Source organism: Zootoca vivipara, chromosome 4 (assembly GCF_963506605.1).
Source record: "Zootoca vivipara chromosome 4, rZooViv1.1, whole genome shotgun sequence".
NCBI classification, from domain to species: Eukaryota; Metazoa; Chordata; class Lepidosauria; order Squamata; family Lacertidae; genus Zootoca; species Zootoca vivipara.
In genome coordinates this window covers 43903593-43975681 of record NC_083279.1, presented here as the reverse complement: position 1 = coordinate 43975681, position 72089 = coordinate 43903593, and the positions used below count along the sequence as shown (strand labels likewise).

General features: G+C 40.6%; 1 protein-coding gene across 1 annotated transcript; it reads left to right on the top strand.

Annotated features, from left to right (window-relative positions):
• The first annotated feature begins 18720 nt into the window (after positions 1-18720).
• On the top strand, positions 18721-49158 carry TMEM47 (transmembrane protein 47). The gene is made up of 3 exons (XM_035116568.2): positions 18721-19167; positions 36675-36815; positions 43354-49158. The coding sequence occupies exons 1-3, from the start codon at positions 18942-18944 to the stop codon at positions 43530-43532; spliced, it is 546 nt and encodes a 181-aa protein (XP_034972459.1). The 5' UTR covers positions 18721-18941; the 3' UTR covers positions 43533-49158.
• The last annotated feature ends 22931 nt before the right edge of the window (positions 49159-72089 follow it).

The following is a 72089-nucleotide window of genomic DNA, read 5'->3' as shown; positions in this document are numbered from 1 at the left end:
GATACTTTTTGGCCCAAGTGCCATGGAATACATTACTTGCTGTTAATTGTTTTCTGAGATAGTGGGGTGACATCAACAGCAGTGCTTATGAGAAGTGTCGGGATTGCATACTAATAAAATGAGAAGTGATAGGAGTCCTCCCCCCCCCCCCGCTACGGTTTTGTTAGCAATTACAGTACCTTGCAGTCAAAAATTAATTAGCACAGCTTATTTTGTTGACATCTTTTGTGCTACTTAAAAAAAAAAACACCACCTGACTGCTGAACTAGAAAATATCTTTAAATACAACAGTACAGTCACCAAAATGGAGCACTGACTCTGAGCTAACTAAGAATTTATCTAACTTGGTTTCCAACAAAACAGCTCGAATAACGGTGATAGGATCTTTCTGTTTTTCCTTTCCTAACGGCTTTTACAGATTATTTTATTCTGGAATTTTTTTAAACATTCTTACCTTGACTTTCAAATTATTCCTCATTATATGTCAAAATTATGCTACTCAATTAACTTAACCTCTTATTTATAACTAAATTTTTGCAGATATCTCAGGTGAGGGACAGACTTTGTATTTCTATGCAGAGCTATGTTACTGGAACAAGTACAATTTGCACTAACGTTCAACAGCTCTAAGAATATAAAGATGATATTGTCATAATGGATCAAAAGAACTATTTAATTTGTCAACTATTTAACAATAAAAGCTGGGGTGATCACCTCAAATGATGAGGCGAATATTATTTATTGAAATGCTCTTCTAACTGACCTATCTGGAGGGTTTACAGAGCTCAGCCTCATCCCCCAACAGGGGGCATAAGAAGCTAGATCACTTTGCCAAATAAGGATACCATGGATTTTGTGCTCCTGTGCTTCCATCAAAACTAAAATCATTTTGCATTAAGAAAAATGATGGGGAAATACACCGGGAATTGTGGGATAACAATTGCTTGATGTGACATCATAAAACCTCCCTGCACACAGATGAGAATTAATGTTCAATAAACAACCAATGCCATTTAACTTCCCTTCAAACTTTCTGCAAACAAATCAGTATCAGTGTTCAATAAACAGGTTATCTGTAAGTGATCAGAGTTTGAAATGTTTGACTTGTACCCAAGACTGCCAATGAAACTTGAATACGTGAAAAAGAAATGTTCCATCAGAGTTTGCATTAACTTTCTAAATTCTATGGAGAGCATGTGAATTGATTTTCTGCAGAACACACAAAATAAATATGTACAATTAAATGTCTTTGGGAATGTCTAAAACTAATAGAGAACTGGTAACAAAAGGAGAAAGAGATTCATTGAATAAGCTTGTCTGTCAGTGCAGTGGCAAAATCAGATTTGCAGCAGCACAGCTGAAAAATGTGCCATGGTTCCTCCTTTTATATTGTGTCTGTCTTCAGCTTTAAGAAATGAGGTCTTGGTCTGCTTTAACTGAGACTCCTGCCCAGCTAATATAAAATCCGTAGTACACAGTGAAGCAGAAAATAGAATCTAGATTGCCTCCTTTGGTCTGGAGATGTGCAAAATTTCATTGAAAAAAAGACATACTTGAAACGGGTCTCCAAACTGCAAACAACAAGGTTAGCTTCCAAAGTGGAACTGAGAATTGAAATGCTGTTTCTAGCACACCGGCAAAAGGAACATGTTTTCTTAAACAGTAAGATCAAAACCCTCTTCAGTAATGAGTATCGGAATACTATTGAAAAGCTGGCAGTGGGCCAGTATAGAATATAATCTCATTTGTATGGGTAGCCTAGGAAACTTTCAATATCTACAGAAGAACAGGGAGATTTATTTATTTTATAGTCATGTAAATTGGTATGAAAGGCTCATAATATTTGGCATACAGGGTTGAGTGGTGCAGTTGGGTAATATTAGCCTCTGGACATAATGGGTGTTTCTTTAAGAAGGAATGTGTATCACTTCACTTACTGGAAAAGGTGGTTCACCAGCTCTACTGCTCATTTTTATTGAGTGGGGCCCTGGACTTCTGCCTCAATGTCCTGCCCTGAGGGTACCATTGACAGTGCTGGAAGAAGGAGACAACTCATCTGGTCATCCTAGTCAGTGGTGTGGCATGGGGAGAGACAGGGGTGGTTGCCCCAGATGCAAAATTGTTAGGGGCACAACAATTCAACACCCAGTGCTTCCTCAATACAGCTGTGTGCTTCTGTTGAAAGCAGCTTTCCCATGCAAACTAGGAAATGACCTCCCCGGACAACAGAATGACTCTTCTTTTCTTATTCCTATGGCTGCAATCACCTTGGTGTTGCGGGTGCCATTAGGCAGTCAAATGTGCATGTGTACTCTGCTCGTTCGCTTTCGTGCAGCCCTGGGTGCTGGCAACCCACGCTACGTCACTGATCCTAGTACATGACTAATGAAGAGCTCATCCAATCATGGATATGCTCCAGCATATTCCTTCTTCCCTTCCACAGCTATATGTGACCAAACTGCCTGACATAAGAAGGGCCACAGCTCTATGGCAGCACATCTGCTTTGCATGAAGAAGAAGAAGAAGAAGAAGAAGAAGAAGAAGAAGAAGAAGAAGAAGAAGAAGAAGAAGAGGAAGAGTTTGGATTTGATATCCCGCTTTATCACTACCCGAAGGAGTCTCAAAGCGGCTAACATTCTCCTTTCCCTTCCTCCCCCACAACAAACACTCTGTGAGGTGAGTGGGGCTGAGAGACTTCAAAGAAGTGGGACTAGCCCAAGGTCACCCAGCAGCTGCATGTGGAGGAGCGGAGATGTGAACCCGGTTCACCAGATTACAAGTCCGCCGCTCTTAACCACAACACCACACTGGCTCTCTGGTTTTTGGTTCTCAGATGGTTCAGGTTCTAGCATCTCCAGGTAGGGCTGGAGATGTTCATTGTCTGAAACTCTGAAGAGCTGCTGCCTGTCATTGTAGACACTCCTGAGGTACATGGACCAACAATCTGAGTCAATACAAGGCAGTTTTCTACCACTGTGCTCTTGGGGTGGGGAGCAGCATTGACCCATGTGTGTGGTGTGCTTACTTCTGCTCCTGGCACGTTTATCACATCGGTTTATGATGTTCTGATGTTCCAGTGGGATGTCCTGATGTTCCACAAAACTAATATTAAAAATCCCAGTGTTTCTTCTAATATGCCTTGCTAAGTTGCTGCCGAGAAATGAGTGTAGGACTCATTTGCTGCCACAAGGATAGATTCTCTGGTGTGCTTCCCTACAGTTGGAGAGTAATTGTGACGTAAAATATATTCCAGTAAATACAATCTCTCATGTTTTTGAATTTCAGGCCAAATAAGCAATTTTTAGCTGTCTTGGTTTTGGGCATTAAAGATTAATACATCTAATATAATTTGCGTATAAGCAAGCCATTTTTCAACATGCACACCAAATTGGATCATCTGATTTATTCTGGATATAGCAAGGTTATTGCAGTCATGTTAAACCCCATTGCCTTGGGAATGGAATTGAGCGGGTGGGACAGGCCATAGCTTAACAGAATAGAAATACCTTCTGCTGGTCTATCTGGTGGTTGCAAGTGACAATTTTACCATATCAAAACAGTCCTCTAAAGGCAAAGCTATTAATCTTTACTGGATTATAAAGGGAGCATGTATTTGATTCTGAGACAGAAAAGTGACAGCTGAGAAAAGAAGAGCAATTTTTTGCTTTAATATGATTGTTTCTGTTTCTCTGCAGGTGGCCCTACTTCGCATTTGTTCTCATCTACACAGCATTTCATAATATGGCTTAGCATTTATTCCTTGTTTATGTGTATGCTATGTTATGACTGTTAGTAACAACTTTAAAACTTTTGAATAAAAGTTCCGATTTTAAAAATTACACCCAGTACTATTTTTCTAGAAAAAGAGGTGCCAGAACTCACCATGAACTCCTCCTTTGTTCTCTTAAAACAGGAATGGTGCCCACCTGAGAGGGGCTGGAATTGAGTTCTGATGAGTTCGGCCTTAAAAACCCCCAGCCCTGCTTACATCTATATTTTTCAGTATTCAAATCACTTCATATACAATATTTTTTTTAAAAAAAACACAATCCTGTAAGGTAAGCTGCTGTCATTATCTCAACATTATAGATATAAATCTGAGGCTGGGCAAATGATGATTTGCCTTAGGCTTATGAGCGAGTTTGAGGAGTATCACAAGATATTTTTTAGATTATTTATATATTATATTATATTATATTATATTATATTATATTATATTATATTATATTATATTATATTATTGTATTGTATTATAAATACGCCTTTAGGCGCCAGGCAAAAACTTTCCTTTTTAACCAGGCCTTTGGTTGACCTGATCAACATCGCATACCCTTTTAAAATGTGGCTCTTGGGGGGGGGTATTATTAGGTTATTGCTTTTATTTTAATTTTATATATTTTGATCTTTTTATGAGAACTGCCCTGAGACCTCTGGGTATAGGGCAGTACATAAATTCAATAAATAATAATAATAATAATAATAATAATAATAATAATAATAATATTTTTAAATTACCCACTCTTCACCCAAAGGTCCCAGGGTGGGTTACCGCATAAAAACACAATATGCACAGTATGCAACATTATGGGGAATATTTGGGTGTTTTTCAGAACCGGAGGCCCCATTTGTTTACTCATGTTCTGGGTCAATAAATCATTTCGGTAGCTCCACTCCCACTCTCTTTGTGTCTTCCACGTTTCTAATTATTATAAAAGGTAAAGGGACCCCTGACCATTAGGCCCAGTCATGACCGACTCTGGGGTTGCACGCTCATCTCGCATTATTGGCCGAGGGAGCCTGCGTATAGCTTCCAGGTCATGTGGCCAGCATGACAAAGCCGCTTATGGAAAACCAGAGCAGCACATGGAAACGCTGTTTACCTTCCCGCTGTAGCAGTTCCTATTTATCTACTTGCATTTTGATGTGCTTTCGAACTGCTAGGTTGGCAGGAGCTGGGACCGAGCAACGGGAGCTCACCCTGTCACAGGGATTCGAACCGCCGACCTTCTGATCAGCAAGCCCTAGGCTCAGTGGTTTAGCCCACAGCGCCACCTTATAGTGCTTGTCAATCCCACTTGCTGCCAGACCCTGTTGGCTCCTTCTGCCTACAGATAGAAAATGCCAGAAGGAATCTTGTAGACAGCAAGTCACATTGGTTGGCACATACCTTGTTTCTTCTGCAAGCTTGTGAGGCATGCTCCCACTGTGTGTGTGCGCGCGCGCGCTCTGGAGAGTCTGGACACTCTTCAGATACATCTTAAGTCTGACTATAGCAAATCTGTCAAGGTCAAACATCATCTACAATTTTCTCCTTCTGGTAATAGGCTTGCAGCAACCCAGGCTGGGCTGTCCTGGACGCTTCCTCACATCAGTGCTTGGAGCCTGACTCTGACAGGTAGGTAGGAATGCCAGCTGTAAATCTGGAAATCATGTCTACTCTTTTAAAAGCATGGATGCAATTGGGCATGGTGGATGGAGGGTGAAACCACTGTGCTATTCCTACTCCTCCCTGGCTCCTTTGGCCAGCTTCCAGTTGTGGGTTAAAATGAAGTTTCACTTCATAGCCTAGATGGGAATGGTGGTCCATCCGGGTCACAAGTTGCACATGTTCTCACTACTTCAAACAGTTTGATCCTGCATCCAACAAGCCCTATGTTGCAGGGTGGGGAAAATAAATGTTTACCACATGTTGGAATCAAGTAGACATAAACTGATAGCTCCTTTTTCAAAAATGCTGATTTGACAGCTTTCAAGTGCAGATCCTCTAAGCAAACTTTCTTCTCACTAGTCTCTTGCCATCATATTGCACCTCCTTAGCTCCAGGTGACCTTCATGCTGTTTCAAAATGCCATCTACTCTGCCCTTGCTGTTTATTTGCCTTCATGCCTTGCCAGATTTAAAGATTTTCTGTTCTTCTCTTCTCTCTCAGCTCATGATCCCAATGTTAAAAAAAGAAATCCTAATATGAGGATAGTTTCACTGCTTTGTTCTTAGATGCTTCCTCGACCCCCAATTTTTATCTGTGCAATTTGATACGATGCCTCCTTTTCTGCTGCCAAAAAATCATATTGCTTTGTCTTTATGGTTTTTACACTCTGGAGTTACAGCTTTCATTAGTGCATGATCGGGGCTTATGGAAGATGAATTGACAAGCCAGTTCCCTTGTGTTTTCAACTGTCCCATTATCTCTTATTAATTCTTGTATAAGGTCTCATACATGCAATGTTCAGCAAGACTGTTATAAAATGTTCAGCTGCTTCCCCTCATTAACAACACACCCTATTAAAGGTTACCCTTAAATGTGACCTGTATAATATTATGTCTCCCTATAAAGTTGCCATCAAAAGCATTTTTTCTCCATCTAGGGCATAATCTCTCTGTTTCAGTTTAGTGAGAAGTGACGTGTCAGGTATGATCAGCATTATCACTGGAGGCTGACGTTAGCACGTTTATGTAATGTTCCTGTGATTTATTGCATGGGGTGGGGAAATCTTTCAAGTCTTTGTATAGTTTTAGTTCTGTTATGTGCTTAAAAATACTCTGTTAGAGCTGAGTTGCAAATCCACATATCCTGGGACAATTCTATTGATTGCTATAGAACTACAGTGGTACCTCTGGTTAAGAACTTAATTCGTTCTGGAGGTCCGTTCTTAACCTGAAACTGTTCTTAACCTGAAGCACCACTTTAGCTAATGGGGGGCCTCCCGCTGCTACTGCACTGCTGCCGCCGCACGATTTCTGTTCTCATCCTGAAGCAAAGTTCTTAACCCGAGGTACTATTTCTGGGTTAGCAGAGTCTCTAACTTGAAGCGTCTGTAACCCGAGGTACCACTGTAATCTGAAATAAGTGGTGATTGCCTCTGGTGGTAAAGCAGAACCATTTCTGCACTTTGTTCTCGGACCTGTTGGTGGACCTCATTATAGCCCCCCATGACAGTCACTCCCCATGGACTATGATCTCACTTTAAAGCATGCCTAAAACTCACCTGCTGCAGCTGCATTTTGCACAGGGAATATCAGTAGTGATTGGGTTTGCTGTCTTTCTGGGTAACCTGTCCGCCATATTGATCTGCTCATTGATGAATTCCTGGCAAGCTTCTGAGGAATCCTAGGGCTCACCAGGGTACAGTTTGAAAACCATTGGCTTACTATACCATTCATCTCCCATAAGGAACCAAATAGGCTTTCATTGATGCATTTATTATTATATTGCTTTTTAATTATTTATAATGCGCGTAGGGCTGACTTTTAGGGTCAAACCCAAGGCAGCTTTCAACACATAAATTCACAATTTGAAATCAATACTGTACGAGTTTGAAAGCATAAAACATAAAAAACCTATTAAAAATAAAACCAAAATACAAGGATTCAGTCTAGTAAGTAAATCAGATATTAGCACTGTTCATATACACAACAGACTAATAAGATCTGCATTCAAGAAAAGGCTGTTTACAAGTTGGTCTTTAGAATCTGATGGGATGCATTTCAACTAGAACAGAGTTCCAAAGGTGTGAGGTCATAGTTAAAAAGGGCTATGCCTCTTTCCCACCTGTGGGCATGCAAGCTGAGGCTCGTCTCAAAGTATGGGCAAACTGGTATAGATGAAGGTGGAAAGTAGCTTTGCTTGATGCTTTTTAAACATGATGTTTGGCTGCCAAGTCTCACCAAGCCCACTGACCATTACCCCTACCTTCTGATCTGTGTGGGTACAAGTGATACTGCCAGACACAGCCTTCAATACATTGCAAGGGACTATGAGACTCTGGGTAGAAAGCTGAAGGACCTTGGTTATTGCCCAGGAAGAGAAAGGAAAACACCGGACGTAAACAGATCATATCAATAGGAAAGATTTGGCTTCCTGGACCACTGTCTCCACTTCCACAAAGAAAAACTTTTGGCAAGAGATGGGTTGAAGCTCACAGCGGCCGGCAAGAATGTGTTTACTAAGAAGAGAAGACTGAGGGGTGATATGATAGCTACTTTCAAATAGTTGAAGGACTGTCACATGGAACATGGAACTAAGAACACCAAAGGTTGAAATAATTTTCACTAAACATTAAAAAAAAAATTAATTATAATTTGTATTTCAGTTTTACTTGAGACATTATAGTTAAAAAAGATTACGATATTTTGATTAGATAGAAATGACATTTTCCTGGGTGTAAATGATAAATTATTAAAACTTCACACTTCCTTTTCAGTGGTGTTACTGAATTTACACATCCCAAGTGTTCAGGGGGTGTGGGTTGGGGCAGGATACGAAACTGGTGGGAAACTCAGGAATAATTGCATATGTCTATGCACATGCACATGTGCAATTCGGCTACCTTCAACACCTCAGGCACTTTAAAATGCTGTCTGACACTCCTTTTTAAAAAGTGTTGCCTTTTTTCAAAAAACAGAAAAAGAGAAGAAACGAGAATGAAAAAAGGAAACCTTACTGAATCAGATCAGTGGTCCATATACATAATATCCTCCTCATTTTATCTGCCAGCTCTAGATCCTTTAAGGAAATGTATAAAAGTTCAAGGTACTAATTTAACCTTATTTTAAAAAGATTTTATAGAACAACATCCATAGAAACAAAATAAGGGTGCATTAATAAAAATGCACAAGAACATCCCTTCAGCATATTTTCTTTTCTCCTTAAGTTGCAAAGTAAAGTCTTCAAAATAAAAATATATATAAGACAGGTTAATGAGGTGGAACTGGAGAGAGGGAAGGAAAAAAAAACTACTGGGGGAAGAAATATATGTTATCTGAGGAAATGCCAGAGTGCAGAGTGCCAGATTCAATTAAAGTATTCTAATTTTCCTCATTTCTAAAATACAGTCCATACTCTGGTTGCCAATAAAGACAAATGTGAGGATGTGTAATAATTTGCAATGCAGGGAAGATGCAAAAGGATTAATCTGTTTCTGCTCTCCCAATCCCAGTGGGTAGCTGGTCCCCACTGGGTTTTGTAGGGCAGAAGGCAGAGTAACCAACAATAGGTGGAGCCGGAGCCACAAACAGGCAAGCCAGCTAATTCTAGTTTCATCCCCATCCTCCTCCTTGCTGATTTCTACAAGGGCAACACAGGCAGTGCCACCCCCGGAATGGATTTAAGCAGGAAGGGAGGCAGGCAGAGAGTTCTGAGGTTTTTGCAGATGGCACATGCCCTGGGTGAAAATAGTAGGGCAGGGCGGGGAAACCTTTTGCACTGGCACTAATCCTTGTGCTAGCACAACTGCTTAGTTGAAAACTATTCCAGGAAACTATGATTGGTGGAAGGGACGAGTATTGTCAAGTCTCCCTATCCTATCTATAGATGTGCACATGCACAAAAAGAAACATGTAATATTTGCCTATTCTCAAGAATGTTTCTCTGACTATATGCATTTCAGGATTACACAAATGGGGGAAAAACAAGTGAGAAGATTGTTGAAGAAACAAATTCCTAGCAGTCGTCTGCTATGCAGCATCAGTATATGGGGGTGGGGTGGTCTTAAACAGGATTGATATAAAAAGAAGCAGTTAGAGAAGAGACCTTCTAATGGTTTAATAAAAGCTAAGTCTACCTGAACTTAGCTGGCCATCAATACTTTTTATTAGTCTGTCCCATTCCATGTGATGAAATGAATGTCACATGATATAAATTCATTTTAAGAAAACTATAGCCTCCTTTCTGGGCTTGTAGCTTGTAATTTTAAGTAAGCCCACCATGGCCTATCCTGTGGGCCCATAAAAAGTTCCTAAGTATCTGATCAATCCTAATGAAGTATTTATGTAGAATTATCACTAGCAAGATCAAATACCATGGATTATATATGGAAGAATGGCCACTTTAATAATGTTTATCCATCCCCAGAGTGAAATTTGCAAGGCCTGCAACTTCTGTTCATGTCAGACTGACTCTTAATTTCATTTGTCCCCTCTGGTTCTCATCTGAAGCAAATCAATAACAAATACACCATATTCTCTTTTTTTACAAGCTAGTAATAGGTTTATCTACTCCTGTTTACTCCCCATCAGTGTGGCATCTCTCTCTCTCTCCCTCTCCCTCTCTCTTTTTTTCTCTCTCTCTCTCACTGGAATCCTGATCCTTTTAGATTTGTACAGATGGAATTCCATATTAATGAATGTTTGCTATTTACTGAGGGTTGATTCATGTCTTGTCTCTTGAAAACATTCAAATGACATTGCTGATCCCAGTAGAACACACACTCAATTTGTGTGACTTGGTACCTCCATGTGAAGGCTGCATGTGGAACTACCATGATTTGGACAACTGAGATAACTCAGAAGAATCGAAGAGTCTGAAACCCAATTGGATCACAGTGCAGAGCTAGCTAACAACCCTGGCAACTGGCCATGCTGGCTACGGCTTTAGAGTCAAACAAAATCTGGAGGACACCACATCGTCTACTCTTGCTAGAGTGGAACAGAAGACATTAATACTTTCTTCTTCACAGTTCTTTCTAGAACTTGGTGTAAATGGCTTTTAGAAATTCTCCACCCTATTTGTGGACAGGGAAAAGGCGGGGAGAGTAGACCAATTCATCTATATTTTTCTATGGGGAGGATAAATTCTTCAACAATTTGCTGGGGACCGAGCTCACTCTTTGTTTTCTTTTTCCTTAGGGGGAAAAAAGGGTTGACACCATCAGCCAGCATTTTGCACCTTTCACAGTGTTCCAAACTTAGCATTGCTCCAGGGCATTGTGGGTGTAGAATGGCAGCTGTCAAAAACAAACAAATTAAGCAGAGAATATTTGAATGAAATTCTGCAAAATTCTGTATTTTTCCAGGTTTCACTTTTTAAAAAATATAAAAAAAATTCACTGAAAACTCTTTTCAGAAATGGTGGCTCAGATCTAGCTAATACTTGTTGTTACATTCAGTAAGCCTTTGAAATAAGATAGACTAACAAATACTGTATAGGACTTTCTCGATGACCAAACACTGCTAGAAACAGATGCATATTTCTGGTGTACCTTTCCTTGTGCAGCTGAGCTAAGGATCAGATATTGTCAGCCAGGCGTGATTTTTCTGCAGCCTGTAGAAATACAAAATTTCATGGATTCTCTCTCATTCTGTTCTTTACCAGTAATGATGGAAATGAGGTCATTGTCAATCATTCACTGCAGACCGAAAACTAAAGGAAATCTTACATGCCCTATGGTTTTTTAACTCATTAGGACAGAGTACAGTTGGGGGGAGCTTTGATGTTTCACTATATCCCTCTGTTTCCTTCATATGCAGGTCCACTCGGTCAAAAAAGCAATGAAAAGAATGAAGGAATTTTGTCTTTAATCCATCATATAGCCTATAACATTTTCTTTCATTTAGTGATTGCTGTAACCTCTGAAAACCACACTTCTGAAAACTGCTTAGTCACACTGTTAGCCTACTGCTCTCTTCATTGGATAACAGGATTTTTCTTGTATATACTAGATGTTACTGGCACTATAGTTAATGAACGTAAGGTTCTTTGACAGCTATGTGCAGCTGCACTGTAATAATAAGATTCCTGCTCATTTGAAAGAACGATGAATGGGGTGCTTGGCAGAGGGGCCCTGAACTTAATAAAAAAGAATATTATACATTTGTTACTGAACTTCTCATAGCTATAATTGTAAGACTGTGGGGTTGATCTTCAGCTGCGGCATAAGCTTTCGTGAACCAGAGCTATTAACACAGTAGTCCAAGTCCAAGGTAGTCCAAGTATGGACAAGTTGCCATTCTGCGCTTCTTTGGAGAAATGTATGGGGTTTAATACAATATTAATAATATCCTGTAGCCTTCCAGATGCCATCATCTTTGATTATTGGCCATGCTGGCTAGGGCGGAGGGAGTTAGAGCCCAGAACATCTGGAGGGCTACAGGTTGCCTATTTGTGTAGAGCCTAAGGTAAAACTTTTCACCTGATAACAAGAGCCTGGTAGTGTCATCTTGCACACAGACCATAGTCCAGCGACTACTCCTATTGGCTCAAACATAGAATCACAGAATTGTAGAGTTGGAAGAGATCCCAAGGGTAATCCAACCCCCTGCAATGCAGGAATCACAGCTAAAGGATCCCTGACAGATGGCCATTCAACCTGTGCTTTAAAAATTCTAGCGAAGGAGAGTCTACCACCATTGAGAAGAGGTGGAGTGCAGTGTACTCCAAAGAATTGTTACATACTACCTCCAGGTGGCGCTGTGGGTTAAACCACTGAGCCTAGGGCCTGCTGATCAGAAGGTCGGCAGTTCGAATCCCTGTGACGGGGTGAGCTCCCGTTGCTCGGTCCCAGCTCCTGCCAACCAACCTAGCAGTTCGAAAGCACGTCAAAATGCAAGTAGATAAATAGGAACCGCTACAGCGGGAAGGTAAACGGCGTTTCCATGTGCTGCTCTGGTTCGCCAGAGGTGGCTTTGTCATGCTGGCCACATGACCTGGAAGCTATACGCCGGCTCCCTTGGCCAATAATGCGAGATGAGCGTCGCAACCCCAGAGTCGGTCACGACTGGACCTAATGGTCAGGGGTCCCCTTTCCTTTACCTTTACCTCTGCTGTGAACATTAGATGGGGAAAGACTATGTGTGGAAGTGTATCTTTTATCATTTCCTTTATAAAAGAAGTGGCTGGAATACGAGGGTAGAACCATGGAATGAGTCTGGGGATGCAGGAATGTGGTTGCAGATCTTGGGTTTCTATTTTTGTCTTGTAAAACCACTCCTTCCAGTAATGACATTTTAACAAAGTGCTGACTTCGAATGGCATTGACTGGAACCACCATCCAACTAGAAGGATTAGGAGGCACTATCTTTATGGGCCTAAAAGGAACTTCAGGTAAGCTGGTTGCTTTTCAGAGACTGCGTCATCTGTAGCAATTGGCACAACAAATGAATCCAAGGTCCCATAAACAAGCAAAAAAATATGAAAATAACAAAACAGCAGCAACAACATCAATTCCGCCAGTAACAAATGGATTCTTGTTCCAGCTTGCTTCCAGGCACGCGTGAAGTCTCAAACTATGAGTGAATTAACACACTCCGTCAGCCATACAAACAGAAACAATCTGAGGAAAAGATTCCAAGATTCAATGTGAACAGAATTCTAACAGGCAACAAAGAGCAAAATTAAGCCAGTTCCTCAAGTGCATTGGCTTGGAGGGTTCGTGGTGACTCACTTGGCTGCGCGGGGTAATATAATGTCAGTAGATAATAAAGAGTCCTCATAATCACGAGCGCCTTCTCTTTGCTGCAGGATAAATGCATCAGCACTTGCTGCCCATCATCTCTGTTTCTCAGATAACCGTCATTTTCACAATGTATAGCATCTTAATCAACTGCTGCCTTCCACTGCGCTGTGCATTATACACTTGTCTCATTCTGGCAGGGACTAGATAAAAACACTTCAAGTTTAGGATCGATCCAGAGCAGCATCTGCCTATGTCCCCCACTGGTCTATAATGGTGGCTGAGGATTGTAAATATCAGGCATCAGCTACGCAGATCAGGAAAGGTTAAAGCTAAACTCACAGCGACAAGGAATTAACTGAACAAAGGAATTAACTGGACCAGTTTTCAGCTGCAGGCTAGGCTGTTGCTTCATTTGCACTGGTTTCTTCTCTGAAGGAAGATCTCCTAGCCTGTAGAGACACCTCCTTCAGGAAATACAACTCCTGTTCTATATGGCTGTTTACAAAAATTATAGACTGGAATTTTCAGAGAGGGAAATGATGGAGAAGCGCAATCTTCATTAACACTGGGCAAGTTTGGAGAAGAGGAGCTACTGCCCAGAGCTGAAGGTGGTGGTGGGGCAGATTTTTGATGTGCCAGCCATGGATCTTAAAGCCTCTAGCACTCTATCCCCATAAAGGCTATTTCAGAGCTTTGTACTGGCTACCACAAGTGGGAGACCTGTCACCAGTAGCTTTCTGCCTACTCGGGGGGAGCACAGGCCTCCACCATAGTGAACCCCAACCCCTGGTGGTCCTCTCCACCAGCAGAGGCCACTGTGCAGAATCCTGTCCCCCAACCCACACCATGCCATCCATCGGCATTGGGAGTTGGGGTTGCAGCCTGGATTCCCCCCCCCTCTTATGCTACCTCAGTTGTTAAAGGGATGCACAGATGAGATTATTATCTACTCAACTAAGAAAGGTTTATTGCTACTGCTATTAGTTATTCCCCTTTCCAAAATAGCCAGGGGAAGCATTAAACCTTTACTGTGGACATCTTTGTAGCCTGGGATTATTGTTTATATTATAGCTGGGCCCAAGAATATATTTTATCATTTTATAATTCCTTCCTCATTTTCTAATTATATTTTCATGTTGTAATTAATAATTATCATCAGGTGGAATGAATGCTAAGATTAGCCCAGCAGTCTGGTAGGCTTATGGATCAATGTCTTGTAACATACTAATTGAAATTTTACGAGACAGTAAATAAACCCATGCCCTTATTTTCTTTCTTTCAACCTTCAATTTTTAAGTAGCATTTTTTAATACCAGCTCACAGTATAAATGGCTGTTTTACCCCAAGACATTTCTAAAGTATTAGAAGACTGGAAGTCTAAACCAAATTTTAAATCCAGTGCATGATCCTCAAGCCCAATAGTTCAGAGTATTCAGAAATTGGTGAATTTGTCTTGGACCAAGGTGTTCTGTACTGAGAAACAATGTGGTTAAGTGTTTGCAGTGTAGAGATGAGCAGATATTTTCTTTTCCATTGCATTAATTTTCTGTAGGTTAACACTTATCCATATTCAAGCTCAATTTGCAGAACAGACAACACCATTTTTGAAGTGGTGCACACACGATTTGACAGAAACTCTGAATTATGTATCTCCAGCCCATTTATAGACAACCAATAGGCAAAGGAAAGAAGAAGAAGAAGAAGAAGAAGAAGAAGAAGAAGAAGAAGAAGAAGAAGAAGAAGAAAAGGAATATTTATACAATTGTAATTGCATGATTCAGATAACTTTAACTAGAATCTTTATGAACTGGAACATATATGCATTCACAGTCTTAAAAAAAAGAGAGAAACAGGTGGGGACAAAGTCAACTTTAAAGATGGCTAACATGAAAGCCTCTGGAGCTACCCATCTCAAATTTGGCAGGGTTGATCCCCTCTGTAGGGGCTACTATGACCCCAAATTTCATGTACCCACTTGAATATTGTTTGTGAGTCATTAAAGTGCCACAGGACCTTTGTCTGCTTTGGGTGCAACATAACATTTGCTACCTCCTTTGGAATTTACTTAACAGAACAGTTGTGGTGATAAAATAAAAACTCTACACACACTTTCATGAGCTCACCAGGGAAAGGGAAAGATACAGATGTGAGGAATGCAATTTCTTCTGCACGCTTTAGGAATGCGTGACAGTGCTTCATTGATGTGTCCCAAGGTAGTGGTGATGATCCTGTTGTCCTGGCCTTGAATAATCCAGGTCTGCCCGAATATATGGTACATGTCTAGGCAATGTGGTGCAGAATACATTCTTGTGATATATTACCATGGTGAAGAAAATATATTACCATGGTGCGGAAAACAGCTACAGCATGTTTGTGCCATAGAATGAATTGCATACTTCATTGCAAACCCTGACCCAGAAACATAATTTCGTGTCTCTTCTTTAGTTCTTTTGGGAAATAATTACATTTGAATCAAGACTAACAGCTGGAAACTGTTGGCTTCAAACGCATTCCTTCGCCTCTTGTTTTCTTCACTATTCTTTATGTTTGCTCTCATCCCCCCTGCCCAAAAGGATTCATTATTGACCTAGAAATAATGGTTCATTAGAACTGCAGCAGACTGACAAGCTTTTAAAATAATAAAAGAAGAAGAAACCACACAGCAGTGATCAAGTATGTTTTGGGAAAATTCTTTCACCTAACCCTAAATACAGAGTTTAGGACAAGACAAGCCTGAGCAGTTTGATTAGCAGACATTTCTTCTTTGCATGTGATCAGGGGTGTTCTGGAGGTCAAATCACACACTTAAAAGATGAGTTAGAATCCCTTATAAAAGGCTGCCTGGGCCATACATTCAAAGGAAGCAACCGTTTGCACAGTGAAGTGTTTATTGCTTACATGACATGAAACCTAGCATGCCTCTCAGCCAAGTTGGAATCACTCCCAAACAAGCACTGCAGATTTAATCATGCTCCTGAAAGTGTTTGGATTTGGGTTTTGTCTGAACAAATTGCTAGAGAAATGAATGCAGCCAAATTAAAAAGAGAAGTGGGTGGGGGAGAGAACAAGTGTGGGGGTGAACTGGAAAATGGATTGATTTCAAAACTGTGAAAATTGATTTAAGTCTACTAGGGATTCAGAGGCCTCTGGGGCATATTAAAAAAAAAGAAGGAGGAATGATGAAAAGGCACGACAAGCATAGCAAATGAGGATAGATTGATGGTGTCTAGAGTACAATGTATGTGGAACGAAGCTGTCTGGACTCTAGTGTGGAATAAGCAACTTTAAAAAAAAACTAGGGTGAATGAAATTGCCTGTGGTGGAATGATTCTCTTTAGATTTTTGAAAAGGAATGGCAATACAGAAGTGGGACCTGCAATAAAATAAAATAAAATAAAAGTTGCAGTGCAGAGTGCTCCTCTTTACTGTCCCAGTTAGTCATTCACCAACAAACCTCAGTTCTCTGTTCTCTTGCTAACTTATCAGTCAGTATTCCACAACCACTGAACATGCTCATGGGGGTCCCACCCCACTAAACATGTTTTGTTCTTCTGCAAACTGTGGCTTTCCGCAAGATGATGATGCTTCCCATATCAGTTACCAATGGCTACACAGGCAACATCACTCAGGCCTAAACATTAGAAACAGAGAAAAGGAGTGGTACCAAGAAAAAAACATTGCAGTGTGGAATGCTCCTGTTCATTGTTGCAACGTATCAGCTCTGCTCTCCCAAGATATTCTGGCCAATTCCATTCCATATGGCTTTCCATTTCTTCTCTCCAAGTCAAGTCAGCATTCCAAGGTTGCTGAGTATGCTCAGTGCTCATCGGGGTGCCTTTGGGGGTTCCTTTCCTTATGTCTCTCCACATAAATACTTTTTGGACTTCTACAAATCTTGGGCTTTCCCCAAGTGAACTGATACTTTCCTCTTTTTTCGAGGATGAGGTCATTTGGGATACATAAGCAACAAGACTCACTCCTATGCAGTGTAAATGAAAGGAAGGAAGATCTAGCTAGGAATAATGGTGGGATAACAGTCTACAGTGGAATATTCTTTGATATATTTCAAGTGAACTGTTAATTATAGAATTATTAGGGTGATGTCAGGCAAAGGCAAACTCAGCCCTCCAGATGTTTTGAGACTACAATTCCCATCATGCCTGACCACTGGTCCTGTTAGCTAGGGATCATGGGAGTTGTAGTCCCAAAACACCTGGAGGGCCGAGTTTGCCTATGCCTGGGTTATTGTTTTTATTCTGTGCTCTTCTTGTACCATTGCATTTAAAGATTGCTTATTTTCTGTGAATTGCTTTGGGAACCAACGTATTTGTGGGAAATGCTACATATAAATAAAATGACTGACTTTATTTGTTGAAAGACTTATCAAAACAGCATAAAATTATAGCATGAAGACTAGAAAGACAGAATCCCAATTAGAATTAATGTCATTATAATTCACTACTGTCACTTCAAATGAAATGCTTCCTGCCAATCTCTATGTAAATATCTGAGTGGATGTTTTATTTATTTATTTTACACCATTTCCTACTCCAGGGTGAAGTTATGGGTGTTTTCCTTGCTTTGAATTCACTGCTGCCAGTTACCCCTGCCATTCCAACGTTTCATTATTGATTGTATCATTTTTTATTAAGTTACTATCATTATTGTAGGGTGTTGGTTGGTCTCAAGACATTATTGAGACAATGCTGTGATTCTACCCTAAACACTGTCACGCGCCAGCCTAGTTATTATATTTTCATCCATAAATAAAAGCCCTCCAATCCAGGCATGGCAATTCAATTCATGGGCTTTGCTCCGCATTCATCCCACTGTAGCGAATGAGATGCCACTATCCCTCCACACAGTGCTCTATAGCACTCGTATTTGATATTTATTCAGCACTAAATAAAGGAAGCAGGGAGCAGGTTTCGAAGAGAGATTTGAGGAGCCAAGGGACCACGTCTCCATCGACCCATCACTCCAGAAATCCCTCCGCCGCCGGGCTGCTTTCAGGTTGCCAGTCCTCCGCTTTCTATTCGATTTGTTCTGGACCTTTGCAGCCCCCGCGGGGAGTTTGCGTCAAAAGCAAAGCAAGGGGCTCTGACTGGGGGACTAACAAGAGGCAGCTGAAGATGGCAGGTGGCCAAGAAGAACGGACACACATCCCTAGAAAACCTAAGTTTTAAAAAACTTTTCCCCACCCGTCTGAAAACCGTTTCTTGACACGGGCTAGAGCCCTAGGAGAAAACTCCAAAGAAGCTTGGAAGCGCTCGTCTTTCCTTAAAAGCCACTCGGACGCCACAAAGGCCGCAGAGAGCGAGCGACCCGCCCCAACCGCCGCCGCCTCCTCCTCTCGCCACAGGGCGAGGAATGCGCGGCGGAAGGGCAGGGGCGGGAAAAGGGGGGCGCGCCGGCCGCTGCCCGGGGCGGCCGAAAGCCTTTCCCGCCTTCTTCTTTCCCTGGAGGGAGCCCTGCGAGTGACGTGCGCGCGGCTCGACGCCGGCCGCTGTGCAGCTCCTCCCGCCCCTTCCCCAGACAGGGGGAGGGAAGAGGGGAGGAGTGGTGTGCTGCTGGGGAGAGCCGGGCTTCGCGAGCCCAGAAGTGGCGACTGGAGCGAGCTGCCGCCGCTGCCGCTGCCGCCGCCACCTCCTCCCCTTCCTCGTTCGTACCTGACCGGCAGGACAGCAGCAGCAGCAGCAGCGAGGTCCGCTCGGTCGCCTGGCTCGGGCGGCGGCGCTGCTAGCCGAGGAGCGCCTGGTTCTCCGCTCGCCCATGGCTTCCTCCGGCAGCGGCATGGAGGAGGTGCGCGTCTCGGTGCTGACCCCGCTCAAGCTGGTGGGGTTGGTGTGCATCTTCCTGGCGCTGTGTCTGGATCTGGGAGCCGTGCTGAGCCCGGCCTGGGTGACGGCCGACCACCAGTCTTACCTCTCCCTGTGGGAGTCCTGCGAGAAACTCAACAACCCGGAGACCTGGCGCTGCATAACTACCTTGAACAGCGGTGAGAGAGAAGGGGGGGGACCTGTCCGGCACCTTTTACCTGCCTTCTTCTTGACTTGAAATTTCCCCCCCGTCCCGCGCCTCTCCCTCTGACCCCACCCATTGCAGCAGCGCCCCCAACATCTATTCGGAGAGTGTCCTCCCTGCTCCCCCCTCCATCCCGCCCCTAGAATAGCATCTCCTTCCCTCATCCCCACCCGCATCTTACCCGCCACCCGCTCAGGTTAGCCTTTTCCTCCGCAGCCCCGGACTTCTCCTCTGCCCCCGCTTTGCCCCCCTTTCCTCTCCAGGATCCATCAGCGCCACCTCTTAGCAGAACACATTTTCTTATCCTTAACACTTATGCTTCCATAGCGGTAGCCTCGCGTTCTTAAAACGCCTCTTTTGTCCCATCATCCGGAGTCGGCAGTCCGTTTGTTACCCATGTAGGGCATTGTTCATTGCCCTCACATTGTCTCTTGCTGCCCACCTGGATCCAGCACAACCCGCCTCTCCATCCCTGACCACTTTTTTATCCCACCTGTCTTCACAGCACAGCACACTCATCCCTGCATCCTAATTTGAACCTACTCCTTTAAGCCAGTTTTTCCCTCCCACCTCATCTCAGATCCTCCCCAATAGTCTTTCTCACTGCCCAAATCTAAATGCCACATTCTGCTTTAGTTGTGATCAATCCATCATACGTGCCCTCAATGCCCTTCCTTCCCAGCACTCCATGAGCTGCAGTCTCAAGTCTGCCATTCCAAGTTCCAATCCTCTACCTTTCCCTCTTGCTTGTGCTGAATTTTATGCTATATGTCTGCTTGCTCATTTCCCCAGCTGTCCCTCCTCCTCATAGCCCCATGTAGACAGAGAAGCAATATGTTTAAATGATGCATCTGTGAAGCAGGCAGTTAAGTATTTACATCTACACACATACAGCATTATGCACTCCCTTTCTCTTGTCTTGGACGTCACAATACGGCAAGGGCTAGAAAAAAGGGATAGCTTTTTCAAAGCATTTGCATCACGGGATTCCCTGTTGTTATTTTTAATGAATTGGCGTGTTTTGTTCTTGAAAAGAGCCTCAGTCCTGCATGTTGTGGTGTGAAGGTGGTTGTGGATTATCTTCCTGCTGTTTTTAACTTCAGATCAGTATTTTACCCTATACATTACCCAGTTCCCAGTCCTCAAGCTGAAGCTGACATAAAAAGTTGTGGCTTTCAGTTCATTGAATCTGTAGCCAACATAAGAAGCAACACTCTCCTGTCACTGTATTCTGACACTTTCTCTTTTCTGTTCTTCCTGTGCTCTCCTCCTTCTCTGTCCCTGATGAGAACTTTCACTAGGCAACATATGCAGCTTTGTCTCTCAGCTCCCCCCCCCCAATGTATCTTGTTGGCCTTATTGGCATTTAGGCTGTTTCATTTTTTTCTTTCAGTAAGCAAAATAGTAACTCCCCCTAATGGAAAAATTGCCCCTTGAAATGAGCAAGATTGTTTCAAAATCATCCCTCCACCCCCATATCAAGTGGCTTGCTCAGTCTCAAAAATCCTTTTTGTGAGAGCTGCTTCTATTTTCCACTGTATCACAGCTGCTTCTATAATCTCTATTGGAAACATCTACAAGTTAAACTGTAGCCTTCACTTACTAAGCCCTAAATCTGGTTTTGAATCATGTATTACCCTTGTGTTTTACGTAATTGTGCAATAAGAGATTGGTTTCCTATTGGTTTGACTGCCTACTGTGTATTTTGCTACATGCCTTTGTTTCTTTGAAAATTCTTTAAAATGTTCTTGGAGATCTTTGCTTCAAAACTGCAGCAGAGGTCCTTTCTTTTATTTTGTACTTTTTATCACTCCATCAAGTAAGATTGGTGTTGGATGAGGTTTGCTGTCAATTTTGTCATGTAAAGTAAAGCATTTTTTTTTAAAAAAAGAATTGCTTCTTCGCGCTGTTACCAGGGAGTCTAAACAAACTTTGTAACAGAGCTGTATTTTTTAAAATCTCTTTTCCCCTCCCACCCCAACCCCTGAAATTTATGTAGGAATGTCAGCTTTGACTTGATGTGTCTCCTTAGCAACAGGAATCCTTTTGCCCCTTTCTCTGTCTTCTAAAATGATATCCCTTGATTGCATAAAGACTTTTCAGATGAATTGGGTGGAGGTGGGAAGTGGGGGACTAAGTTCCAGTTCAGCTGGGTTTACTTTATTTCCTTACTTTCAAAAGTATGAGGGATTAGAAAGGTTAGATACAGTAGTGCACAGATCAGCATTAGAGGACTGCTAAGCACACTCCAATTGCATCTGGCAGACATCTCCCTTTTTAGATTTTTCCTACAGGAGAAGTGTGAGTAAGGGGAATGGGTTGGATGTGAGCTGCAGGCTCGTCATTGCATTTTCAAACAATAAATGAATGGGAAGAGCAGGTATTTGTTGTTGTGTCTTCCTGAATGGCTTCCTGCTCCTTCAGGAAATTTCAAGGCTCTCCCATTCTATGAAGTCATAGACTAAGCTTTACTGATTTTTTTGTGTTTAAAATAGTTTTCCATGTTTTACAAGCTGCTGGGAATGAATACTGAGTCTATTTTAAGCAAGACCTTTCCTTTAATTGTATCTGGGTCTAGAGTCAAGCTTTGAAAGCTTTCCTGAAATATGAGAATGTGCACTGTTTACACAGACATGCATATGCACAAATGTTTGTCCTTTGATACAAACAAATCCTCTGCACAAGCTGGGAAAAGGCCCTCGTTGCATTGGGTGAATAATGGATTGGGGCCTAAGTCTATAGTGTGATTTGTTCTACATTCACAATAGCCCTTTGTTGCTAAGAACTTAGCCTTTTTTCTTCTGCATAAATCAAAATATCCCTATTCTGTCTATCCCCCTCATTGCAGGCAAGGCTTTTAAGGTGTGAAATAATTGGGATATACTAGAAATAAGCAGAAAGAGCTTCCTTTAGGAAGACTTTTTAATTATGACACCAGAGCAAAGAGCATTGTCACTGGAGATACAGAAGGAGCCAGAGGCACAAGGCATCTTCCCCCCACAGTCTTAAAACATTTGCTTCATTGTCCCTTGAAGGAGAGCACCTCAAGTGGCACAATCAAGGGCAGCCACACACCAGAGCCTGCTAAAGCATATCCAGGGTTTAATTAAAAACCTTTGTCTTAATTAGACTTTAGGTCCTGACTGCTCTCAGAGAGGGCACATTTGGTTGTATCTGCAGCAAGGAACATCCTCTGAGCAATTACCAGAAAGCAGTCTCTTTGTCCAGTTTTGCTAACGGCCAGCATATCCCTTGTTAACTATATAATGTGCTATATAGCTGTAAGACTAACTGAGCATCAACATGTTTCTGCCAACACTGCTAGTACTAAAGTGGGAGAGAGGGCTGTGTATATATTTTACATATTTCAGGAGGCATCCAGCCATATTAAATTTGCCTGATAATAAACTAGATGTGCAGTTGTCCCCCATCTGTGCAGATGATTTGATTAAAAAATGCATGTTTTGATCATGGCATTTTAAAATAAGTTGGTAGATTTCAGCTAAGATCCCAGACTCCCGGGCAGCCCTGTTGATTTCTCTGGAGCTACATGGAAGTAAAATTGTGAAGAGTCATAGCTTGGAAGTCTGACATGGTTGTTTTGATGTAGATTAGGCAATTTAAAATAGCAACATGGCTTATTCTTACATCAGAGCTACCGTATGTGTACGTGCATGCATACTGTATTTTCTTATGGCATTTAACGTGTGAAGAATGTAGCCCACATGTATGGCAGACTGCATTAGGTTTTCAGAGCCTTTGCTGTAGAATCGTATGATGTTCGACATACTATGTTGTTTATTGCAGATCAGGCATACTACCTTTGTAGTATTGGCAAAATTAAGTGGCACTTTGAGATACGGTCTTTCTAGAAAATGTGTCTATTTGCTTAAGCACATAGACACATGCATTTATACAAAAAAAGCCTTTGGGGAGCCCGAATCATCAAAAGTAATATTACACTGAGAAAAACATAAACAAACATTATAAAGCTTTCTTCTTTACAGGCTATTATTGTTCTCTCTGGTGAAACATGTATCATAATGTTTATACAGCAGCATTCAGATCTGTTCCTTATAACTTTTGGGAATCCATAGGACTAAATACTTACTAGTTTCATCTAGGATCTTTAAATGTATTGTTAAAAAATTGATGCAAATGAATTACTTCTTTATTTTCACATTGCATTTAGAATATTGGGGATTCAAAATTCAGCCCAATCGAATTGTTATTTTAAAAGATAAAGTTGAATTGATAGCTTCTGGGGTTTGTTCTTTGTTTTGGAGGGGGAAATGAGGTGAGATCTAGCTTTACTGAAATATTGCAATATCCCATTTTAAATCTATTATACACTAACTAACCTATGTTTTAACAGTCATAATTTGTGTGTCTGCTTATTTTGCATGAGAGCAGCTGTTCCAAGCAGAATTGACAGCTCAAAAGCAGCTTCCTCCTGGGAATATGTAGATCATGGCTTTAACTGAGTTGATAGTGATGGATATTTGCAAATAGTTCAGCAAGACTGATAGTCACAACACACTGTTCTTTCCTGCCTTCCTGGAAATGTTTTCTTAAAACTGAAAAATAATAGCTAAGCAGAATGGAAAAAGCAATTGTTAACATAAAAAGTTTTACATACTCCATGGCCAACAAGCTGTATAAAAGGCAAATTCATGTCTTACTCTGAAACATAACTAGAAGAAGGCTTTATTTTAAAGCTTTCCAGAATGTACCCTCTTTTCTCAAAGGAGTAATTGTGATATATTGCATAGGAATGCAAATCTTTACAACATCCTTGCATCTGTGGTGGAAACCCCCCCCCCCCATTTTGAACTGTTTCTACAACTTCAAGATACTTCCTCTGCCTTTGCAATCCAGGAAGGCTAATCTACATAGTGTGGTGCTGATAACACCAAGGCTGCAGGTTCAATACCCTTAAGGGCCACCTGCATATTCCTGTATTACAGGGGTGGACTGGATGACCCTCATGGTCCCTTCAAACTCTACAATTCTACGATTCTCCTACCGGTAAATCTTTTCTTCTCTGGTGGCAAGGCATGCAGCAACTGGGGATGTCTAAATGGTTCTCACCTGCAGCCATACCACTAAATAGATAGTAGTTACTTTGAGGAATTGGATATAAAAGTGCAAAATAAGATTTTAAAAAGCAAACACATCAACATTTCTGACACCCCAATTTAGAAATCCTTATCCAGTTCAATGGATTCTATGTATAGTGGTACCTCTGGTTACAAACTTAATTCATTCCAGAGGTCTGTTCTTAAGCTGACATCGTTCTTATCCTGAGGCGCGCTTTTGCTTTTGGGGCTTCCCACTGTGCACACGTCTCTGGTGCGCAATTTCTGTTCACATCCTTGGCAAAGTTTGCAACCAAGAACAGCTACTTCTGGGTTAGCGGAGCTCGAACCTGAAGTGTTTTTAACCAGAAGCGTATTGTTTATTAATTTCTACAGATTTGTAGACTGCCCTTCATCACTTCAATACGATCTCAGAATGGTTTCCATCAATTCACATGCGTACACACACACACACACAGCAAAATAAAAAATAAAAACAAATGTTGAAAATGTTGAAAAAAATGCATTTAGCAAAATAGTAATGGGGTAACAGCATAAAGCATGAATAGTAATAGAGTAACTAGTGGTTTTTGGTTAGCTCCAAAAGCCCATGTTATCTTTACCAGCCAGCAGAAGTCCATAAGAGTCTTCATTATTTGGACTTCCAGAGGAGGGGACTTTCAAAGTCAGAGGCCACACCAGAGAAAGCCCTGTCATGCACCACCATGTGGTGGACCAAGCCCATTGAAGAGGCCACAAAAGCGCCCCCCCCCCCGATTAGCTACATAGCCCTAGACAGATGGCAAAGTCATGGACAAACATGGGCGGCTTTAAAAGAGGATTAGACAAATTCATGGAGGACAAAGCTATCAGCAGTTACTAGCCATGATTCTGTTCTTTGTCCACTGTCAGTCTATATATAGGATTGCACTTCTAGGAAAGTTTGCTCATTTGCCGTTAGCATTGTGTGCCAACACAATATCAGGAAAGACACACAGCCACCCATGTTTCTTTGATTATGACCTACATGTGAGTCTGCACATTATCACTTGGTCCTGTGAAGAGACACTAACACACACAGGAATGGGGCGTCAGGGAGCAGCTTCCACAACTGCCTCTTCGTGTTCTTGCACCTTAAGAAGCATGTGAGCAAAGGTTCCTGAGATGTCACCCAAATCAGGGGGGAAATACTGATGGAATATATGGTGAGTGGCATAGAAAAGGGAGGAAAAAGCAAACAGTGCAACAGACATATGTGCAAGTATTTTTCCAGCCCTATATGGAGATGCCAGAGATAGCCTTGGGCCTTCCTCTGAGTTAAAGCCCCTTTCTCTGTATCTCTCATAACTTTTCTAGATCTTTCTGGGAAGTTTGTGCTTGGACCATATCATGTATAAGCCAACTGTTGTGTTCGGTTTTGTTTTATTTTAAGTATGGAAGAAATCTTCAGTGAAGTGTATCCTAAACTAATTTATCTTGCCGTTACTGCTTTTGTATATTGCAGCATTTAAAATTTTAATGCCTGCTTCTCCTTTAAATATTTTTAATTGGGCTTCCGGAATTTAAAGGATGCTTTTACTGCTAGTGATAATATAAGTAGTCTAAATATTTTATGAGGTTTATATTTAGAATCAAGTGGACTGTAACCTTGACTCATACTCAGTTGCAAAAGATGAAGCGGTAGGATTCATATTCATAATCAAGTGGGAGGAGGGAGGTGCTATCTTATGCAATATTGACTTCTTCAGTCAATATAAGGCAGTGTTTTTTCCTAGAAAAATAGATGCTGGTACTTACCATGAAATTGTTATAATAAGTGCCACACTTTCTAACAACAGCAAGGTACCAGTACGCCATACCCTTGAAGTCCCCTGAAAAAAACCCACTGATATAAGGAATAGTAATTATTGGATCACTGTCAAAATGAGAAACAGTAACAGGTGGCATTCCACAAGAGCCCCTTCAGTTTAGTGCTGTCAACATATCATTATTGACTCTGATGAAGAAATGGAGAATATAGAAAGTTAGGACACAAACCAGCCAAAGTTAGCACTTTATACATTTCAGTGGAAAAGTGAGCCCACATGGCCAGCTCTCTTCCATTGGAATCAATGAGAATGACCACTTGCTGAACCGTTCTTCAAGTTTGCAGTGCTAGAGAACTAGAGACAACTGCAATGCTACAGAGCACAAGATAACAATATTTTATGGTAGAGAATTCTGTAGTTTAGCATTTTCTCACTACCCAGCTTCATTGGATGACCCCAAGTTCTAGCACTATGTGACAGAGAGAAAAGCATACCTTTGTCCACATTCTTCAACACCATGAATAATTTGTACACTTTTATCATATGTCCCCTTAATTAAATAAGAAGTTCCAAATGTTGCAACTGTTCGTCAAAAGGGGACTGCTCTCCAGCCTCCTGATAGTATCGATTGCTGTCCCCCTTCACTTTTTCTATTTCTACAATATTATTTTTAGGATGAGGTGACCAGAACAGTACATGGTATTTGAGGTGTGATCGTACCATAGATCTGTATAAAGGCATTACAATACAGGCAGTTTTATTTTTAATCCTTTCTTTAATGATCCCTAATATGGAATTAACCATTTTCACAGAAGTGTGTGTGCTTGGTCATCATTTTCACTGAGCTATCCTCCACAACTCCAAGATCCCTTTCCTAGTCAGTCACTGCCAGTTCAGATCCCATAAGTGTATTTTTTGTCCAGTTTATACTTCTATTAATGTGTTTTTGCTATGTTATTGTCCATTTACCCTGTTTGGATAAAACCTTTTGGTGCTCTTTCCAATCCCTTTTTGTTTTTACCCCTTGAATGATTCGATGTTGTCAGTAAACTCATCCACCTCACTGCTCACCCCTAACTAAAAGTCATTAATGAGCAAGTTCAAACCCAATATAGACCCTTGGGGAATCCAACTTATTATACCTTACCTTGTGAGAACTATCCATTTATTCCTTCTGTCTCCTTCCTGTTCTTTAATCCATTTCCAGTCTATAAGAGGACCTGTTCTCTTATCCCCATGGCTAAGTTTACTCATAAGTCTTTGGTGAGGGGCTTTGCCAAAAGTGTATGGCCAACTTATCCTGTAATTCTCTAGATTCAGCTCCCTAGCTTGTGAGGCCAGTGTGTGCAAAGATACATGCATTGTATCTATTGTACACAGTTCAAGTGCCACTTTGGTTATGATGCTTGGTTTGCCTGATGTCTAGTTATGACACTTGGAAATAAATAAAATGTTATTTAAGACAAGTAAAGAGCAGTTACTATGAAAATAGAAACAGAGTAACAAGAAAAAGAAGCAGCAAATCTAGGGGGGAGAGAAAGAGCTGGAGGGCAGACAAACACAACACATGAAATCAATGAGATAAAACTAAATAGCTGAAAGAGATCATGGAAGTTACTAAGGCATGAATAAAGTTGACACAAAATGCCTTCATTCAGTGGAATGATAGGAAAACTTGACTATGGAATTGATACTTCACACAGTTATAAGGGCCAAACTAGATGTGATAATAAATGTGGCTTTGCATTTAATATGCAGGGTTTTGGTTTTTAAAGCAAATCACATCTGCTGGGGACAAAAGTAATCATTAATGAGTTTGCATCAGACATGATATTTACGTTGTTGCTAATGCAGTGTTTTCTTCCCAAATACCCAATTCGGAGGAGATGTTTTCCTCAGGCCACATCACTGGCAGAAAGGCAGGAGCAACAAAGTGTGATAGCCAAGACAGCTGATGAAGAATAGAATTGAGGGGTTTAGGTATAGCTACAGTGATCCACACCTTCAGTATTCTTACTGGCTGAGTCTGGGGAAAGATGCTGGGCTTTGGCTATCAAAGAAAGTAGGTGTTGCTTAAAGTTGGCTCCCAAAAGTGAAAGTGACTTTCACTCCACACATTATTATGAACACCTAAGGCAGCAGTGAAAATAATGCATGCTGTGTCGCTTGAAGTTTCCAAACTTTTATATAATGGTTTGGGTTTTCTTGATTTGTTCCTTCTATACTGTATTATAGGAGAAACACAGTGTCCCACGCCACTTTCTGAGAACAAAGAGTGGCTCAGATTTTAGGGTATTTACATAGTACAGTTGTGTGCTTTTACTTTGGGTATATTAAATGGTTTAATTGTCAGCCTTCTCTTAAATGACAGTTATCTAGTTACTTTCAGCTTTCTGTCTAAGGAGGTGATTGGTAGAGGGCAGTAACAAAGAGGTGCAGAAGGAGACATTACTATTATTGTTTCATTTTATACCCCCTTTCTCCTAAAGGAGCCCAGGGTGGTATATGACTGCTGTGGAAAGTGGAGGTTTCTATTGTCTGTGTAGAAGTGCACAAAGAAGTAAGAAACAACAGCATGAATGTTTAAATTCTGATAATACTCTGATACAGAAGTAGAGTGTGGGGTGAAAGGTAGGATATTGTGATATTTTGCTTAGATTAAACTGATTTGTTGCGGAAGCTCAATATAGAATGAAGGTTTGTTGAATGCACTCTAGCAGCTTACCTGTGGTTTGTTTACTGCCATCATAATGGGAAGTCATGTACTGTTTGCTTACAAACCTTGGCTATTCTAACTGTGACTTAACATTGCATGTGAATCCAGCATCCTTCCTTAAACACAAACTACTCCACCTCAAACTCACACCAATGTACAAAGGCACAAGGCAAGAGCAGCTGGAAAACAAGTCAAAATTTGGAGAAGCAATCCATGAATGTCTGAGGGACCAACTAATGGTTAACTTGAATTAGTGTTTTGTGTGATCCAGGCCTTTTTATTTTACACTTGGACAATCTAATCTTACAAAACAAGACACCACAATGGGGAACCACTGAGGTTGTTATAGCCACCAACATCACTATGAATACTCTTTTATCCTGAAAAGGAGAGAATGGGCAACTGTTGTGCTGACATGAGGTGGATATAGTGGCATGAGAAAGGGAAAGAAGGTCTGAAATTGTGGTGCAAGGGGATGAAATATTTCCTTTCTTCCTACCCCCCAAATACTGACCTTTCTCAGGAAATTTGATTACAAGCATGATAATAAATTTGTTGTACATCATGTGAAAAATTCTTTTATTTTTACTGTTCTACTTTAAGTTGTTGTCATTCAGTCTCTGAAGATGGTGATACTATTTTATACCTGTTATGATCTCATTCAGGAGGATTGCAGGCAATGTTAAGGTGTTGCAATAAAACCCTTTTGCACGGGAACATTTCTTCGGTGGTGGCATAGCTGCCAAGTTATCCCTTTTTAAAGGGATTTTCCCTTATGCTGAATAGGCTTCCTCGCAAGAAAAGGGAAAACTTGGCAGCTATGGGTGGTGGTGGTGAATTATTTTCGAGGATACCACAGTATTTTCTGAGCCTGCCTTTATTCAGACTATCCTGGCTACACTTCTGAATCCTAACTGGAAAAATAATGATTGTTCATTGACACTGTCACAAAAAAAGATACTTTCTCCGCTCCAAATTTATCCCATGTAAGTGAAGTGCACAATGGGAAAACAGATATTGCATAAAATAAAGCAGGAGTGAGAAAACTGTGGCCTTCCATAAGACTATAAGAAGAGCCTGCTGGATCTGACTATTGGTCCATCTAGTCCAGCATCCCGTTCCCATAATGGCTGACCAGATGGCCTATGGGAAACCCACAAGCATAACAGCACTCTTCCCTCCTGTGGTTTCCAGCAATTGGTATTCAGAAGCATACAGCCTCTGGCAGTAAAGGTAGGACTTGTAGCTAGTGACAACCGTATCCTCCGTGATTTGTCTAATCCTCTTTTAAAACCATTCAAGTTGATGGCCATCACAATCCAGATGTTGTTGGCCTCTAACTCCCATCACTCCAACCTTTGGCCATGCTAGTTCTCCATTTCTCGGCTTAAAGCATTTGTGGCTATCCAAAAGAATTAACTGGGTTTGCATCAGTTTTTTTTGAAATAGTTGCTGTAGATTATCATGTCTTATTTTCAGTTCCATACAGGAAAAAAATTTTTTTTCTCATTCTAGGAAAGAACTGAAGCATCATAAGTACACTTTCATTGAACTTATGTTTATTGGTGTTATTATACTTTAGATTCAACCACTTAGTGGGAAAATGTATTTACCCAAGAAATCATCTTCTGCAGAAACATAGACGATCAATAGAAATAGTTCTAAAATTTATATTTTGGTCTGGTGCTAAAGCAGCATTATATTTTAAATTTCAAAGGTTTGTATACCCTAGTGCAGGGACATCCAACTCCCAATAGACTGCGATCTACTCACGGTATTTAAAAAACTGGCAGTGATCTACCCATTGTCCTTGGGTGGACCAAAATTGTTGAGCTTTTTTTAGGTAGCCAAATTTGTAGAGCTTTTTCTGTAAAGCAAAAGTTGTTGAGGGTTTTTTTTGGGGGGGGAGGAGATCACTGAGGGGTCAGAGATCAGAGATCTACCAGGATCTACCAAGAATGCCCCGTGATCTGCCAGTAGATCGTGATCTACCTGCTGGACATGCCTGCTCTGGTGTGCTGGAAAGTCTGACAAGTGATGTAATAACTATTATGTTCAACTGTGAAAATCCCACTGGGTAGCGATGTACAGAATCAGGCTGTGACTGCATTTTAAAACAGATAAAACCTATGTAAGACATTGCCCCCTTTTTAAAATCAGCAAAATATTTTCTTCACATAACCAGCAGAGATATTTTTTTTAAGTCACTGGCAACGGAATCCTATGCATATCTAATTTCCCATTGGGTTCAGTGGGGTTTACTGACAGGTCAGGATTTTAGTCTAAATACAAATTTCCTGGATGATCTTGCCATATGTTGGTGTTTGGGTAAACTATTTCCCTGTACAAAAACTAAGGGGAAAAGTCATCTTAGAAAAGTCCCTTCATATGTTAAACACAATGTCTCTCCCCCAACTAAAGGGGCAGTAGGCCCTTGCAGCAGTACCTGCGCTTTAGGGTCGGATTGCTCCCTGTCTGAGAAGTGAAAGCCTATATATGTAACGATCCAAACATGTAGACACGAAGTGGGGAACTTAATGTGGTCTGTGGGCCAGAACCTTATCTTTCCTATCCCCTGTGGCTTGACAGGTGGCTGTGTTTGCCCAACTATCCATCATAATGATGTCCCATAATAACCTGTTTATGTCTGCATCAGTGATCAGCTGGTTGTTGTGGCACTCTGTGCAAGTCCCTTTAGCCCAGAAGCATCTTCACCTGCTCCACACTTTACATTATATATGATACCATGTATAGGGCAGGTGGGCACAGTTTGGTCAAGGCAGATTCATGGGCCAACTGGGGTTGGCTAATTAGACCCATTGGTCAGAATTTTCCATTTAATGTGTGGGTATCAGGGACAAAGCCCAAGGAGCTGTACAACCTTGGGGTTGTGAACAACACAGACTTGCTGCCCTGTTAATCACATGGGCCTTTTCACAAAAGGGTCATAGTGTCTTAGACTAAGGAATGGCCATCTGAGCAAGTCCTTTATGTACACAGCTTCTAAACATTAGTGGCTTCAATCTGCTTCATAGCACAAAGGCAGATTTAAATATTTCTTGCATTGGGATTGCCTACATGTTTAAAGAGTTGTCAGTGACAGCAATGATAATCTGTATTTCTGAAGTTTGGAACAAGTTCTTGTAAATATTTGTAAAGCATACAGTTTGCTTTGTAGGGCTCTGATGCTTCAGTGTGGTCAAAATGTAGATATTAAAACCACTTGTTCTGAAATTTTGAAACTGTACCAGGGATTGTAAACTCACTGTGTATGGATGTAACAAACTCCTGTCTAATCTGCTTTAACATAATGAAGTGTGTGTTACTGAGTTACTGCTGAACTCGTGGGAAGACTGTTGGCTTCACCACAAACTCCCATTATATTGCAAGGCCACCCTTCAGCCCAGTTTAAGAAGCTTATCAGATGTACAGTTAGTTGTGATATTATTGGATAATGAAACAAATGGAACAAGAGTCTATTGCTATACATTCAATACTTAACTTTCATCCGATAACCTACATAACTTTGTGCTAAAAATATATTGGTGACAAATACAGAGAATTCTGTGCTTATGACTTGTTGAAATCAATAGGACAAATTGGTTGTGACTAATTTAGGTCCCATTAATAATTGGATCATAATTTCTTTGGATTTGTGTAAAAATGAATTAGTTCTACCTTTTTAATTCATGTATCTTACATGGCTGTTGTGAGTATAAATGATAATAGCAGTTGCAGAGCAATTCCTGTTAGGAATCACCGCGGTGCATTGTACATGCCTTTGAAGACTTCTCAGAAGGTTCAGTTGGTGCAAAACAGTTGTTAGAGAGCAGACTTGAAACTGGGTACTGTATTTGGAACAGATCTTGCCAGTCTTAAATAACAGAATTGGCTCCTAGGCTACTTCAAGGCACCATTCAGATTTCTGGTTCTTACATTTAAAGGCTACAAGGACTGTCTTGTGCCAGGACACTGAAATCTTTTCACGAGACTCTCCTTTGAGTGCATCTGCCATGAGAGATGAAGCACATAGTGACCTAGAACCAAGACCTTTTTAAGTTTTAGAGATTTCTCCCCAGATAGACTTTCCTCGTGTCAAGTTTGATGTCATTTCAGAGTCAGGTATAACATTTTTCTTTGCTCAGGCATTTTCCATATTGTAGTTTTCTGTTGCAATTCAACAGAGCTGTCACTAACCTATTTCAAAAGCTGTTTTATAGTCTGCAGTTTTAATGTGGTTTTATTGTATTTTTAAATCTTTAGTTATCTACTCTAAGGTTCCCTAGCTGAAGAACAGGGGGGAGGGGATAAAAAAATAAAAGAAAGTTAATTGTGACATAAACTAGATCTGTTCTATCTGAGCCACAATCCAAATACCTTCCATAGTTAGGAGTGGTATGCATGATACATTCTTGTGTATTAACTCACTGCACTGCCACAAAACTACAAAAAAAAGAGTCTGTAGGTTCACATAGGGACACAGTGTGAAGATAGTTTAAATCAGCTGCCGCAGGAAAAGTGGCCTGCATGCAGTGACCTTACTCAGTATACATTTCATATACAGTGCATTCCTCTGCTATTGTAGACCTATTTTGCCATTCAGTTATGAGGCAGGAGAGCAGGGTCATTTTCACTAAATGCACCCCTACTACCATTATGACTCAGGCAGGCCCCTCCCCAATGCTACCTGGAGACTGGGGACAATGTGTTGTTTCCAACACTGTCCATGAAGGTTAGGAGTACAGTGATTTGACTGAGGACTTTTCTTCCAAGCAGGTGTGAAAAAGTCCATTTCATTCAATGGGATACTAGGGAATTGACTCTTAAACAAAGGTATGGTGATTAATCATTTATCCGTTAACTGGCTATCACCAATTCACCATATGTCCCTCCTACCATGATATCATTCAGTAAGCTTTTTTTTCTTTTTCTTTTGAGTGGCGGAGTTGGGGGATCTATATCTGTTTATGTAAGACCATCACATGTCAAAGGTAATGGCTTGTATCCATGTATTAACAGTGTGTTATAGATATAATGTATTAGGTAATTTTCTCCATTCCAGTTGTAATAAAAATTGACCACAATGAATGTATCATTATGCAATTATCCACACTTCCATTACAGCTTTGCATATAGAATTACGTTAAATCTTATGCATGACTTGCTTTCATACCTTTTAGAGGCTCTTGCCCAGGGCCTCCCAAATCCTAAGGTGAATACAGACTAAGCCCCCACGGTTTGAGGTCACAAGAGACACCCTACTTGCTTTTGGTTATGCTGCCCTGCTGCAGACTTCCTCCCAAACATTTGGATAGTGTTGGGAAGTGGCTGGTGCAGGGTGCCTCATGTGATGTAAATCATACCTAACTTGAGCATCCAAATAGGACTTGTTTGAACCAAAGAAAGCTTTTGTTGAATTCTCTCATAAGCCTTCAATTACTTACATCTCTCCGTTTAACAGTACAGTACTGTTCTGTTCTGGTGTGTTGAGTGTTTTGGTTGGGGGGGGGGAAGGTTGCATAAAACATTCAACTACCTGGCGTTCTCTTTCTAAAGTAAAATAAATATTATACACATGTGTGACAGAATTTGCTCTTGAATTTGAGAGCAGCTCTACCCTTGCCTAAGCTCTTGCTACATTTCATTAGCTTGAAGAGCCTTTAGAACTCTTGCATTAAGAAATTCTAAATTAGCTAGGGGATTTTAATTCACCACACTCATTAAACTGACTTTGAAAATCTCAGCCCAAGATTATTTGGTGTATTGTGTTTAACCTGATTTTGTGCCATCAATTATATAACATAATGCCCTATTTCTTTTGCCGAGAAGTCCTGTTTTAAAATTAATACAACTGTGGGATTGGAGACCATGCAAACTAAGTTCCCAAAGTTATATATATAAAAAACTTTTGTCTACAAAAAGCACAAAATCCTGCAGTCTAATTTCTTGCAAATTATTGTTATTACCCAGGCTCACCAAATACATTTTTCTGTGTGAGGCAAAGAAGCCAGTGGTGTCCCTTCCTAAGTCAACTTAGGAAGAAAACCCCCCACACTTAAAGAATGAAATAAAATTACTGTATAAAGCATGTCCAAGGTGGTCTGAGGACTTCCCTGACTTTTCTTTATTTATTTTGAAAACCATTTAGAAAGTGGTCTTCCTGCACTCATTGAACACATTTCACTAAAAAGCTACTGGAAGACGTAGTGTGGTATGACAGAGTACCCCTTCCTGGGTAGTTAACAAGAGAAAAAGATGACTGCCCCCAATGTACATATGGAGGCAGCCATCTCTCTCTCTCTCTCTCTCTCTCTCTCTCTCTCTCTCTCTCTCTCTCTCTCTCTCTCTCTCTCTGTGTGTGTGTGTGTGTGTGTGTTTGCATAGAATCATGAAGTTAGAAGGAATCCTGAGGGCCATTTAGTTCAGCCTCTAGTACAAGAATCTCACCTGAGTAAGATCATTGACCTATCTAGTGCAGTATTGTTACTGCTGACAGATCTCCAAGAGTTCTGACGGCTGTAGATCTCCAAGAGTTCAAACAAGGGACTTTTCCATCTTGACCTGGAGAATGTGGGAGCTTTTGCATGGAAAGCATGTGCTCTGCCACTGAGCTACAGCCCTTCCCACCACCAGGATCCAACTGTGGGGCCTGTAAGAATGGATTCAGTTCCCCTGTGCTCCTATTTTCTTGCAAAATAGCTGACTAATTAGATTTTATATTATAAATAGCCTCCACACACTGTTGAACTGTGTTCTGAATACCTGTTTTAAGATTAGCCGTCGGGGCTCTTCTTTGCATTCCACTGTTAGAGACTCATTTGGTGGTGAAACAAGATGGATTCTTCTCTGTGGGATGCCCTCTGCTTGCACGTCTTCTGACATGGTTGCCATTTTGTTGCCAAGTGGAGTAGTTCCTGTTTTTAGGTTTTTAATGAGTATCCGTTTTAGCCTTCTCCTCTGTTTAGCTGACTTGAACTTTGCTTGCTTGTGTTTTTTTAAGTTGTATCCTGCCCTGTATTTGTACCAATGAATAACAGGCTATAAATCTTCAAAATAAATATAAATTGTAGCCTGGACAGGTTTCTCTGAAACAATAGAATTGTTTTGAATCAGAAGTATCATTTGTTTTGGTGTATTCGTGTTTCACCCATCATTCAAATGCACCTTAGGATTATTGAGCCATTAATAGCTCTAGCTAACTAACTGTTGAAATTCAAGTGTGTTCATAGGCGCCAGCTCCCTGGGGCCCTGGGTGCCCAGGCACCCACAAAATTCCACAGGAGCCAGGCACACAAAAGATTTGGTGTCAGGGCCATGCATGCTGCATGGCACCCACAGCCCTGGGCACCCATGGTCACAAGGCCAAGCTGGTGCTCCTGAGTGTGTTAATTTGCAAATAGCCCTCTGATGATTTTACTATGAGTTTTTCCATTCTAATTTAGTCATACCAAGTTTTATTGAGCTCCTCACTATTGTAAACCTTTTATAACTAAAACTACAGTTCTATCACACTTCCCTGGGAGAAAATATGCATACGACTGTGCTGCAAGTTAAGGGGAATCCCATTAACTACTATAGGAAAGGGGTGAAGAGATAAATGGTCAATATTATAAGCACCCGATATCTGCATTGCACAGAATCTTGCAGTTTTTCCTTTAGTACCTAAAATAGAATACAAACAGACAGCATCTTAAATCTGACTAAGAGTACTGTCCCGAAAATCTATTTTTAAAAGTCTGAATGAAATTGTATTTTCTGTTATGAATAAAACCTTTTTGTGTTTACTGGAGTCTTGGTTTGTCTTTGCATTTTACATAGACATCCTTTTTATATGAGTTACTATCTAGTTTCAATTATTTGTGTTTCTTTCTCTCTGCAGACTGGCAGATCGCTACACTTTCTATGCTCTTGGGTGGTGCCGCCATAATTCTTATAGCTTTCTTGGTTGGATTAATTTCTATCTGTGTGGGATCCCGGAGGCGGTTCTACAGACCAGTTGCTGTCATGCTGTTTGCAGCAGGTAAATCAAACAGATTGGTTCTCTGGAGCATGCTAGAATTTCCTAGCTGTAGTTTTACGTTTGTGCAGAAAAGAGTGACTCATTGTGCCTTGAAAGCCAATAATCAGATCATTGCCCAAGGATATTTCAGAAGTTCTTGATTATACAGCATGATCAACCTTTGCTTACATGACAAGGAATCTCTAGCACCCATGGCCAAGTCATTCACAGCTCGGCATTCATGTGCAGTAATTGATTCCTTAACTCAACCTGTCTTGCATTCTGGAGCGCTATCATGCTATTTTTTAAAACGATCCCTTATTTCTCATTTGAAAATTCAAGAATATCAAGTGATCTGGGGGTTCTTTACATAGACTGGGCTTTTTCAAATTGTTCCATTCCCTGATATGTAAAAATAGTCGGAGATTGACGTGATTTAAGGATTATTATCAGAGTGTCAGTTCATTCTTATCAAATTCTTCCATTCAGTTGGGTACATACCTTTGTGGTGAAAATCTGTCGCAAACCAAGTTGAACATGTGGAGATTTGTAATCATAGCTGCACTTATTTACAGTACTTTTGAATATGGAGACGACTGCTCATTCCCCATGTTTGCGCTGCAATTCATCGTAGGCTCTCTCTACTGAATAATAATAATAATAATAATAATAATAATAATAATAATAATAATATTTGTACCCTGCCCATCTGGCTGGGTTTCCCCAGCCACTCTGGGCCTTTACCCCCTTATTATTACCTGTATTTTAAAATATATCTTTTTTATTGTTTTAATTCTATTAGTGTTCAACTGCTTTTTAAATTACTATCTTTTCTGTTTTTACTTTTTCTATTTTATCTGTAAGCCACCTTGAGTCCTGGTCAGGGGGAAATTATTAATAACAATAATCTACAGTATGAAGAATCCATGAACAGGATTGTATTGAACTGTCAACTGTTCAACAACCCACAGTCCAGCTACTTGAGCAAATGAACTCTATGTGCTGTTATATGACAGAGGTGCACTACTCTTACAAGAAGTCTATTGGTAGTAATCATCACTGTCCACATTCCAGGCCTTTGTAAGGACAGAGCTATTAACAGTGCAAATTATGTATGTTTAAGTGATAATAAATCCCACTATGTTTAATGAAAAAGTTACAGCCTGTATGCAGCAACTTTTGATGGTGTTGATGGTTTTCTTTCTTTCTTTCTTTCTTTCTTTCTTTCTTTCTTTCTTTCTTTCTTTCTTTCTTTCTTTCTTTCAGCTTAATGCTATTCTTTTCAAATATTTGATTGTAAAAGTCCCTTAAGTACTTAGTCTCAAAACCATCTGTATGAAAATAAATAGGATTAAACTGAAAGGTGTTTATATCTTCCCCATGCTTCACAGGAAGAATCAATTTCATTGTGTCAGATTTACTTTTTGTAACAGCCATCACATTGTAAAGCCTTTATTTTATTTTGCAAAGCTTCAAAGGAAAGAATTTGTGCTTGGAAATACTTTTAAGATAGACCCACATAAACAGATCAGCCCAAAGCATAATGCAGTGCATACTATCTGCATTGAAATCACCACTTGGTATGCACTTCAGTGTCCTTTGGGTTAGCCAGTACAGTTTTTTCTCCCTGAAGTTTTCCAGGCACAGCACCCCTCCATTCTGTCAATCATATCTGTGCTGGAACTGAAACAGTAAGCCTGTATGATATCCCATAATGGAGAGAATGACAAGGCCATCTTCTCTGCTAGATGGATTTTAAAAATCCATTTACAAGGAGGTGGAAAGATAGGTCCTTAGTATTTCAAGAATTGAAATAGTGATAAGGGGAAGTATCCTACTGCCCCCTGCTGTTTCTATTATTTTAGTTAAACCACTGTAGTTTAGCAGAGGGCACCTGAGTTTAGGCTACCAGAATTCTATATCTCAATTAGTTGTCAAATAAATTTGCAAAATAGATTCATGAAATATATTGTTTTTATCTAGCATAATTGATGCAGTGCTGGCAACAGAATGGTTTACTAAAATGAGTTTTAAATTGCTTATTTTTTTTTTTAAAAAAAATATGTCTTCTAGGCTTCCTTTTTCTATTTTTTTTCCTAGCCACTTCTAGTTGTTGCCTTCTGTGTAATTCCACAACAATATGGAAGCCACTAGATCTCAGCCTAGATGAACAAATTATATTCAATTTAAAACACATGGGCCAGATTCAACTGATTAGCTGTGCTTGCAATAGCCAGCACAAGGAGTCCCACTTATGCACCAGGGCTTCCTCCTCTCACCCCCAAACTCCCTGCTCCCCATCAGCTCTGGGGGGGTTGGGAGAACCCCTAGGGCAGCAGAAGGCAGGGGGAAATAAGGTTCTGCTTGGCAATAAGAAATGTTTGTGCTCCTATTGTTGCAATGCCAACTTCTCTCTGCCCCCAGCATGCCAGTACAGCACATTTGAGAACACAAGATCCCCATACAATCGAAATAGCACTTTAAACATGCTATAAAACTTAAACCACACTCAAATAAAACAGCAAAAGAACATACACATAAATTAACAATTTGGTGGAGTGAAGATGTTCCAAAAAAGGATACAATGAAAGACAACTGACAAAGGACATTTCTCCACTACAGAGTCCTGCTTTAGTTGCCCAAGTATGGATCATATAGCAGATCTATAGCAGATTCTAATGGACTCATTAGAAGATCTTGGTGTTTGTTTGGGAATTATGGGGCAAGGCAGTCAAAATTTGTTTGGAATGACATGAAAGAAGGCATTTGCTGGGATAGACATGAAAGAAGGCATTTGCTGGGATAGCCAGTGCTCAGATCATTTAAACCAGTGGCTTGAGTTGAGTCCAGAAACTAACTGGTGATTCATGAAGATGTGTCAAATGATGTGTAAAACAATCGCACCAGCCTGTGCCTAACAATAGGCATTCTATACCAATTGAACCAAGTTTTGATTATTGATTGATTGATTATATATTAAGTACTATAACAATTATATATAATTGTTTACTTTGGCTATATATATGCAGCATACAAAAAAGCAGCAACTGACAACTCAAAGAAAATGTTTTAAAATAAAGGTGTTACATTATTAAAAAGTTACTAATATATATACACAGTATCAATTCATTTTGCTACTCACACACACACACACACACACACACACACACTCAGCCTCCAGGTTCTCACCCCAGGGTCCAACAAACTCTCAGCTCACAGTTATCTTGACTGTTTCGATCAGCAGAATTGGCACTACTACAGGTGCCACTTAATACCCATTCTGCCTTTGCAAGAACTCTGCAGTTGTTCAGCAACCACCCACTCAAGTATCAAGTATTGTATGCCTGCCTATAATTGGCAAGAGCTGCAGGATCCAAAGACAGGGACTATTCCACTGTTCCTTTCAAGTCAACAGGGGTCCAAATCCAGACCAAGGCTGCTAACCTTTCATGGCTATCTGTTACAAGCCAAGAAGAGAAAGGATAAAGCGGGCATGGATTCTGTGGGACGGATGTTGCGAGGAGGGGGAGAGGCAATTTGCTCCAATGTTTAAAGGAGGAGGGTGGCTCCTTCTTTGCAAAAAGAAAAAGAAAAGAAAAAAGTCCTGAGATATTCATACAGGAGCACAGGGGTTGTCTTAAATCCTGCACAAATCCACTCTCTCTTTGAACTCTCTAATGTCAGGGGTTAAAGGGGAGGTAGGGAGATTTGCAAAGCCATCCAAGGGATTTTGACAGGTGGGCAGCCCTGCCCATCTATTGAATTTGACCTGTGAGGCCAAACCTGATAAGGATCTGGCCTGTGGAGCCAAAGAGATCCCCCACCCCTCAGAGGCAGAGAGCGGGGCGAGCCGCCCATAGGGGTGGGGCGCACCGCGGGGCCTCTGAAGTCTGCCTGCCTCCTTCCACTCAGCTGCCTGGTGGGGGGAGACAGCGGGCGGACCGTTTGGGCAGTGTGGAACCTGCGCGCGCCCAAGCCACCATATCTCTCCCAGGAGAGATGTGTGGCTCGGGCATGCTGCAGGCCCTGCAGTGAGTGCTGCCCAGCATTTTGTCACCCCCCCCCTCAGTGGTGACATCCAGGGCGGACCACACTCCTTGCACCCCCTTCCCAAGCCCCTGCCACCTCTGCATTACAGGGTTAAAGAGGGCTTCCTGGTATAATCTAATGCATACTTCTTATTAGCTACCTAGTTGTACCTGTTACCCTTGCCATAGGATCTAATTCATAATTGTAACCATAGTCATGTCAGCTGACATTTGTCATCCACATCCAGAACCAATGCTCTGCTTATGGCATCTCATTGCTACTTGTGCAGGTACATAGACTTTGTTTAACTTTTGTCTTTCAGACAGTTACATAGACCTGATAAAATTTCGACCGCACAACTTTGCTTTGGTAATAATCAGTGACGTCAAGGCTATTTCTTACTGGGTACTTACTGTTCAAAACAAATATTTGAATGTTACAAATTATTAGGAAGCTTTATTGCACTGTGTGGAAGGTAGGAATATGGCTATGTCAGGAATGTAAGGTATTAATTGTAGGTTATATGTATTTTAAATGTGCAATTCCAAATGAATTCTGTTGTAATTAGCTGATAAATGATATTCTTTATTACATTGAGTCATATAATTATAAATGAGCTTTCCTAAATTATCTATCTTCATCATCCCCTACTTTATTTTTCCCACTCTTTTATGATCTATTTATAGAAGCCATTAGCTTAGTCACCTGTGTTCTTCTGTTATCTGCAGAAAAGGGAAAAGGATAATTGATATGGCTTATTCTTCAGAACCCTGAAATATCAGGCCATTGCCCTGTACCAGAAATATATGTCTATATACATAGGATTATATTTAGATTGCCATATTCTCTGTGGGCTAAATATAGTACGTTGCAGTAGTCTAATCTGAAGGTTACCAGAGCATGGACTCAATAAATTTTAGATTAAATATATTTTACATGGCCTGCACATTCCACCAGGGATGCTGTGCAAGGTTTATTGAAACAAATGCGGTTTTATGTGAATTGAAATGGCTGCCACTGTGCTTTTGTGCTACTTCTGTCATTTCAACAGGACTTGTTTCAGAGAATTTCCAACAGCATTATGCCCATAAATTGGAAGCTAAATTCAGGTTTGGAAAAACCAGCAGCTACAATGCTTACTGGATCATATCAGTTCACCTGGAAGATGAAGGAAACCATATCTGAATGTTTTCTCTCCTCATATACATAACACTTAAGGGAAGATTTGGGAGCCATAATCAGTTCTTTTCTTTTTCCAGTACTTTTTAATTGCTGTCAGGATACTAGTTCTATGGCTATTTATTTCATCTTCTTCCTCCTGTTGTTTTACAGTGTTCATTGCTGTTTAACAACAGTTTGCAAAACTAAGTTACAGTTGCAGCTTACGTTGTTAGCCTCCTTGAGCTTGTTGAGGAAAGACAGGGTATAAACATTCTTAATAAAGCAAACAAATGACTAAAGAATCCCACCTTGTCAAGGTTGGGAGCCAGTGAAGTCACAGATTGGCACAGAGTGCCTTCCATCTGCTGGTGGCCCAGCTACGCCCCGTCTGGACAGGGATAGCCTAACTTCTGTTGTCTATCCTCCAGGTTAGATTACAGCACTGCATTATATGTGGTGCTGCCTCTGAAGATGGTTCAGAAACTTCAGCTGGTGGAGAATTCAGTGACCAGGTTGCTCACCAGGGCAAGGCAGTTTGAGCACATAACACCAACCCTGGTCTGACTGCACCGGCTGCCAATTCAAAGTACTGGAACCATACAGTTGCCCAAAATCAGGAGTATGCTACTGACAGAGTTCTGATCCTTTCTATTTCTCAGAAATGTGTCGTTGTTGTTTTAGTTTCATGCCAAGATTGTTCTCATATCAAAATTGCACTTTGAAAATGGTACAGTCCAGGTAGGAAATCAAGATTGCATTTCTAAATGCAGGTGACTCTCCACTTAACGTGGGGGTTCCGTTCTGGAAGCCTGATCGCATAAGTGAAATCATGTGAAGTGGGGAGTCCCCTTTAAACACCCTCTCTCTCCAATCCAGACCAAGCAGAATTGAAGCTCTGGGCCTGGCTGAAGGCTGGAGGATGAGTGGAAAAGCAGCAGCAGCAGCAGCAGCTACTCTTGCTGCTGTTTTACCGCACACACCAGCTGTTAGGCAGGGAGACTGAGCGGCCTAAAGAAAACCCTGCTGTGCATCTGGTCTCTTCAGGGCTTCATCCACCCTTACTGACATCCTCTTCTGGCTCCAGGGAGAGTCTTCTCATGAGCCACGAGAACTCTCTAACTCTAACTCTCTCCAGCCATTTCCAGGTTTGAATTGAATTACTGGTATTTATTTATTTCCTGCCAGACACATATTCATGGTTGCACATGAGCCAAATGAGTGTTAGGGGGGGGGGGTTGCCTGTAGGTAGTATGCTCCTAGCGTACACCAAAAACTCCACCAAAGGATTAGTGATTTAGAATTTTTTTTATTCTAAGAAAATGTATGAAGCCTTGTATTTGACTTTTCCTCCCTTTTCTTTCCCCCCCAGTGGTTCTTCAGGTGTGCAGTCTCGTCCTTTATCCAATCAAGTTCATCGAAACGGTCAATTTGAGAATATACCATGAGTTCAACTGGGGCTATGGACTAGCTTGGGGTGCAACTATATTTTCATTTGGGGGTGCCATACTGTATTGCTTAAACCCTAAGAACTATGAAGACTACTATTAAAGGGGGCTACTTTAAAAAGCAGCAGCAGCAGAAGAAATAACACAAGGATTGTTCTGTTTTTTCTAACTCTGTGTTTTTAGAACTTTTGTAGATTGTCCAGGAGTCTGCCCTGTTGATTTATCAGCCTTTACTTTGGGCTACAACTCTTGCAATTAACTTTTTAACACCCCTTTAAAAGAATGGCAACAATTACACTTGTTCATCAGTACATTGGCAAATGCTATAAGCTGCTGATACATTACCTTTGGTAAGCAAAGATCAGTACCACTTGAGGACGGAGGTGGCAGCAGTCGTCATGAGAAACAAGCTGGAATGAAAATATGGCACCTGCATTTGCTGTAACCTGCAAGGGAGTAGCTGGCCTAAGTAGAAGCTCCTTTGTATTATACATGATTCAAATTCAAATTACACCACTATGTTGTATTGGTGCATTGGGACTTTTGCTGAAACAAACTTCTAAATGATGGGATGCTGAGAAAAGCGAACATAGTTGAAAGTACATATTAATCAGCTATTTCCTGACAACACAAGTTTGTACATTTGGCAATCCACATTTTCCTGCCAGCGGTGGTATATCAGGAAGTCAAAACTTGGAGCGCATTCTTCTAATTATGTGGTTGGACTTTGTGTCTCGGCTGTAACCAAGTGTAAGCAGAGAAGGACACTGAATCTGTTGACTTCCGTGAGAGAATAAAAAGAAGAGAATACATGCATGAGATGTGCTAGTTCTGAGCATCTTTTGATTTCCAAACACTGCAGTAAGGTTTCCATAAGGAACAAATATTTTTATAGAAGGCGTTTATTGGTGTTACTATCAAGAGAGAACATAGATCAGCTCAACCTATTCTTAACAGTGGGCTGAAACAGTAAAGGTTTGAAATGAATCTACTGTAGATTTTCAAGAACTGTTTCTGAATATTGAGCAGTCTTCAAAATATTTTAATGAATCCTTTCCCATATGAATTTCTTCTCAGAATGCTTGATTTAAAGCTTGATGTGCCAGATTAGAATAGGGTGAACCAAGTGCTTGCAAAGTTAGAAAACATGGCGTTGGCTTCATTTAGATGATGAAGCTGGATTCAACTACCTGTTCTGTTAGCAGAAACCAGCACAAGGACTCTTGCTAATGCAACAAGACTTTCCCCGTTCTCCAGTCCCTCCTTCAAATCTATTATGGAGAGTTGGGAGAACCCCCAGAACAGCACGTGATGGGTGATTGTCCTATCAGGAAAGCAGAAATGTTTGCACTGATGGAACAATCTCCTTAACACTACATGGAATTCTACCCATGGTTTATTATAACAGGAATGAGCGTAGGCAACCCTCAGGCTTGTGGGGGGGGCATGCCCTCTCCTCTTCTGGTTTAAAATATTTTCATATGGCTTTTTATTAACTAAGGCTTGTTGTCTTGTTAAAACCCAACAAAATGTAAAATGTAAAGGTAAAGGGACCCCTGACCATTGGGTCCAGTCGTGACCGACTCTGGGGTTGCGCGCTCATCTCGCATTATTGGCCGAGGGAGCCAGCGTATAGCTTCCAGGTCATGTGGCCAGCATGACAAAGCCACTTCTGGCAAACCAGAGCAGCACACGGAAATGCCGTTTACCTTCCTGCTGTAGCAGTTCCTATTTATCTACTTGCATTTTGACGTGCTTTCGAACTGCTAGGTTGGCAGGAGCTGGGACCGAGCAACGGGAGCTCACCCCGTCACAGGAATTCGAACTGCTGACCTTCTGATCAGCAAGCCCTAGGCTCTGTGGTTTAACCCACAGCGCCACCTGGGTCCCCTAACAAAATGTAGTTAATCCTAATAATGTTTTGCTCAAAACAAGCCATCTGCAAACCGTGGATGAAGCTGGTTCCACATTTTAGGGTTAGACATAACACTAAAGTGCAGTTAATCAAAATATCAGTTAATCTGATATCACAGCTTCACCAGAGAAGAGGGCTTCACTTTGGCTTTTTCACATCATGATAAACCATGGTTCTAGTTACAGGTAGGTAGCCGTGTTGGTCTGACACAGTCAAAACAAAATAATAATAAAAAATTCATTCCAATGGCACCTTAGAGACCAACTAAGTTTGTCATTGGTACAAGCATTCGTGTGCCTGCACGAAATTGGTATCTGAAGAAGTGTGCATGCACATGAAAGCTCATACCAATGACAAACTTAGTTGGTCTCTAAGGTGCTACTGGAAGGAATGATAAACCATGGTTAATCATTATATCCAAATGCAGCCATGATGTCTATTTGGCAGAGGCACTATGATAATGAGATAGTTATGTATATAAAAAGGCCAATGTAATATTGTTTTAAAATGAAAGTTTCTATAGATATTAATATGATATTAAGATGGAGTAGAAGAAAAATATCTAATTTCCAAATGGTAGTGATTGGCTCAAAAAACATATACTGATAGGTGGATCCCAATGGAGGGAAGTTATTACAGAGTTTTATTGGTAAATGAAATCATTAAAATAAATAATGCTTTCTATGACACAACTAAAAATTCCTGAAGAAGAAAAATATACTAATGTGGGAGATTGCTGTTTCACTTATATTTTATTTTTTAAAGTAATCCAGTGAACATATCTTTTCTGTAAGAGACTAGCTGTTACAAAAATTCTAATTTAACAGTATAGTATCAGTATCACTATTTTCTCCTCAAAATGTAATGGATTGGCTGACAATTATTTGCATTGATCTCAGCTTGTTTAAGTTATTTCTTACTTAAATTTTGCAAAAAATATATATAAAGTATTTAAGACCCAAGATTAATATCTGGGGTAGAAAATTTAAATCACAACGTAACATTTATTTTTGTTTACAATCAGCTTATTAGGTATTTTCAATTCTGAAAATATTTTTATACACTGTATACAATTCTAAGATACATATTTAGAAACAATTATTTTTGTTAAATGGAAATTAAGATATATCCTAGCATGGATTTTCTTTAAGAGCACAGTCCTCAAAACTATAGAACTATAGTTCTTTAATGTTAAGACCTCAGAAGTAATTTTAATTACAGCAAATCAGAGAGAGATTAAAGGTGTGTTTTATAAATCATAAAACCATGATAAATATGTTTACCCATGCCATTATTAAAAATGCAATATTGTTTTATAAAAAATAAACTGTACTCTGATCTGTGTGCAAACATAGGTTTGTGCATGATGCAGAGGGAGCGGTAAGAACCTGCACATTCAGCAACAAGAGTGCATCTGTGGTGATCCTGGAAAAACCACAGCCTTTCAGATGTTGTTGGGCTACAGCTCTCCCCATTCATGACCATGCTGGCAGGAGTTGGTAGTCCAGCAACATCTGAATGGCCACAGGTTTCCCCACCCCTGCTGCACTACACATACACTGGCAGAACCGACTTATTATTAGTGCAGTCAGCTCCTTCTTACCCTTCATCCTGCAACAGATGCTAACCATGGTGATAGGTAGCTGATGGAGCACAATAAGACAAAACAAAACAAATTATCTGTATGTAGCTATAAATTCATCCAAGAAGGATAGAGGGTATTTAGAATGAAAAGGAGAATCACTGAATGTGCAGCACAGGTAGCAAAGGATTTGGGCAACTGAGACTGGAATGTACATTCACAGGTGACTGAAGCTTAAACAAGCCAAATTTAGCAAGTATGGTGGCATATTATTGTTATATTCTGGACTGGGATGTTAGGCTATTGTTTGGCTCTGCAGAGTTGTAAATATATATGCGATAATATAAAATTTCGAGCTTATGGCATTGGAAAGCCCAGTTGTGGCCACCATTTTCAATGATGGTGCCATATTTTTTTCTTCCATAATATAAGATACTTCTATTTCTGTGCACACTCCCATATGCACTAGAGCCCAGTGACAATGCTTTGTATGATGAAAGGCATCAGTTCATTCATGTACAGCAGGGATGGGAAACCTGTGGCCTTCTGGATGTTGTGGGACCTCAGATGTGATCAGCTTCAGCCAGGGGTCATTGGGGTTGTGGTCCAACAACATTAGAAGTGCTGAGAAAAATTCATGGGCAAGAGTTTGGATAGCTGCCGCCAGAGAAGATCGTACAAAAGGCAGTTTCATCTTTTTATAAGTAGTTGCCAGTGTGGGGCTTTCATTTTATTTCAAGTTGTAAACAGTGGTAACTTGTAGCTGAAGTGAAGGCCTGACTCTATTCCATAGGTTTAACTTCCTTTGACAACTTGTGCCACAGAGTCCTGCTGTTTGTGTGATTTGATTTACCGCACATTACATACAGGTTTGTTACTGTGCCCATGGTTTAGATCGGTGGGGAAATAGTTTGGTCTTCTTGACTAGATACTCCAGCTTCCATTGAAAGAAAATGGACTACAGTATAGCATTGCATTCAATGTTAGAGAAGACCCCTTGAAATTAATTGACAAAACTATTTTAGGTGTGTTAAATTCTGTGGGTCTACTCTGAGTATGGCTTAATTGGATACAGTTCATAATTTTACTGTGTTTTTGTAACAGCAATCAGAACAATTAGCTATAGCACAAGTACAATGTTTTTGAGTCTTTACCATAAGAAATACAGGATTTTTTTTTGAAGGAATGAAAAATATTTCATCTTGCCCCACCCTGTTGTCCCTGTTACCTCAGTGCAGATTTTAATGCTTCATTTACACCTTTGAAATATTGACAGTTCTACCTTGCATAGGGTTTCTGTACTGAATTATAATGCACATCAGAAATACCCTTTTCTGTCTACAGGATTAGACACTTTGGTGTTTGATTGTATTTGTAAAAGATCACATTTTAATGTATGATTATCATTATTGTATTGAATTGTTAGCACTCAGTTGTATTTGGCTTTATGTCACTAACAAGATGAATTCTCACACTACACATATATTGTTTTCACTTGCAGATGCGCGTGCACACACATAAAACTATATATAACAAAGCTGCAACCAGGGCTAGATATTTGTATTTTTAAAGCTTAAAGTATTCTGTCCGGTGCTGACAACTATCTAGGACCTCTCTTGGATTTCCTGCACAACTACGTTCAGCTTTTGTAAGCTCAACATGTAAATTTTAAAGACATAAATATAGAGAGAACTATGTGTTTGAAATATAAGTGAGAGATATATAGATATATATATATGGATTAGCATGTAAACTGTATATTATTAAACATGCAATGAACTGACTGATAAAGTGAAGTTTAATCTTATGACTAGCAATGTAATTTATTCAGACTGTATTTTTGTACAGAACAGTGCACACTAACCTATTGCCTCTGTGTCCTCTATAATGCCTAAAACTGTGCCTAGAGATTTCATTTCTGTCTCTTGACAATGAACAATGAAGGGTTCTTCATGCTGTTGATGGTATTAGTTTCTTTAATGTTTTTATAATTTATTTTTTTTCTAAGTGTATGCTATGTTTTATTAAACAATCCATCAAAATGTGGTTTATCTTAGTCATGGGGAAAGCTGTAAATGTACTTTTTTAAAAGAAAAAGAAGAAATCAAAACTTGGTGGGGTGGTTTCCCCCCCTTTCAGTTTGTAGTATTACCATTTCACAACTTTTGTAGCTAACATTAGGTTGTATGCTGAAAAAGTAACCCAAATAAAAAAAATCCTGATACATAAATATAACACACTGTTTGTCTTATGTACATATTTCAAGTATTACCAGCTTCCTTAGATGCACCTGTAGAGTAATAAAATGTGTGAGATGAATGCATGGCATCAAGCTAAGCACTGTGTGGTTGGAACACTCCTCTGCAGTGTTCTGCTTGGCAATGGTCTTGTTCCTTGGCTCTCAGAGATTAAAAATGCATGAACTAAACTTAGTTTGGTGACCTGGCCAAAGGAACAAACTAGGCACTGATTGGTTTCCATTCTTGTGCAGCTTGCCGTGTCGCTCATCTTATATTTATCTGATTAACTTGGGCTTGTTCCAAGGTAGGTGGTAGAGAATGGCAGTCCCAGTCTCTTATACCAAGCTTTCTGAGTTACTGTAGTTTGTTGTGGGAACAACAGGAAAACAATACCATTCTTTCAGTCTAAGCCACAAGACTACATCAAAATGAAACATTAGAAGCCTGGAAATGCTGTTGGAATCTTGTCTGTTTCGAGAGACAATGGAGTGTGCCTCTGGGGGTGAAGTCAAACCACTGTGTTAGCCATGCCAAAATGACCACCCTGGGGTTCAAGCCTGGGCAGTGTCCTGGGCTGCCCAGACAACAGGACCCACTTCTTGGCCTTGTTAATGCGCTCCAATGGAAAACAGAGCAATATATTTGGCATCAGCTTGGCTGCAGGAGTTGCTGGAAGGAGGCATACAAGGCACAATCCAACTGTCTTAGGCCCTCCACTCTGGAATTGTGTAGGGTTTACTCCTCAGTCTTCTTCTGAACATATCTCACAATACAGTGGATATTTAGGATCTGAGTTTTCCTTCTAGATGGGTTACTTTCCTACCTCCTAGATGTGCTTAAATGTTTTCTATGGGATATATTTCCTTAAACAGCAATTTAAGCTTTCACATTTCAGAAGTCTTTTTGCCATTCAATATGGTCTAGGCTAGGGACCCAGGTGGCGCTGTGGTTAAACCAATGAGCCTAGGGCTTGCTGATCAGAAGGTCGGCGGTTTGAATCCCTGTGACGGGGTGAGCTCCCGTTGCTTGGTCCCAGCTCCTGCCAACCTAGCAGTTCGAAAGCACATCAAAATGCAAGTAGATAAACAGAAACCGCTACAGCGGGAAGGTAAACAGCGTTTCCATGTACTGCTAGCCTGTTAAAATGTTCCAGAAAACCAAGTGAAAGCAGCTGATAAGCAAACAAGGCAGAACATATGTTCTTCCATAGGTAGTAATCTTTCATGAGCAATTTATACAAGTTTATTTTGCAACAGTGAGTAACAACAAAGATCATTATAATAAATATCTGCAGCATGATGGCATCAATAAATTCTGTCTTCCCAGTCTCCTTTATACCTTTATGACGACTTTTCCAATCACTTTTCCAATTTAACCTCTAATGACATATATGTTCTCCAAGTCACTGAAATGGTAGCAAGCTGATGGACTTACATGTTGCATTCTTGAATTTAAGCCAACTGAGCACCACAGAAGTTTGCTGAAATCTTAATTCCAAGTGTTTCCAAGTCAGAATGTTGAGGATCAATAGCTGAAAGTGTGCCTGAGTATTAAGAACTGTTATCTTAATAAAGGAGGCTGTATGTTGCAAGTAAAATGGAAGTGAGGTTTGATCACACATTGCAGGATGCTGCACTTTTAAATTAAATGTTTGAAGTATAGTGTGGGCAATATAGTCAGCGATTAAAAACAAAAATCCACAGATTTTATTTGATTTCAGTGCCAAGACAATAGATACTAGGAGATAATTAACAAGCCTTACAATTGTCTTTTGAGCAAGTTTTTTATATATAAAAATAGTTTTCATAACTTATTGAGAAGCCTGAAAGCAGTTTAGTTAATTAATTTTTCTACAGTCAAGCCAATATGCAGGTCTGCACTAAGCTATCTGGATGTATTGGGATTCAGACAGCTGACATGTGAGAAAAGCACAGTTGCTTCTCATAGCCACAATACTCCTGGTAGATGAATAAAAAATACAAAGGACTAAGATTAACTAAAGCTGTGTCCACAGCCAGTCCTATCTTTGGTTCTTAAAGCATAGCTTCTCCAGTTGTTAATTACCTGACAATCATACGGCGTTCTTAAGGTTCACACATTTTTTGCTCTCAGCCTAGCATATTAATTGTACCGAACAAAGGCTAAACTGTTCAGCGGGGAAGGAAATGTGTCGTCTTTTCAAGCCAAGACTAACAAAAAAGCTGGAAAATGGTGTTCTTTGTCCAACTCTGTCTGTGCTGCTGACCTTAGCTCTGGCAGACATACTGAATAAGCTCTCTACTATTTGCCAGTTAAAGACAGCACACATTTATAAAATATATATTATAAAGGTACCTCTACCAATTAAGGCTGGAACTTTCCTTTTTTAAAAAAAATCTATTTTAGCATGTGCTGGAACTGTTGAAATAATAATAGGTTAGCTAACCAAGAATGCTGAAGAAAAATAAAATAAGGCTCGCAATACTTCCCAGGGATTTTTTTTATTACTGTACATACCTATAGTCTGTTACAGACAATCCAAAATCCAGAATTTAAATAAAGAGGAATCCAAAGGATATTGGAATGTCAGAAGAATAACAGACTGGAACTGAGCCAGTTCCTTTCATCCCTGTTCCATAACATGCCAAAATGAAGGTGTGAGAAGGGTTCTGATAAAGAGATGTGGTCATGTAAGAGGAATGTGATCCTCTGATCTGCATGTATTAACTATGGGGAGACTAACTAGATGCGCACCCTGTTAGTCTCACGTCACTGGCCTATCTGGCCCTTGTATTTTGTATTATTATTATTATTATTATTATTATTATTATTATTATTATTATTAGTTCAACACTCCATCTGTGAAACAGAGCAGTCAGGCAGACATAAGACTTACACATAACTCTATACATAAAGGCACCATAGCTGCCAAGTTATCCCTTTTTTACAGGGATTTTCCCTTATGCTGAATAGGCTTCCTTGTGAGAAAAGGGAAAACTTGGCAGCTATGAAAGGCACATATCAAAGCTTCACAATGGGCTGGATTGTGCCCAGCATAGGCCCAATATCCGATTGTTGAGTCAGTGGTGAAGGAAACATAGGGAGGGTGGAACAATCACAGTGGCAAGAAGGGCATTATTGCTCCATTTCTCTGATCTACTTGGGATTTGTTTGGCCCCCTCCCTTCCTATTTCAGCAACATGTTGGAAGGGTGGGAGATAAAGCTTCAGAATAATCAAAATGACATAAGCTTCTGCTTCTGCCACAGCAGGTAAAGTGACTACCTCATATTATATCTTTCTGGGTAAAAAGCTTTCCTATATTCTGCATTCAGCTGCAGTCACATTCCATCATTTGAGAGCACATCCGTTCTTCTTTCAAAGACTCCAGCGCACAGCAATTATTTTCTCATGCAGATTGTAATGCAATATTTTATTGCTGCCACTGTTCTGTGCCAATCATTTTACAAATCCATCGTATCACTTGATAGCTACTTTACCTACACTGGGTGAACAGAATTCTTTACAATGTCCTAGTGGAAACTTAAAGCCATGGTCTTGCAGGGTTTTACTAGCAGGAAATAAAATATTCCTTGGGGGAACTACAAGAATCCCTTCTGTTAAACAAGAAGAAAAAAGATTCAGATTGTAGGATATTGCAGTAACTTGGCTCAGTGTTGGTACAACAGGCCACTTTCCTTCATAGATATAAAATGAATAGTTACAAGCTCCCAGAGTGACTTGGCAGTATGAAGACACCATGCATATGGCTTACAAATGCTGCAGGTAATATAGATTGCACAGGTAATATCATTTTGTTTAGAAACACTTCATCTCTTTTTGGATGGGTTCATTCAATAAATAAATAAATTGTATCTCCTGGGGGGCAGGGAGGAAGATATGACTCTGCTATTCATCTTTGGTTACATTAACCATGACTATCCTTCATTCACCTAGCCTTTTCCAATACTAGCTGTGACTTCTTTTTTAATAACTGCATTGCTGCAGAGCGCAGAAACTTTCCAATACACCTTGCTGTGCCTCAGCAATTTTATCCATCATTGAGGTATTTTTTTTATTAACAAGGCAGCTTGAGACTTAAGCCTGCTGAAGTACTCTTTTAGATTATTCCCAGGCCTCTCCTGCAATCACTCTAGCATATTACCTAATCCCACTAAGTTCACAAAATGCTAAAATGTGAAATGCCTGCATACCTTTTCACCAATACTCTGTCATAGGCCACTGATTTTGACATTAAAGCATATGAAGAAACCTGCTGGTTCAGTCAATGGCCCATCTAGTCCAGCGTCTTATTCTCACAAAGGCCAACCAGATGTCCATAGGAAGCCCACAGTCCGGGCCTGAGCATGGCAGCCTGCTCCCATCTGCAGTTCCCAGCAACTGGTATTCAGAGGCACCCTGCCTCTCAACAGTGGAGACGGAAAACAGCCATAGTGAATACAAGCTCCCTTAAAACACAGGTTCAGATTCCTTTTAAAATAAAAATTTATAGCATACCTCCACCCCAAAATTCATATGTACAATACCACCTATAAATCATAATCACTCAGTTCCTAATAATTCATAAATGAGTGTAAATAAGCTCATTATTTGAATCCATTCCAGTCTGGTTTCTAGCCCGGGGTGGAGACTGAAACTGCCTTGATACAGAACTTTCTCAGGGAGGTGGAAATAGCAGCTGGTGCTGCTTAACAGGTAGTCACCAAGAGAAACTCATTGAAGTCATTCTTAGTATTAAGAAAAAGAAAGAACAATCTGGTGCTACATTACAGTCAGTGGTAAGCTTTCCTTCTACAAAACCTTTACAAATTTGCTTCCCCCCATTTTTTTTATTTAAAAATGTTTACCTAATTAGGTAGTGAAGTAAGGAAGGATTTTTGTTCAGCTGTTGTGTGACATGCCTTGAGTTCTTTGAAAAGTTTTGTACAGTGGTACCTCGAGTTATGAACTTAATTTGTTCTGGAGGTCCGTTCTTAACCCAAAACTGAGGAGCACTTTCGCTAATGGGGCCTCCTGCTGCTGCCGGCACACAATTTCCGTTCTCATCCTGGGAAAAAGTTCTCAACCCGAGATACTACTTCCGGGTTAACAAAGTTTGTAACCCAAAGCGTTTGTAACCCAAGGTATCTGTGAGGAGTAACAAGTAACAGAAGGGGTTAACTGTGTACTATGTACCACCTGACCACTGAGGAAGATCATATTACAGAATGTGCCAGAAGTGTTTCTGTGTGTATCAGTTTGGTTTCGTTTTTGCCTGGGAGACGGTCGCAAGATGTCTGCGCTCTCACCAGGTCGTTTGTTGTTTTCTCTTTAAAATAAACTCCAGTAGTTATTAGAACACCTTGGACTCTGTGTGTTCTTAAGAGGCTTTTTATCCAACGGCTATACAAGTTTCCGCTGTGTGAGAAGAAGAAGAACTCTGCTGTGTGTTTTACTGCCAGCCCGGGTCTACGGAGCAGAGGCGCTAGAGAAAGCGTGCCGGGCGGTAAATTAGTGGCTCCTAATTGAGTCATAAACAACTCAAAGGAGTCCTATACCCGTCACTGTATAATACTAATTCTTGTCAGGACTGGACTGGGTACTCTCCAGGTTATTTTCATCCCTTTGATTCTATAATTCTGTGGAACAGGCTTTTTAACACCCGCTTTCCTGTGAACTACTGTTGTTCAGAAATCAATATTTTAAATTGTATTTTTCTTCCAAGTTTGTTAACATTGTTTCTTCGGATATTCAGCATGGCTATGTTTCGGTGGCCAAGTCAAATGCCATCAAGATGACAAGTTATCGGTTCAGCACATGCCAAACATACACAAATTGTTCCAGAATGTAGCTGTCACTAAAACAAGACTGCTTTCCTGGTGTAAAGATGGCAAGTGAATTGTAACAAAACAGCACAGGGAGAAACCATCTCCATTAAAGCGGGGGGGGGGGGCTCTGCAAAGAGGTAGAGAATATTATTACATGCCCTAACAGTATACTGAGAGTGAGAAATAATAATAATAAAAATCAAATTAAATTAAATCTAAGGTGAACAGTAAAGGAATGGATATGTACTTTCCTGTTTATTCTGGTCTTGAATCTTAGACTGCAGTTAAAGGTAAAGGGACCCCTGGCCATTAGGTCCAGTCGCGGACGACTCTGGGGTTGTGGAACTCATCTCACTTTATAGGCCGAGGGAGCCAGTGTACAGCTTCCGGGTGATGTGGCCAGCACGACTAAGCCACTTCTGGCGAAACCAGAGCAGCGCACGGAAACACCGTTTACCTTCCTGCCGGAGCGGTACCTATTTATCTACTTGCACTTTGACGTGCTTTCGAACTGCTAGGTTGGCAGGAGCAGGGACCGAGCAACCGGAGCTCACCCCATCATGGGGATTCGAACCACCGACCTTTCAATCGGCAAGCCCTAGGCTCTGTGGTTTAACGCACAGCACCACCTGCGTCCCATGCTACCTACCAGGTAGCATGGATGAAACAAATTGTTGCAGTTTTCTCATACAGTACTGTAGTTATATCCCACCTTTTTTCTGTTATGAAACCCAAACCAATGTGGATGTCATTCCCAGATGGTCACCCACCTAGGCACTGAGCTTCGGGTCTGCATTGCTTCAGCATGGTGACAGTCTCATGTACCTACAGACTATCCCCTGGCCAATGAAATAAAATTTTATTTTTGTCTATAGGACAAAATACAGTACTTTTCTGTACATTGCTGGTTGCTAAGTGGATGTTAATGAATATGGCAATTAGGAATATGAGATTCAAATATGATAAATTCATTCCCCATAAGCACATAATCAAACATGATTTAAATCAATGATTACCAAACTTCCCCCCCCCTCCCAGCTACTTGAAAATTGCTGAAGGTCTTAAAAGACCACTTAACAATTTATCTGCCTGTTGCAGCAATTATAATGCGCTGTGCTAGACACTGTATGGCTTTTAATTGCAATACAAGAAAAAACAATATAAGAAGTAAAAGAAGAAATAAAAATACAATTGAAAATCAATATGAAAATGTAATACAATGGATGTGCCCTCTCCCATCTTCAACCACAACTCTGCAGTCAGACCATGGACCACCTGAAAGATGCATTGTTCTATGGACCACTGTTTGGGAATCCTTGACTTAGGCCAACACATTTAATATAGCAATACAGTATATTAATATTAAGAACCCAGTCAGATATTTCCCTGAGTATGGCACAATGACATTGTCAAGTAGCTGCTGAGGGCTATGCTCCAGTAGACCCTGTTGTCAATCCCTGGTGCTTCCTGTTTGCCCTGCTGCTTTTTCTGAGAATGTCTTGTCCAAGGACTCCCCAAAATCTGGAACCAGCACAATATAATGAGACAATAGGATAGTTTTCAAAGATAATGAAATAACTCAGTGTGAAGAACATTAAAATTATAGATTAAAAATCAGGCAAAGTAAAAGCCCCTTCCTGTATTTGGAGTTAGCCAGCACTGTAGTTATTTATCTATTGTTGATATTCCTAAAAGTCTGTATCTTTCACCCTCACCTGTAAATTGTGACTCTGTAATTTTTGTTATGACTCACATACAGTATCTTGTTTACTTTTCACATCATAAATGTCCTCCAAAACCACTCATGGTCACAACCTTCTACTAACCTCTTCATTGATTTGGTAAATCTCAGCTTTCACTCCCACTTGTAAGGTCCTTTATAAGATCTATTTTTCAAAGGGCTGTTTCATATAATATTGGGAAATGCCACAGAGTGTTACTGCCAATACTTCATGCATTCTTTCAAAGGCTCATGTGGTTGAAGGTACTGAAAGAGGGTACTGGCAACAACTGAGAACACATTGACAGGTTAGGGGGATGCAATATAGCAGAGGCTTAGATTTTAATTTACATATTTGGGAACATTTGCACTACTGTTAGTATTCTACATCAGTGCCTCAAATAATTTATCACTGACAACTGAAACCAAGCTGATTACTTAACAGAAACATCTGACAATTTGCATGTTCTTTAATCATTCATCGTTTCCATTTGCACTTGGCCACTATTTGCATTATACCATTACAAGACATTAACACTGAGCTTTCCCTTCTCTTACTTATAAACAACACATTTTTATAATAAATGTATTGTTTGTCTTCCTACCCCCTCCTCCGCTTTTGACACAGAACAATATTACTAAATTGGTATCACAGAAGACATGCTGATATTCCCCAGATGCAGCAAATTACTGAGATCTAGTTCATTGTTGAACAAAGTTCAGCTTCGTTGTAAGTTATGGACCTGAGGGAGCCACAAGTACTAGCCTCTGTACCCCAAAATGCAGAAACTGTGGGTATGTTTTTGGTAGTATTAATTCACTTAATGAAAGCAATCCCAGGCCCCCCAAATTGAAGAATTTTATCATTCACTTTTGTAGGAACTGGATGTATCTAGAAGCATGCATGCATAATTAATACCTTGCACTGAACAGAAAAACTGGGTTAATAGAAGATGCTGTGTCGTTCTTCTGTTTTACCTGGTATTCTGAAGTCTGAAATGAAGCATAAATTTGTAACAATACCTTATCAATTGCCATCCTTTTTATCCTACTCCTGTTTTCCTTCTGAATGATTTGTGCTATGAATTAGGCTTACATTTAATCTATTTTAAGGCCACACAAACAGCTAGAATTCTGTGAGATTTATTTCTGTGTACACAACTGTTACTTAGCTGCTAGTGCTGCTGTTTCACTACAAAGGAACTTGCAGTTACAGCAGGAAACCAGTTTCTGTTTTGAAAAATACTTAACTCTTCCTTATCACTCATATATATATATATATCCCTCTTTTCATTTTGAACTTTATCTTAACACAACCACATGCTTTGAAACTGCTGAATCCCCCTTAGATAAAGAAAACTCTTTTGACAGTTTTGTTGTTGTTTTTAGAATATATTCTAAATACAAATATCTGCTATGGGGAATGATTGCTCAAAACAGCAAGCAGATGCAATTCCGCCTCCCTGAGTTCCAGTCTGTGTGGCATGCAGTAATAGGCCCTGATCTAGCTGCAGCAACACACAACTCATACATACAATTTAAATCGTACCCAACTTTGTTCATTAGATAGAGATGTGCATCTTATCCTCATTGAAAGGTACATCCAGTCAGTTCAACAGGACTGGATATTTCTGGGAGAGATGCATTATGCTGCTCCAGGGACAAGGATGTGGGTAACAATAAGACCAAAATACAGTGGTACCTCTACTTACGAATTTAATGCATTCCGAACACACATTTGTAAGTCAAAAAATTTTGTAAGTCGAATCCCATAGGAATGCATTGGGAGAAAAAATTCGTAAGTCGAAGCAACCCTATCTAAAAATTCATAAGTGGAAAAAATCCTATCTAAACCACATCCAAGATGGTGGACAGAGCTCCATTTGTAAGTAGAAAAATTCATAAGTAGAGTTATTTGTAAGTAGAGGTACCACTGTACATGTATTACATCATAACACAGCAATATAGGTGAGGTTTGGCATGGCATTGTGGCAAGGATCTGTTTTCACTTCAATCATCCAATGTTTTGTTCAAAGACAATCTTTCTTAGCACAGCTGCCGAGGACCCAATATGGCACAGGTCAGGTCATGTACCTGGGATCCAGCTGGCAGCCTGAAGTGAGTGACATCACCACCCAAGCTATGGCTGTGACCTGGTGGAACACCTCAGGACTCCGTATGAGAGTCCTCCCTATATGTGAGATGCCATTTCTGCCCAAGTGGAGACAAAGACGAATGCTTAAGAAAGCCAGCTTGCCCCTGAGAGAAAAGGAAAAACCTCACAACCAAGAACCAATTGTGAATGAGAGTAAAATACCTTTCTGGCCCTGAAAAACCAGTGACCACCTAAAACCTCAGTAAAAGGTGCTAGACTGAGTGAGAGTGGGTTGGGAGAGCTCAACGAGGGGCAAAGGCCTGGTTTGGCACGTGACAAGGTCCTTTAAAAGGCTGTCCCTCCACCCCTCTCCAAGATCCTGTAAGGCCATGTAAGACCTTGCAAGCTCCAGGGAAAGACCAGGCCTCCCTCATAACTGGAGTCAGCTGCACTGACCCACACATTGGACCCTGGCATGCAGGGGCTGGCAGAACCATGCTCTGTGAACATCTGCATTCACATCAGGTGGGATGTGTGTGAAAAAGCCACCTTTTCTGCTTGGATGAGCAATACACACTTTAGAAAATAGTTCCAGTAGCACTGTAACACAAGCAAGTCAAAGTGGACTGAAATAGAGGGTGCATTGTTCAGCTAACAAAAGGGGATTCAGTTACTTGCAGAGTTCCTGATGTTTTTTTCCTAGATTTGTTAGAAAGAAAACAAGAGGCAGGATACTTATCAAGGAAGATGTTGGGGGGTGGGGAATACCCATAAGATGATCATTCTGACCACAACCAACAAAAGATGCAAAATAGATTTTCCTTTGTGCTTGAATCTTGTCTGTTAGGTACCGTAATTGATGAGTAACAAGGAGATTGCAGTCCATGCTCCCCTATAACCTTTCTTCTTTGACATATTTTACAAGGTCTTCAGACTCTTCTCCGCTCACCCCAAATTTCTTACTGTAAACAGGAGTGCATTTCCTTCTGTAGCTTTAAGATATATGAAAATAATATATAGATGCAACTCAACTGTTTCTGGGTTTTAAAAAAAGCAAACAAATTAGAATGGAGCCTTGGATGATGGTTTGAAAACTAATGTTTTATATAAATATGCTATGGAAAAATATAGGAATTAGATTCTCCCTCTCCCTTAGAAAATGGTAGGTTTGCAGTGATGTCCATTGCTATATTGTAACAGCTTTGTAAGCAGTATTTTTCCAACTCTCTTTTGCATATCTCCGCCATAGTTAACTGACCCTTCCAGCATAGTAAATATACAGTAACAATTTTGAGGTTAGAGTTGAGTTTCACAGGATTGTAGACAGAACGTGAGTTGTGTTTGTTGTTCCTGCAAATGAAATAATAAATCCTTTCAGGAAACCACAGCATGCAACCAATCGGGATATTCAAATTAATCCCTATGCAGCTCAGGCATAGCTATTCAAAGAGATAATTTTTCTCTTCCTTAAGTGGGAAAGGTATTACTCTTAACAGTAACAGGCAACTAAAATCTTACTTCAGAGCATCCTAATTTTTCTTTTTCTTTTTTTCTTTTTAACTACATGGAAATCTGAGTCTAGAGATGACAAATACCAAGCAGAGATTAGCTGGCTGTTTTCACCTTCCAGGTCTGAGGAACCTTTTCTCTGTTAAGCACCACATTTCCTCAGAGGTCAAAGCCAGTGGTGGGCAGAATCAAAACCAACAATTTTCATGGCCATCCCTTTCTTTCTGTTTCTGTTTCAGCCTCCTCTTCCTTTGTCCCACCCCGATTTTCTCCATGTTGCCAAAGGATCACTGTTGCAAAGTTCAGAACTGAACACCCCCAGAGGCCTTCTTCTTCTCCTCCTTCCTTCACTCCTTTCGGGTTTTTTTGTTTTTTGTTTGCCCTATTTTCCCCGCCCCCCACCTGCATGAAATGAAGACAAGGGTCACATGGGGGCAAAGTCAAACGGCTATATTAGCAGCACCGAACTGACCTGCACAAGGCACAGCTTGGGTAGTGTATATGACAGCCCAGACCCCATGGCCTGCCTCAGCCTTGCTGATACGATTCAAAGGAAAGCAGAGCAATATGATTGGCACCAGCTGGACTGGATTTATGTAGTTTACTCGTTAACCATTTCTTCTCCTAAAGATATCCCACAGGGCAGTGGAGGTTTAAGGCCAGGATTTTCCTTCTCTAAGGTGGGCTACCTTCCCAGATTGATGAGCGCCACCTGCTCCTCAAAGCATGTGCAGAAACCACCTTCTTGACTGTTGGACCCACTATTGGTCTCATCTGCTCAATCTGCCAGATCTTGTCTTGCAGGGAAAGTCCCTAACTCACCAAGGGTTTGAGACCCATTGACGACCCTCCCTCTCGTCTCATTTAGCCAGCCAGTCAAAGCTCTTCCTGTTGTGTGGCCACTGTTGCATGCTTACTGCTTCTAGGAGCCACAAGTAAGAGCTGGGTGCAGGATGGGAACCAAAAGTGGACAATCTACCCCAGAAGGAGCATGATGTGTCACCCACCAAAGGTACTCGCCCTCCCCTTATATCCCATAAACACCCTCCTGGTTTTAATTCTTTGAAAGGCAGGCCAAGTAAATGAAAGCAGTACATGGCACATAGGCTTTCAGCCTGTGAAATGATGTGTCTCTGCATATGTGACTTGGGAAATGCTCCTTTGTAAAAGGACTGAGATGTCCCTGTTTCCATCTGTGGGGTGCAACAGGCACAGCTAATGGACAATGGGTGCATGAGGCCGATTTAAAGTGTCCATATTGTGTTTCTTGAGAATTCTAAATGATCTCAGGTTCAGATCCACATGAGAGATGCTTTTATAAATGACAAGCCAGAGGATGTCTTCTGTTCATAGTATTTCGGTGAGTAAACTAGTAGCATCCATTCCCCATGCTCTCCCAGCAACAAATATATATTTTTCTGGACAATGGATGAATGGTTTAGCACGTTATGTGGAGGAAAATCAATGCAAATGGTTCACCTAGGACCATCTACAAGACCTGCTGCATTGGCTTACAGGGACAAAGTGGTATTTAAGAGGGCATGCTTGCTGCTTTGTGACCCTCTGTTTGCTATATGCTTTATTCTCCATCTCTACAAAACCCACCACCAGACAAGTCAATCTTAATATAGTTACTAAAAGGTTTATATCCTGCATACAGCTTGTTGAAATGATCTATAAAACCAGAGGGACTGTGCGTATTATCTAGCACAACAGATTCCTCTGAGCCATTGATAATCCTTGCAATTGCCAAATTGGCATGTTTTGCTTTCTGCTGTGGGGTACCAATACTTCAACATAAAAACGAATTCATTTCCTTCCCTTCTGAATTCCTTTCCCTTCGTCATTGTGCTTTATTTGATTCTACACAACAGTTTTTGTCTCATTTTCCCAGGCTTGCTGGCTGATGCTGGTGATGCATTGGCTAGTTTGCATGAAATAGGTGGACTCAGATTTCTATCATGTTAATACATGTTCAAGCATTGCAGTTTAGGGGGGAAAGAGATGCCGCCAACATTCTTGCATAAAAAGCTAGGCAGAGCAGCAAAACTGAAATGCTCCTTTGAAGGAGAGAAAGTCTGTCCTGTTGCGCTTGTCTCTTAGATGCAGCTAGCCCATTGTAGCAGAGTGGGCTCCCATCTTTTGAAATAAATAAGTAAATAATGGGGGGGGGGTTAATTAACTAGAGTCTTCTGGGTCAGGAGTAAATGCCAGAGTGAGTGTTGAGGCAAAATTTATCCATGGTGGGGAACGTCTTGCCCACAGGCCTCATTAGGCCTAATCTGGCCTAATTAGATTTGGCTGAGGAACTTCATTGTGGCAAATTCCTATATGAAATGACCTGATTGGACTAATAGAATGATTGGAACCAAGCCAGAAATGCAATAGAACAGAATTATGGAAAATGTCATGGGAAAGTGACATAGATCAAAAACAGATGTTTCCCCCCTACTATATTTTTGGGGGAGCTGTTTGTCTCTTTGTCTGCCCTCTATGCATTTGGACACCTCTTCGGATATCATAATCTAATTTTGCATGATGATTGCTGAGGCCGAGGAGCAAATCTTTGCCTATGGTTGGATACAACTGGGCACCGATTTGAATCAAGATGGCGTAAGGAACCCTTCCCAACTTGCACTGGTTTTATCCTCTGATTTCAGAACTGCACTGACTCGCTTGGTTTCTTAGCTTTCCTGAGCAACAGGGGTGGTGCATCCCATTTCACCAGGCAAAATGGGAAGGTGTTACATGCCACCACTGTGCTGCCAACTCCTTCCCCGCAGCCTCCCTTACCTGGGTCACATGGTAGCACCTGCAAAGCAGAGGCAAGTTCCACCAATATCTCATTAAGTTCTTGCAAGGTCTCGCTGAAAACCACTGGCCCTGACATCAGGCAGTTTCTGCTAATCGTTAAGGCTTTCTTTTACAATAGTTTAGTCCTGATCTTTAACCTACTCTGAGCCCCAGGACAGAGATCCGTTTAAAAGCTAACCAAATTATGAGTGCTTTGCTGTCTTGGAAAACTATCTACACTTTTTGAATTAATCTTCCCTGCAGCCATTTCCCCCTGGAGATACAGGGAAGAAGTGCAAGGTCAGCTATCTATCCTGCAGTTAACTGCATTATAATGTAGTTTAGATTTAATGTGAAAGGATGCTGTACCTTTAAGATAACTTCAAGGCACATAATCAGTACATATTACTTTACCATAGTTATTTATAGGCTCCAGACACACACACACACACACACCATCTGTAAATTATGTTTGTCTCCCACTTCTTAAAAAAAATACATAATAAGATTTGTTTCCTAGATGTTAGAAAATAAGCAAGAGCCTATTCTCATTTGTTCAGGGGTTCCCCTTCCCAGCAAGCAGAAGGGATATGCTGAATCACTAATGAATAATTCACTTAGGCTTGATGTTTTCAGTATGAGCCAATTGCTAAATGCTGCAGGCTTCTCGCTCAGCCATTCACCTTGTCCTGTATCAGGTCAGAGGGAGCAGAGAAAACAGATCAAAAGTGGCAATCCAATCAAGACCAGCATGGCTTCCCTTTCTCTACATTTCACCCAGCTCATCACATTAAATTATTCATACCATGCCAAGTCACATTAAAGTTTAGTGATATCTCAGTTTGACTGCAGACTACAGCAAATGTGTGGGTAAAGGGGCAGGGAGTTCTATAGCTTGGGAAGTCTTTGGCAACACAACCTTCTGCAGGCCTATAATATTTTGGCAGCTGCAAAGTAAAGCATAAATCACAATTGTGGACTGAACTGGTCTCAGACAATATGGGATGGGACCTTACAAAGTCAGTATGGAAGGGAGAATGTTGGCAGGTTTTATTTCTAGTATTTGCAGTGAGGATGTATAGAATCTTAAAATGAGAGGCATTCGCTGTCCTTTGCTTTGCCTGGTTTTCTCTTTTCAATCACTTCCTTCCAAAGACACTTTTCTTAACAACAACAAAAATGTTGTGGCTCTAAAATATGCTTTGGGTCATCACTTTAATATCTTTCATGAACCAGATGAGATCTTAAGTTTTTCTAAGTATGATTTAACTTCTAATGAGTTTGGTAAGATTTCCAAATGAGTGGGGAGTTATCTTTTCTTAATCTTGTGTATATTGTAACTGACCTTGATTCTTCCTGTTTGCTGTCTCTGACATGTCCTATATCTGCTCACATTCCTAAAGCCACACACAAAAGAAAAACACAAAATAAATGCTGTAATCACAGACCTAAAACAGGAAAATGGCTGGCAAATGCCAATACCCAGTACCTTAATACAATAATGCAGAAACTATTCTGCCAAAAATTATCCCTTCTACACACTCTTAAAAGTACAATGGTATGTGTTGACTTTAAATATTCTCATACAGGAGTTGCACTGGAGTGATTAATATTTACTGCTTCAGGAACAGCCAGATCATTGTGGTTATTGATGGCAGTGATTTGATAAGAATATTAACTCCTTGGAATTCTACAGAATTACATCTACTTTCAGTCTTGAGGCATGATACACACACAGTCCCCTCTGCAGTAAGCAAAGCAGACAACAATTTTCATCTTAACTGCTGAGCCTTTTAGCGGCCATTTCCTGAAAAATATCCAGTTATCAGAGCTTCTGGAAGGGGAAGTGTTATGTACTGAGCTGAATCCTAGAACAATAGGATCCAGGATGCAGCAGTCTGATTGGTCCGCAGGAGCCACCCAATACAGCTCCAGGTGGAAGTGAATCAGCAACCTGATTGGCCTGCAGGAACAGCCAATCAGGCTGCTGGCAGAAGTCAATTCACAACCTGATTGGCCCACAGGTGCAGCCCTGAAGTAGCCAATCACGTAAGGCCCATTGTGTAAATAATGTATATAAGCAGTCGTTTTGGGGAAAGAGCCATTCTTCTCTTCTTCATCTATTGCTACTACAAGCTGAATAAAGAGCATGAAATTCACTCTCGACTCCGAGTATATTTCAGGAAGAATGAACCAAAGCAAGACTGGGCCAGCAGAGTCTGATACCAACATTGTCACACCAAGAAGTGCCATGTCCTTAGATTCAAAGAGAAATCAAGCATTGCTCTGGCTCCCCAGACTGCAGCTTTTCTTCTTCTACCTTCTGGCTCACATCACACAACTCTCCTCTCTGCATTTGCCATTCTAACTACCCCCCCCCATCCACTTGCCATCTGCCTTAATGGCCCCTTACCTCACCAGGAAGCTAGCTTAGCTATTCCAAGAATTAGATGGGGCCCCAGGCATTCAGCCTACCACCCCACCCCACCCCCACTCTCGAACACTCATAACAATATTAAGACCTCAACCCTCACAACTATTGGGTGGGTGATGACTGGAGCCTAACGGTCTGCCTTGAAGGTTTCACAGACTTACTGAAGTCATCACCAAAGGCAGTGCTTCCATGTTGTGCTCCAAGCAAGAAGGTTAATGCTAAGTCTGATTCCAGATATTGGCTCTGGAGTGGTTCAAGTTTGTCTCATACCATTTCAGGAAGCTTTGATTGAAGAACCCATGCATGGCTGATTGGGTGGTAGCAATTTCGGCTGGAAGTACTTCCTTGTCTCCAGATAGATGTGGACTTTTAAAGTTTATGTGGAATCAATAGGCTTCCGTTATTCTGGGCTCCTCTGCTTCCTCTTTGAGAAAAACATGTTCTGAAGTTCATATTCCATTGATTAAGCTGTTGCCTTGTGTTTGTCCAGAGTGCTCATAGGAGCTCTACTATTTGCTGTGCTGATGGCAGTTGCTTGTTCATAGTTATTGGCTTATCTCCTATGGAAGGAAGTGAAATTGGGGGCACTAGGCACAAAATTCAAGCCTCAGTGGCCAGGCAGATGGCTCTTGGAAATCCATAATCCATTATGTAACTTTGTGCCTGAGCCATATTCCCATCCAAATCACCCCCTGAGCGTTTTAAGGTTGTATTTTACATAACATTAATCATACTCTGCCTTAGGTTTTATGCAGGTAAAGGTTTTGGACAGCTTTTTAAAAAAAGTTTATGGACTTTCATTCACCAGGCCAGAGGAACTATTGAAGTGGTTGTAGCCTTTTAAGTCATTCCCAGAAATCACAGCATGTCCAGGCTGCATCAAGCAGCTCTTTCAGAATGGTACCCTGAATCTTCTATTGTTGCAGAAGCAGGAATTTAAGCAAATAAATTCCCCCCTCTGAATTTGTATGTGCAAATTACATTTGTGTGTGAGAGAGAGAGGTTTGGCTTGCCGTGAGAACACAGGAACAAAGGGTTAGATTCCCGCTTCTCATGGAGTCAAGGCTCCAATTCCAGCCATGCAATTCCCATATCGTGTGTAGTTTGACCCTAATCTGTTGCCCATATGAAAATTAAACAGCTCCCCATCCCTCCCACAAGAATCCTGAACTTACAATCTTCTGTGCAGCGAATGAGTTGACAATGAGCAGCTTGCATACAGTTCCACACAAATTGTGCTATTTGCAGCGGCAGGCAAAATTTCAGCTTCTTCTGAAATGAATCAGGATGACTTGTTTGCCATGAGTAGGCAGCTGCCAAGGGCACAGAAAGGTGGTTGCTATAATATGGCTGGTGAACTGCTACAGAGCTGTGGGCGCTGGTGAACTGCTTCTGATGTGAGCTGTTAGAAAACTCTGGGGAATTATATCCTTACATTTATTTGTGATTTTCATTAAAAAGACAAGATGAACTTAATAAGATTTCTGTAGCTGAGCAATTCAGCTCTGTGTAAGAAGAATTACAAAGCTAGATTTCATAATAAGAGTTAGAATTTATTGGATTGCCCCTGTCTCAACCCTGGAAGAAAATTGAAACCAGCTTGTAAAAGGATAGGCTCTCATTTTCTTTTGGTCAAAAACACAGCCTGATATGTTTCCATTGCTGAGCAATGCCTTTGAATGCCGCTGACACATGGGACTGACATTCACCTGCATATTAAAGTTATTGACAAAATTATTCAAGGGATAGGGCAAAGTCTGCCACAATGCAGTTTCCAGGATGTTTTGCTGCGGGGAACATCAGCTATAAGGCTGGTTCTTCCAGTTTAATCTAAGTTCTGAAATCTTCTCTAGGATAACAATTTCAAACAGACAAAAATATTAACCTCTCTCCTTTCTTCAATAACTTAATAACTGGGTATATCCTGAGGCAGTCTTTCAAAATGTGGAAGAATGTTTTTTCTTTAAAAAAAAATCACCTTCAAGAAAATAAAGGATATCAGCACAAATTTATTTCACAATTACATGGTATCCAGAATGTGTAAAGCAAAAGTTTTATACGTGTGCAGTGGCAGTGGCTGGAAGCAGAGTCTAGGTTGTTTGTAAACTTGGGCTGCAAATACGCCATACATGTAGAGCAAATTTAAAGGAACAAACCTCCCCCAAAGGCTCCTGGGAACTGCAGTTTGTTGAGTGTTCTGTGAATTGTAGCTCTGTGGGTGGTAAGGTACAGTTCCCAAGATTGTTTGGGCAATGGCAAGTGCTTTAAATTTATGGTGTAATTTTTGGTGTACCCATTTCTGTTTACTCTAGCTCCAGTGTACTCCCACTGCTGATATTTGAAGCAGAGTACACATGACATTAGCCATAGCCCATCAGAGGCGTACCTAGGCACTCTTGTGCCCTTGGCAAGGAGCCATATTGCACAGCTGCCCAGAGCAGTGGAGGAGCAGCCTGGAGACTGGAATTTGCATATTTACAGTAGATCATTGGCCAGATTTTCTAGAACCAAATCTGTATAGAAGGCTGCTCAATATCCTCCTGAGCCCACACTGCCAAATGTCAATGTCACAGGATAACATATCATTATGTGACTGAGCCCTCTGATTTGTCACAGATTATTTTCCTTCCTTTTTAAGTCCTAGAATTAGCCCTTGTACTAGAAGCAAAAATGGAATGCCATTCTGTCACATAGCTGGACAAAAACTTAACAGTTCCTGAAAGCTAGGTGTCTCATTCAAAGTTCATTAATTTTTCATTTTAAAAACTAATTCTATAAAGATGGCATTTGCCACAAACCTCACAGATCATTTTTTAAAAACAAAGATCCAAACATTCTTTTTTGTAGTGAGTGAGATAGGCTCTCCTTGTGTGTGTTAAAAGAGGTTTTACAAAGATGACCTTTTTGTGAATAATTTTATTGGACACAAGAAGTTAAGATGAAATGCCTTTTCTTATCCAGATCACAATTCAGATTCTGTATAACATAATCTCTTATGAAATTTAGTGATCACTCAAGGCTTCTAGTTCAGTCTAGGCCAGGCTATTGATACTTGTGCATAGCTTTCATTACTGGCGGGTGACACAGTGTAAGTCTGTGTGCTGTATTCAAAGTAAATTTTGCAACAGCAGACTGCTCTAGAATTTAAAATATCACATTCTTCTTTCTATGAAATGGGTTTCGGAAGTTGTTCATCTTGTTGGCATAAGTTTATGTAGAAACACTTTCTCTGATCCTTAAGTATATTTTGTGAGCATCATAGAGCCATGAGGATCATCACAAATAGAAATGGTAGAGATGACAGAGAAACGCAACCTCCCTACTTCACAAATTCCAAAACAAGATGTGAACTGAAACACAGCCATCCTTCAAAATTCTCATGTATCCCAATTTTGCAAATTGGTCCTCTCTCCAGCCAGGTAATGTGTACAAAAATGCATATACTAAATTATGCTTATAATAAATGCATATATTCATGAAAGTAACATGCAAGAATCCATGAAATGATTGGAAATTGGTTTGCAAAAATGTATATAGTATTAGGAAAGTTTCCTTCAAACATGTAGGAGAAATTTGCATAAAAATGCTGCTGGAATTCAAGCAGAGTATTAAACAAACATCATCATCATCATCATCATCATGCAAAGTGATGCGGAAATGTGGACCACTCACTTAAGATTGGAAAAATAAGAACCAGAGATAAACCAAAATTGACATTTTCACCCATCCCTAAATTCCAGTATTTGAAAAGGTGTATATATGAAGCGGGGACGCAGGTGGCACTGTGGGTTAAACCACAGAGTCTAGGGCTTGCCGATCAGAAGGTCGGCGGTTCGAATCCCCGCAACGGGGTGAGCTCCCGTTGCTCGGTCCCAGCTCCTGCCAACCTAGCAGTTCGAAAGCACGTCAAAGTGCAAGTAGATAAATAGGGACCGCTACAGCGGGAAGGTAAACGGTCTTTCCGTGTGCTGCTCTGGTTCGCCAGAAACGGCTTTGTCATGCTGGCCACATGACCCGGAAGCTGTACGCCGGCTCCCTCGGCCAATAACATGAGATGAGCGCAGCAACCCCAGAGTCGGTCACGACTGGACCTACCGTAATGGTCAGCGGTCCCTTTACCTTTACCTATATATGAAGTGAGCCCTATGGAAACCCTTTGCTCTCTGCCCTGCAGTCAGTGCTACAATTCAGACATCATGGAGGATACATCTTTACACAGGAAAGATCACAAGCCTCCCATTGTCAATATAGTCTGGCATGTATTCTGTGGAAAAGTGATGTGGGTGGATCCTAAACAGCAGAGACTGCCAACTCCTCTGGATGTTGCTGGACTCAAACTTCCATTATCCCTAACCATGATTTGATTTGAAGTCTATCAACATGTGGAGGACAATGGGTTAGCCATCCCTACTGTACAGGAAGCACACAAGAGCCTCCCCCTGTGAATACTAGCTGGTGCACTGCACTGGGTACATGCCTCTGTCCATACATTGAAGGGTTGGGGAGAGAAGGAGAGAAAAGATGGCTTCATTGAATCCTAAGGCAAATCCCAGCTACCTCCTCAGGACAATGGATCGTATCCTTAAACATTGTGTTTGTTTTGTTTTTGTTTTTTTTAAAGATGATTTTTATTACATTTCCAAATAAACAACATCAAACAACAAAACAACAAATAACAACAACAGCAACAAAACATATTTTTTTGCGTTTTATCTTCAATTCGCCTATTTTAGTTCGTTTTGCTCTGCCGAGCTCTGACTTCCCTCCCTCCCATCATTCGGTTTCCTTTTCTACTCCTATCTCACAGTTTCTTTTGGTCCAACTAATTAAAACCAATTCATAGGGTTTATTTCAGTCCTGCAACTGTCTTTAAACTTCTACAGTTCTTCTCCATGTAGTCCACGAATTTACTCCATTCCTTTTGGAACCTTGTCTCTCCCTGGTTTCGGATTCCACAGGTCAACTTTGCTAACTCTGCATAGTCAATCATCTTTGTCTGCCACTCCTCAATACAGTGGAACCTCGGTTTATGAACACCTCGGTTTATGAATTTTCAGTTTATGAACACCGCGGACCCATATGGAATGGATTAATTCATTTTCCATTACTTTCAATGGGAAAGTTCGCTTCAGTTTATGAACGCTTCAGTTTATGAACAGACTTCCAGAACCAATTACACCCATGCTTCAGTTTATGAACGCTTCAGTTTAAGTACTCCGCGGACCCATCTGGAACGGATTAATCCACTTTCCATTACTTTAAATGGGAAAGTTCGCTTCAGTTTATGAACGCTTCAGTTTAAGTACCCCGCAGACCGTCTGGAACAGATTAATCCACTTTCCATTACTTTCAATGGGAAAGTTCGCTTCAGTTTATGGACGCTTCAGTTTATGAACAGACTTCCGGAACCAATTGTGTTCATAAACTGAGGTACCACTGTAGTTGGTAACTCCTGTATTTTCCATTTTTGGGCTAATAAAGTCCTAGCCACGGTTGTAGCATACAAAAATACTTTTTTATCTCCTTTTGCAATCTCCTCTCCAATTAGTCCCAATAGAAAAGCCTCCGGTTTTTTGGGAAAGGTATACTTAAAAATCTTTTTCAATTCATTATATATCATTTCCCAAAATCTTTTTACTTTTTCGCATGTCCACCACATATGATAAAATTCACCATCTTTATCCTTACATTTCCAGCATGATTTACTACTCATTCTATACATCTTAGCTAATTTTACTGGTGTTAAGTACCATCTATACATCATCATCATTACATTTTCTTTCAAAGCAGTACATGCAGTAAATTTCAGTGTTTGATTCCACAATTTCAACCACGCATCATATTCAATATTGTACCCAATAAACATTGCATTTGTTTTAACATGTTGCTGGTTTGACTTTTACAAAGAAAGCTCCAAGGGAATTTAAGCATGCTTTGTACCATTTCATATTAGTAAGAAAGATAGTATAGTCTTCTTCACTGGGGACAATCCATGTAATGATCAGCCTGCAATTCCAAACCTGTAATATTTGCTTGTGGGGAAAATGAAGAGGGAATTAGCAGGAGAGAAAGGTTGCATCTCATGCATGCCAGAACACCAATCTTAAAATATAAAAATATTATATTTTAAGATTTTACAATAAGAGAACACATTTTAATAAAGCAGCTTATCAAAAAGATCACACTTTTTATAATGCAGTTTTCATTATTGTACAATCATCTTTCATTGCTGCAAAATCATCTTGAGTAATCAGCAGCAAAAGAAGCAATCATCAGTGGATTAAACATCTAGTTACTTTGGGAAAATTCCACAGCATTCTGTCTGGCTCTTGTTATTACCTGGCCACATATCTTCCATTGTTTGCTCATAAACAACTTAGGAAGTTACAAACTATGAATGTGCTAAATTTATCTTTCTTTCCAAAATAATTGGTTAATTTCTGCTGGTGGAGAAAGGTTCAGGAATAAGTGACCTTCCTTCTACGGTACCTATGTTATGAGTGAGTATAGGTGAGACACCTGGCTTGTGAAAAGGATCTTAGGGGTCTTAGCAGACCTCAAGATTA

What these genes read in the sequence shown, in the direction of transcription:
- TMEM47 (XM_035116568.2), top strand. Translation starts at nt 18,942, where the DNA reads ATGGCTTCCTCCGGCAGCGGCATGGAGGAGGTGCGCGTCTCGGTGCTG. An exon ending in CATAACTACCTTGAACAGCG is followed by an intron (nt 19,168 to 36,674) that starts GTGAGAGAGAAG and finishes TTCTCTCTGCAG; the next exon opens with ACTGGCAGATCGCTACACTT. An exon ending in TGTCATGCTGTTTGCAGCAG is followed by an intron (nt 36,816 to 43,353) that starts GTAAATCAAACA and finishes TTTCCCCCCCAG; the next exon opens with TGGTTCTTCAGGTGTGCAGT.